Below are 72,089 nucleotides of genomic sequence, written 5' to 3' on the forward strand. Positions count from 1 at the left end.
GGGATACCCATGTCATTCTTGTGAATTCATCAACAAATAACACAAAGTATTTATTCCCTCCAATCGATGCTACTGGAAATGGACCACACACATCAGAATTTACAACTCCCAAGGCATGTTTTGCTCTTGGAGCAGTTTCTGACGCAAATGGCAATCGTGGTTGTTTTCCTTCCATGCAAACTTTGCATGACTTTTCAGGCTTTTTAATTGCAGGAATTCCATGTACCAACTTCTTTGAATTCAGATGTTTTAAGCTTCTGAAATTCAAATGACCAAATCTTCTGTGCCATAACTCACTCTCCTTCTCAGCACTTGTTGCACTAAGACATTCTGAGTCTGCAGTTCTGACATTCACCTTGAATGTTCTATTCCTTCCCTGTTCTGACTCCATAATCAACTTCTGATTGCAGTCATACAGCTTCAGAAGATTGTCCTTCATGGTAACTGAAAAACCTTTCTCAATTAATTGTCCCACACTCATCAGATTGCTTCTGATGCCAGGTACATACCACACGTTCTGAATCAATGCTGTTTTCCCATTGTTCAGAATCACTCTGACATTTCCCATACCTTCTGCATTAAGATATTTGTCATCAGCACATCTGATCTTTGTCCTCTTTTCAGAGTCAAAGTCAACCAGCCATTTCTTGTTTCCAATAAGATGATTTGAACAGCCAGTGTCCATATACCACCAGTCTATCAGATCCATATCATCAGATTTAGAGGCCATCAATAGCACAGATTCGTCATCAGAACTTCTGGCTATATTTGCTTCTTCTGATTTTCTCTCCTTGTTTGACCAACAGTCTCTAGCAAAGTGACCAAACTTCTTACAACAGTAACATTGGATCTTCTTCTTGTCATACTTCTCTTGTCCCTTCTGAGCATTCTTTTGTCTATCAGAGGTTGAGCTTTCTGACTTCTGACCACCATCAGATCTTCTCCTGGCTTTTGACTGCTTCTGATACCTCCTATCAGAAGTTGCTTTCAGAGTCTGCTGCTCTACTTCCCTTTCAGAAGTTCTCTCAGTTAAACGCAACTCTTGCGCTTCTAGACTGCTCTGCAGCTCTTCAATTCTCATGGTGCTCAGATCTTTGGAATGTTCTATTGCTACCACAATGTAATCAAATTGAAAGGTAAGGGATCTCAATACCTTCTCCATGATTGTTTCTTCAGAAAGAGTTTCTCCACACGCTTTCATCTCATTAGTGATCAGAATCACTCTGGAGATGTATTCAGAAACTTTCTCATTATTCTTCATGTTGAGATTCTCATATTGCTTTCTCAAGGACTGAAGCTTCACCTTCTTCACTGATGCGTCACCACCATAACATCTAACCAGTGTGTCCCACGCAACCTTTGTTGTCGTTGAATCTGCAATCTTCTCAAACACATTTACATCAACACATTGATGAATGAAGAACAATGCTTTCTGATCCTTCTTCCTTACTTCCTTCTGCGCGTTTTTCTGTTCATCTGTCGCATCTGCTGCTACCGGAACATAACCATCAGTGACAAGATCTAGAACATCTTGAGCACCGAACAATACACGCATTTGGATCATCCAACGATTCCAGTTTTTACCGTCAAATACTGGAAGTTTGGTGTTCATGTTGCCGTTTCCGTTCATCTTTCTACCTTGCACAGTACACTCAGATTTCTCACAGTGTTTCCCAACCCACAGAATTAAAATTCTGATCAGATTTTGTTCAGGATTCAACACGAATCTAAGAATCAAAATCAAACACACAAGACCTCACGTTCACTCGTGTTTCCCGTGTTTCCCGTGTTTCCCAATGAATCCGAACCGAAGCTCTAGATACCAATTGTTGGTGCAAAGGTAGAATAAATGATGAACGGAAATATTCTATTAAGAGAATGACGGCTACGAAACATGATAAAAGTTACAATGATTGCAACCCTATTTATAAGCTAAAATTAGGGTTACTAGAATAGGATAAAATACTAAAATACCCTCTAACAAACTTAGGGGCTAAGAAAATAGTACAACTAATAAATATGAATTACTTCTAATACCATCCCTTAATTCACATTCCATCAAAACTTGTAACACCAATTCCATCCCTTAATCTGAGAAATTGATCAGTCTTGATAGCTTTCGTCAGAACATCTGCCAACTGTTTCTGAGTGATGTAGTGTACAACTTCTAACACTCCCCTCTGAACTTGATGTCTCAGAAAATGATACTTGGTCTCAATGTGCTTGCTTCTCCCATGCAACACTGGGTTTCTGGCAAGATTGATTGCAGACTTGTTGTCAATCATCAGCTTCAGAGGTTTGTTTACTTTAATCTTCAGATCCTGCAATAGATTCAGAATCCACACAGCTTGGCATGCAGTAACAGCACCTGCAATGTATTCAGCTTCACAAGTTGACAACGCCACAACAGGTTGCTTCTTGGAACACCAAGAAATGGGACCTCCCAGAAATTTGAATAAGTACCCAGACGTACTTCTTCTGTCAACTCTGTCTCCACACCAATCAGAATCTGAATAACTCAGAAGTTCTGACTCATCATTTCTTCCAGAAGGAAATAATACTCCATACTTCAGAGTTCCCTTGATATACCTCAGAATCCTGACAGCAGCTTGGTAATGGGACCACTTAGGTTTACTCATGAACCTACTAACCATCCCAACTGAATAGCAAATATCAGGTCTGGTATTGCACAAATACCTCAGAGAACCAACCAACTGTTTGAAGGTTGTAGCATCCACATCCTTTCCATCAGAGTCAGAATCCAGTTTCTGATTTGTATCAGAAGGTGTGACAGCAATCTTACAATTCTTCAGATTAAATCTCTTTAAAAGTTCTAATTCATACTTGAGCTGATGCAAAATAATACCTTTCTCAGAGTATCTGAACTCCATCCCTAGAAAGTATGTCATTTTGCCTAGATCAGTCATTTCGAATTCATTCATCAGAACTTTCTTGAACTTGACTATCTCCTGTTCAGAACTTCCAGTCAGCAGTATATCATCAACATATAAACATACCAGAGTCATATTTCCTTCAGAAGTATGTTGAACATAGACACCGTACTCCATCTCACATTTCTGAAAGCCTTGCTTCTTGAAAAATGAATCAATCTTCTGATTCCAAGCTTTGGGCGCTTGTTTCAATCCATATAGAGCTTTGTATAATCTGTACACCATCCCTTCCTGATTCTTTTTCACAAATGGACCATTCAGAAATGCATATTTTACATCTAAATGCATCAGAGGCCAATTCCTGTTAGCAGCTATTGCAATCACCATTCTGATTGTTTCATGTCTTGCTACAGATGCAAACACTTCAGAGTAATCCAGCCCAGGTTTCTGTAGAAATCCTCTGGCTACCAACCTTGCTTTATGTTTGCCAATTGAACCATCTGGCTTTAACTTCTGCTTGAAAACCCATCTGACGCTGATGGCTTTCTTGTCTTTTGGAAGTTCTGTCAGCTTCCAAGTCTTGTTTCTCTCTATAGCATCAAGTTCTTCTTTCATGGCCTTCAGCCAGAGCTTCTGCTTAAGAGTCTCTTTTGTACTTATGGGTTCAGAGTCTACTAACATGACACACTGAATAACTTCTCCTTTAGAGTCTACTTCAGTGTCTTGCAGCATGTCAAATTCTGCATATCTTCTGGGGATGTTTCTGATTCTTTGTGGTCTCTGAACTTGTTCAGAGTCTTGAGCTTCAGAGTTTCTAGCTTCAGATGGTTGACTTCCTTCAGAGCTTTGACCATCTTCAGGGGCTGGCATATTTCCAGAGTCTGAATTGCCACTAGAATCTGGATTACCATCAGAGTCTGGGTCATCAGAGTCTGGATCATCAGAGTCACCTTCATCTTCTGAGTCTTCTCCAGAGTCAGAATCACTATTAGAATCAGAATCAATGTCAGAGTTTACTCCAACTTCAGAAATTCTTAACTCTGACCTTTCTTCAGAAGTTCTAACATCAGAATCAGATTGAGACTTATTCCAATTCCAAAATTCTGATTCCTTCACAATCACATCTCTGCTGAATTCAATTTTGTTGGTTTCTGGACAATAGAGCTTGTATGCACCTGTACTGTGGTACCCTATCAGAATCATCGCTTTGCTTCTATCATCCAGCTTCTGTCTTCTGGCTTCTGGAACATGTTTATAGCAAACAGAACCAAACACCTTCAGATGACTAACACTTTGCTTATCTCCAGTCCACTTCTGTATTGGAACTATTTCCTTCAACTTCTTCGTAGGACATCGGTTGAGTACATACGTTGCAGTGGCAACAACTTCTCCCCAGAGCTTCTGAGGAAGTTTCTTCTCCTTTAGCATGCTTCTCACCATATCAAGCAAAGTGCAGTTTCTTCTTTCAGCAAGACCATTGTGTTGAGGGGTATAAGGAGCAGTAACCTCATGCTCAATTCCATTCTCCTCACAGAACTTCTGGAACTCTTTGGAGTTATACTCACCTCTACCGTCAGTTCTAAGAATCTTCAACTTCTGACCACTCTGATTCTCAGCCTTCATTCTGAACTTCTTGAATTCATCAAACACCTCGTGTTTAAACTTAATAAGGGATACCCATGTCATTCTTGTGAATTCATCAACAAATAACACAAAGTATTTATTCCCTCCAATCGATGCTACTGGAAATGGACCACACACATCAGAATTTACAACTCCCAAGGCATGTTTTGCTCTTGGAGCAGTTTCTGACGCAAATGGCAATCGTGGTTGTTTTCCTTCCATGCAAACTTTGCATGACTTTTCAGGCTTTTTAATTGCAGGAATTCCATGTACCAACTTCTTTGAATTCAGATGTTTTAAGCTTCTGAAATTCAAATGACCAAATCTTCTGTGCCATAACTCACTCTCCTTCTCAGCACTTGTTGCACTAAGACATTCTGAGTCTGCAGTTCTGACATTCACCTTGAATGTTCTATTCCTTCCCTGTTCTGACTCCATAATCAACTTCTGATTGCAGTCATACAGCTTCAGAAGATTGTCCTTCATGGTAACTGAAAAACCTTTCTCAATTAATTGTCCCACACTCATCAGATTGCTTCTGATGCCAGGTACATACCACACGTTCTGAATCAATGCTGTTTTCCCATTGTTCAGAATCACTCTGACATTTCCCATACCTTCTGCATTAAGATATTTGTCATCAGCACATCTGATCTTTGTCCTCTTTTCAGAGTCAAAGTCAACCAGCCATTTCTTGTTTCCAATAAGATGATTTGAACAGCCAGTGTCCATATACCACCAGTCTATCAGATCCATATCATCAGATTTAGAGGCCATCAATAGCACAGATTCGTCATCAGAACTTCTGGCTATATTTGCTTCTTCTGATTTTCTCTCCTTGTTTGACCAACAGTCTCTAGCAAAGTGACCAAACTTCTTACAACAGTAACATTGGATCTTCTTCTTGTCATACTTCTCTTGTCCCTTCTGAGCATTCTTTTGTCTATCAGAGGTTGAGCTTTCTGACTTCTGACCACCATCAGATCTTCTCCTGGCTTTTGACTGCTTCTGATACCTCCTATCAGAAGTTGCTTTCAGAGTCTGCTGCTCTACTTCCCTTTCAGAAGTTCTCTCAGTTAAACGCAACTCTTGCGCTTCTAGACTGCTCTGCAGCTCTTCAATTCTCATGGTGCTCAGATCTTTGGAATGTTCTATTGCTACCACAATGTAATCAAATTGAAAGGTAAGGGATCTCAATACCTTCTCCATGATTGTTTCTTCAGAAAGAGTTTCTCCACACGCTTTCATCTCATTAGTGATCAGAATCACTCTGGAGATGTATTCAGAAACTTTCTCATTATTCTTCATGTTGAGATTCTCATATTGCTTTCTCAAGGACTGAAGCTTCACCTTCTTCACTGATGCGTCACCACCATAACATCTAACCAGTGTGTCCCACGCAACCTTTGTTGTCGTTGAATCTGCAATCTTCTCAAACACATTTACATCAACACATTGATGAATGAAGAACAATGCTTTCTGATCCTTCTTCCTTACTTCCTTCTGCGCGTTTTTCTGTTCATCTGTCGCATCTGCTGCTACCGGAACATAACCATCAGTGACAAGATCTAGAACATCTTGAGCACCGAACAATACACGCATTTGGATCATCCAACGATTCCAGTTTTTACCGTCAAATACTGGAAGTTTGGTGTTCATGTTGCCGTTTCCGTTCATCTTTCTACCTTGCACAGTACACTCAGATTTCTCACAGTGTTTCCCAACCCACAGAATTAAAATTCTGATCAGATTTTGTTCAGGATTCAACACGAATCTAAGAATCAAAATCAAACACACAAGACCTCACGTTCACTCGTGTTTCCCGTGTTTCCCAATGAATCCGAACCGAAGCTCTAGATACCAATTGTTGGTGCAAAGGTAGAATAAATGATGAACGGAAATATTCTATTAAGAGAATGACGGCTACGAAACATGATAAAAGTTACAATGATTGCAACCCTATTTATAAGCTAAAATTAGGGTTACTAGAATAGGATAAAATACTAAAATACCCTCTAACAAACTTAGGGGCTAAGAAAATAGTACAACTAATAAATATGAATTACTTCTAATAGTTTCTTTATTTAGATAGTCATGGCCGATTCGACAAGCAACTCCCATACAAAATCAGCTGCAACCTATGTTAATACAAAATGTAAAAGAAAAACTAGAGGTGTCACGATGTATACCATGGTAAAAAAATCCCACGAAAAGGGTATTCAAAACTCGGTTACAATTGATGTTGCAACTGACAGGGCTTATGGTGAAAAAGCTAAGGATTTTATGGGTTACATTGCGTTACAAGGTAGAAGTAAATGAGTATTTTGATAGATAGTTGGCACGACGTTGAGGATGATTTGAAAAATAGCATATGGACCAATATTGTGGTATTTATTTTGAATTTCATGATTTGTTTTACAAGTATATATGATCATTTTTTTAATACTAATAATAAATGTATTGTGCAAATATATGAGGTGTTTGATGTTAGTTCAGATGATAGTATGGTGAAAACGAAATTTCTTACATATGCCGGTGAGCGTTGGAGGAGCTTTAAAACACAACTCACATGTGATTATATTAATCATCCAAGTGATGAAGATAAACCTTCATACTTGATGTATTTATTTATTGATCAGGATGTTTAGGAGAAATATGTAAAATCTCGCATCACTCCTAAATTATTGGCTACGAGAAAAAAGGAAAGGATAATAGATCTAGAAATATCTATCCATATAGCTTGTCTCGTGGAGGATATGAAAAACTTGAAAAGAAGATGATTGAAGAAAAACGAAAACAAAGAGAATTAATGCTAGGAGATTCTATAAGCCTTGATCGCACGTCATCTCCACTATTATGCCGTGAGAAATGGAAGAAGGCAAGTCAAAGAAAAGGCAGCGAGTTCACATCAGAGACTACACGAAAGTGGCTGAGAAGATTGTAAATAGATATTTTTTTCAACAATATTTATTTTAGTTAAATCAATTTGGTAAATATGAAATTCTATATGTGTTATAGGATGTACTGGTTGAATAATCCAAAGTCGTCATCTTCGTTGCACAAGATCGTCATGACATATTGGTAGAAGCGATTAGAACCGAGGAGCATTCTGGGCATGTTGGTGATCTTTGAAGAGGCGTTGCCTTCAAGTCATATTTTGGAACATCTAAATCATCTAGAAAAATAAATTGTATGAGAGAGATTGAAGAGATAGTTGTTGTAAAGGTGAGGGAGGTAAGGAAGAAGTGGATTTAGGAGGAAAGTGAGAGTTTATTGCAGCAGGCGTGAGAGACTGTCCAGAAGGAGCAAGAGAAGCGAGACAGGTTGATCGATGAGGAGTAAAAGAAGTAGAATGAGGAAGAGCTTGAATATTCGGAATATTTATGCTGTAATCACTAGAAATTAATGATTGTATGTCCGAAGCAAAATATTGTAGTTATATTTTTCTCATTGCACAAGGAACTTGAAGAAGTTATGATTAACGCTTTAAGTGAGTAAGTAGTATTATTTTTAATACTCAATTTTTACCTTTAGTTTTAAATAGTTTTTATTCATGTTTAATTTTAACCGACGTGTATAGAGGGGTGGAAATATACAATGCAATCTAATGTAATGTACTTGGTAAAAAATCAAGGTTCTATTTTCCAAAAGTAAGTATATTACTTGTATTTTTTTACATTCTTTTATTTGTGTGTATTAGTGATATAAATATATAAAAATCATTTGTAGTCGCGAAAATAGCCCGACAATTATTCTTGTGAATACAATGTTATGAGATAAATGTTTGATATTATCTCCGGAGGCATTACAAATGGATGAACTAAGCTTAAGTTATTAGCTTAATCCATATACATGTAAGTTATGTATATTTTTTAAGTTAATGTTGTTGTTGTTAGCTTATCAAAATTTAAATTTTGTTCTAATTATAGGAGTGTAGTGACAGTCCACCGTTCTCACAAGAAGATATAGATGGCATCCGATCATGTTGGGTCAATGTCTTCTTATCTTGTTATGAACCTCATTAATAATAGTTTTTCTTAGTTTTTATAAGATAAAATTTGTATATACAGAGAGAGGTTTTGTCATTTTTATGTGCAAATATGTAAATTTTGTATTATGTGTTAATGAGAACAATGTAAATTTGTATATTTGATTTTGAAAACAATGTAAATTTTGTATTATGTGTTGATGCGAATAATGTAAATTTGTACATTTAAAATGATCTGATTTTGATTATGTCAATATTTTGTAGTTTCTATATAAAAAATGATACAGGTCAGTCAAAATGAGATTTAAAATAAATTATATATGACAATAGATAATATTTCATCCATCACATATTATTTAAAATGGACGTACCAACATAACTTATTATCTTAGATTTTAAATAAAATCGAGAGGTCAAGCGGCAAGTGCTTCATAGTTTTGAAAATAAAAATATGTTGTTTCTAGGGATCAAACTAATGACTTTTTTCATTATAACCTCAATTTTCCAAAACTGTGGGGTAAAGTGACAAGCTTACATGTCACTCTTCGTTACCTCGGTAGTGTAACCAAGGTAAAATCCATTTCACGTCTGAGGTGAGATGTGTTATTTATAGTAGTGACACATGATCGCTCGACTTTATGAGTCGAATTTGGGGTACAAACTGCAAGTGCACAGTTCTATCGCGTAGTTTTAAAAGATATCGATCCCACAGGGACTTATGAATCGATATACCGTTATCTAAGGTTACTTCGTAAAGCTAAGGCAGGTAATACTTTGATTGTTTGGGGAAAAAGCTAAAAACTGAACTAAGATCTAGATTAAATATTAATAAAGCGGATATCGGTATGTAGTTCGTCGTAATTAGGGAATCAATTCTTCGTCGGTTTCTTGGTTTTAAAATAAATCTTTTCAGTTGACTTTATTGATTAAAAGTTTTATCTCAAACTCTCGCTCTGTTGAATAAACCATGATTTTATGTTAATGTAGCTGTCACTTATAATTAAGTCAAAAACCATTTTTTGAAAGCAATACAGTCCATAGAAACTCTTTTCAAGAAAACACTGACCGTTTAAACACCCTTATCTCAAACTCTCGCTCTGTTGACTTAGGTTATATAATTAAATTCGAATGCTTAACTCTCGTCCTCACATTCAATCTTTAAAAATACTTTTTGGAAAAGATCGGAATTTAATTAACTCTAAACCTTGCTCTCGCCCTGATCTAGAATTAATGTCTAATTTACACTGTCCAGTTAAAACCTCAAACTCTCGCTCTATTGATTTTAACTTCTTTATGTCTTTTACTTTCGTAAAAACTTTTGTTATTAAACCTGTAAATTGAGACCGTAAAAAGAGTGATTTTAATTTTAAATTAGATTAAACCGACTTAGTTTTGATTCCTTATTCCGCTTACTTTACATACCGATATCTAAGCGAATTAGCCAGACATGCTAAACAAACTAAAATACTTATCATGCATAAACAGACTCATCCCAGGCAGATAATATAAATAAATAATAAAACAAAGCATTAAATAATAATTAAAGAACCTGAATGAGTTAAACAATAGTCTTGAACACTCCACCACAAGCCGGTAGGATTTGTTCTTGGATTCTTCAATTAAACAACAAATTAAAACGAAGGAAATAAAAACTAGATTCTAACGTAAGGTTAGATCCGGTAAAAAGGTACACAATAGTTTCCGGTGTAGAAACTATTGTGCGAAAAGAATTAACTAAATGCTAAAAAGGAAAATAGAAATTGCAAGGGAAATAGTGTAGAACTCGTAAAAATAATAAAGAAACAATAATGCTTAAGTTGTTGAAAAAGAAAATATGCAAAAGCGAAAACGGCAAAGGAAAAAATGTGGAAAAGCTTCGGGACCCTTTTTGGTTTTGCAAGTGGCTATTTATATTGATGCTTGAGTAACCGCTTCCGCTTCCAAAAAGGTCTTTAACGTGCATAAAAGTTGGGCGTGGATATAGGGCTCAATACTCCCTCAACGTCTCTGAGGCGTTCCTTGCGCCAAAAATGTAGGGGAATGGTGTGACGTCCGTCACACCATGTGTGACGTCCGTCACAGGAGTATGCAAGGCGTGACGCTCGTCACAGCCTCTGTGACGTCCGTCACGTGCACGGCACCTGCGTTTTGTGCTTTGGGCTGGGCTTTGACATTTGGTTCATTTTCTCTCCTTTTTGCACCTCCTTTTCTTCCATTTTTACTTGTGCTTCAAAATAAGCCACCTGAGACAAATAGGAAGAAAATAGCGCGTAATATCTAATAAAATGAAGTGAACTGAAATAAATAATAATAAAATTTAATTGAATTAAGTCCTAAAATATGATATAATTTCGTGTTATCAACACACACGCACACGCACACGCACACACACACGCACACATACACATGCATATATTGATATTTAATTCTTCAAAATGTACTAAGTTAATTTATTTTGTCTAATTACGACGGAAAAACTAAAAAATTACTGGCTAAATTCATCGCTAATTAGACGGAAAAAACTAATATGATACATTTTAAACAGTTAAAAAATCAATATAAATATTTTTTAAGTTAAAGATCAAATGAACTACGAGATTAAGATACAAGATTAAAAAGGTATTAAACTATACATTTGGTCAAGAGCAACACACAAGTGAGAGAGACACCACATATTCATCCAAAATCTTAAGGTAATAGGTGTATGAGTCATCTCACTTATAAAATGCTCAACCTCCACTTTTCTAAGCAATTAGGGTCATCCAACTCAAACTTGTACACAACAATCTCCCCCTTAAGTGTGAGTTCATCCACTATGTTACCCCTCAAGCGGGAGCTCTTTAATCCACATACACTTGTACATCTGTTGCAAGCACTACAACGGAGCACTCTGTCCTGATCACCACATTGTTAGAAAGACTTTCGATATAAAAAGTCAGTCCCTGAATTAAACCATCAATTCTGATACCACTGTTGAGTTATCATAAAGTGCATCCACATTTGTTTAAGAGCAACACACAAGTGAGAAAAATATCACATATTTTTTCAAAATCTTAAGGTGATAGGTATACGAGTATTCTTACTTATAAATTGATCAATCTCCAATTTTTTAACCGTGTGAGACTTCCAACTCACACTTGTACACAACAAACTAAACAAAGTGTAAGGAATATATATATATATATATATATATATATATATATATATATATATATATATATATATATATATATATATATATATATATATATATATATATATATATATATATATATATATATATATATATATATATATATATATATATATATAAAGCACCCGGAAAGGATAAAGACCATTACCCACTACAACATTTTTAGTCTACCACAACGCCTAATATTGAGAAGGTAAAAATACCGTTCTCATAGAGTGTAATAGACAACAAATTTCATATTCCGTTGCGGTAGTGGATATATTTTTGGAACTTTTATGCAACAGTTGGAAATTGTTCCGATAGATGACAACGAGAACGACTTTTATTAACAACGGGTTAACGCCGTTCTCAAATAATTTTTAATTATCTTAATAAATTTTTAATTATGAGAGACCTTTCTTCTATGTACAGATAAAAAAAAATTATTTGTGAGAATGTCACATGACTGGATCGAACCATGGGATCATACACATATCATTAAAACAGATTTTTTCGCTTCTTATATCATAAGTGTTAAACAAATTGCCGTTCCCAATTCTGAAATTTTTGGCGCTATACTTCCCTCCCAAAATCATCATACCGCTTCTGCTTCTTTTGTGAATGATTCTTCACCCATTCCCTAACCATAACCTTTCTCCTCTTCTTCTTCTCAAACCCTTCAACTTGCTTATACAAATTTAGGGTTTTAAGATTTATCAAGAGTTTTCCAAAACTAAGTACTTCACGAATTAGGTCAATCAAGGGTTTTACGAAATCATCACAAACAAAGGTTTGAAGTAAGTCTCTCGACGGTGAAGAGGCTTTTTTTTTCATTTTCAAGTTATGTATAATTCGCCGCCTCAGTAAGTGATTCCTTACAATCTCTCTTTCATCTTCTCTCAGGTTTTTTGTTTGGTTTTACTTAGATTTGATTATGATTATACTTTTATAATTTACTCGATTCGTCGTAGATAATGTTACCGGCATTGATTGGAGATCCGAAGTATCAACAAAAGTTCATACCCTACACACTGAAGCTACAACTCTTTTTGCCCAACTGGTATTATACCAAGTTTGTATTTACATCTATCTATGAAATTTGTTGGATTGGTTGCTTGATATTCATGAATTTGATGTAAATGTCTAGTTCTTGTTACTTGTTGAATGAGTGAATTTTTAATCCTCTTCCTGCACTGTATGTTCAATCTGTTTTGATAAATTATTTTTTTTAATGTTAAATTGGCTTTGTTTTTTTGAATCGTATATATATGGTGGATGATACCTTTGATTCTAACATAAAAGATGTTATTGTAATTTACTCTACCATCACTTTTTGTATCGCGTATATATAAGAGCCACGAGCTATTCCACGCATGCAAACTAGTTAACTACCCTAAATCAACCATGAACATTAACTGTAATCTAAAAGTAATTCTCATGAAACCCATCAAAAACATATTCATGGGATAATAGAGTCATAAGCATGGCCTCCAGAGATCCAGCTTGAATACTTATCCACATTAGTAGCCCAAAAAACTGTCTCTTAATTTTATTTGATGAATTTTGGACTAGTTAGAATATTGATTGTAGTTTTACTAGCTGAATTTTAGTTTTTTGAATTTTGACCTCATTAGAATATTGGTTGTAGTTTTATTTTGCTGAATTTTAGTTTGCTGAATTTTGGAATGTTGATTTCAGTTTTGGACTTATTAGAATATGCTAATTTTTAATTTATCTGTATGGTATCTTTTGTGTCTTTCATCTTCATTAAGGGTATGTACTGTGTGGTATCTTTTGGACTCATCAGAATATTCTAATTTTTAATTTATCCGTGTTGTATCTCTTGTGTCTTTCATCTTCACTTGTTTAAACTTTAGAACACTAATTATAACTATGTGGTTGGTTAAGTATGTATGATATACTAGTGCTTATGTTTTATACTCTCTTTATTATCCTTTTAGACTTAATATAATATTAGTAAAGAATTCACTTCTCAATTTTAGGATATAAGACATCAAATGGAACTAATTGCCAAAGAAAGAATTTTATAATTTTGTCTCAGATTTAAAGGTAATTTTCACTAAAGCTTCATTTTATATATAAATATTAGTTATAATTCTAGTATCTAGATATTCTTTACTTGACCATTCATATTCTGTAACACTTTGCAATGATATAACCTCACAAGTTTTCTTGTTTTTGGTTTCTGAAGTTGAAGCTGAAGGCGTTAGGATATCGGGAATCACAACTTCGACGAAGAAAGTTATGATCTAGAGGTGAAGTGACCCAACTGTTCACAAGAAATTCACTTGAGGATTCAGTTATAAAAAGAAAGGTGAAGCTTCTTCTTATAATGATTTATTTGATTACCGTTTCACCAATAGCATCTTGTATAATACTCATATCTTCTAATATGTGTTGAGTATGAGAATAAGTTAATACTTTCTAATAAATATCTTTGAAAATGTGTATGTGTTTATATTTACTTGTAAAGGCCATGTCAAACAGGGTAATATATACTTTCCCCCACCATCACAAATGAGTAGACCCTCCTATAAAGGATTAACAAGGCATAGGCACCAGCACATACACCAGAGCTGCAAATGCAATGTTCTGACTATTAAAATTTTCCATCTAAAAGTAGGATTTTTCACTTTCAACATAAAAGACTAACTCAGTTCATAACAGGGGCCACCAATTATTTTATATTACACATCCATTGTTTGCTTCCCTGTCTTGCTTATAATTTTTTATACATATATGATAGTCTCCTCATAAGCCTGATGGATAAGGAATGGATAAAGGAAAACCCTGTGAGTAAAGAGTATCAGAATGGTCTTGATTTTTTTCTAGATTATGCATACACCAAAGGAAATCCCCGAGGGAAAGAGATTTTGTGTCCTTGTGCGAATTGTTACAATACCAATTGGCTTACAAGGAATGAAGTACGAAATCATTTAATCGCATTTGGATTTCAAAAAGGATATGATGTTTGGGTTCGACATGGTGAGAAGAAACTAAAACCCGGTGATCTTAATGATAATTATATGAATCATGAAGAGGATCAAATCGACGATATTTATGGACTATTGCATGAAAGATTTAGAGATGTTGTACAAGAAGAAAATGAAGTAAATGTAGGCCTCAATGAAGATGCAAAAAAGTTCTATAATCTAGTCGAAGAAGCCAAACAAGATTTGTATCCGGGTTGTAAAAACTTATCTAAATTGTCGTTCACCATCCGTCTTTATTTATTGAAATGTCTTTATGATTGGAGCAACATAGCATTCAATGCTCTCTTAGAGTTGTTGAGAGAAGTTATGCCTTTATTGAACATCCCTGTTACGTTCAGCAAAACCAAAGGTATGATAAGGGACTTAGGGTTGGATTATAAGAAGATCGATGTTTTCCCTAATGATTGCATGATATATTGGAAAAATCATGAGAACGATACTTCTTGCCATGTTTGTGGTGCTCCACGGTGGAATGAAGATGTAAAAGGAGATGATAAAGTTGAAAAAAGTCATAAGTCTCATAAAGTTCCTTTGAAAACTTTGAGGCACTTTCCCTTGATTCCAAGACTTCAAAGACTGTTTATGTGTTCAAAGACTGCTAGCTCATTAAGGTGGCATGATGAAGAACGTTCGAAAGATGGGAAGTTGACGCATCCTGCAGACGGAGAAGCATGGAAAGAATTTGATAAATGTCATTCTGAATTTGCTGATGAGTCGCGTAATATAAGACTTGGGTTGGCTAGTGACGGATTTAATCCATTTAGAACCATGAATTTGTCTCATAGTACTTGGCTTGTGGTATTAATACCATATAACTTTCCACCTTGGTGGTGCATGAAGGCTGAGTATTCTATGTTGTCTTTATTAATCCCTGGACCATGTTCACCTGGGAATAACATTGATGTGTACCTTCAACCATTGATAGAAGAATTGAAAGTGTTATGGGATTTGGGTGTAGAAACATATGATGCATCACTAAATCAAACTTTCCAAATGCGGGCATCTCTCTTATAGACTATTAGTGACTTTCCTAGGTATGCTATGTTGAGTGGCTGGAGTATAAAAGGGAAACTAGCATGTCCTTGTTGTAATTATAACACTAATTCAATATATTTGAATAATAGTAAAAAATGTGTTATATGGATCATCGTGTTTTTTTGCCCGAGGATCATAAATATAGGTCAAATGTTAGGAATTTCAATGGGAGCATAGAAGATAGGCCACCACCAAAGTTGTTAACTTTGGAACAAATCTCAAATAAACTAAAGGACGTCAACAATGATTTTGGCAGGTTGCAAAAGAAAAGTAATAATGGTCCATGGAAGAAAAAATCAATATTTTTTGAGTTACCATATTGGAAGCATAATACTTTACGCCACAACCTTGATGTGATGCATATAGAGAAAAACATATTTGATAGTATAATTGGGACTTTATTGGATATCCCAGGAAAGACAAAAGATCATAAAAATGCATGTTTAGACTTGAAAGAGATGGGTATTAAAAAGAAACTTCACCCCAAAGAGGTAGATCAAGGAAAAAAGTCAGTGTTTGCAAAAACATGCTTTTCCATGACTGCAAAGGAGAAAACTACTTTTTGTTCTGTATTGAAAAATGCAAAAATACCAGATGGTTGTGCTTCAAACATTTCAAGGTATGTTCAACTTACTGAAAAGAAAGTTAGCGGATACAAGAGCCATGATGCACATTTCATGTTGCATTACTTGCTTCAAGTGGCTGTGAGAAGTACAATGCCAAACCAGGTTGTACACCCATTAATTCGTCTTTGTTCATTTTTTTGTTGTTTGTGTCAGAAGGTGATTGAGGTGGCAGATTTAGATATCTTGCAATATGAGATTGTAGAGACACTTTGCCAATTCGAGACAATTTCCCCCCCGAGTTTCTTTGATATAATGGTTCATTTGCCAATACATTTAGTGAATGAGATGAGAATGGGAGGACCTATTCAATTTCGGTGGATGTATTTTCCAGAAAGATATCTAGGAAAATTGAAGGGTTATGTTCGTAATAAAAGTCGCCCTTAAGGTTCTATTGCTGAGGGTTATTTGGTTGAAGAATGCTTGACATTTTGCTCTAGGTATTTTCATAGTGGTGTTGAAACAAGATTCACTAGAATAACAAGGAATAGTGATATATGTGATCCTCATGAACGTGAAAGTTCAAGCTCTTGTCTCAATGTTGGTCATCCTATTGGAGGAAAGAGAAAGGGTGAAGCAATTTCTTTGGATTGCAAATCAAGGAGTTTAGCCCATCGTTACATCTTATTCAATCATGAAGATATCCAAAAATTTATACGGTAAATGAATATACTTGTAGGTTTCAATTGCATAAAAGAATTGTTTTACAATAACTTTAACAATGTAGTTATAATTGTAGTGAGCATGAAACTAAAAATCCCAATAAGAGAAACGGGTGGAGAAAAGCAAAGAGTCAAGGTTTAGATTTTGTTGAATGGTTTAAGAAGCGTGCATTGTTAAGTGATGTATCTGAAAACCTTAGGAAGCTATCCAGAGGACCAAATGAAATTGCACGATGTTTTTCTGGTTATGTAATTAATGGATATATGTTTCATACAAAACAACGTAATGCTAAACGTAAAACACAAAATAGTGGTGTGACACTGGCGGCAATAACTGAAAGTTTTTCAAGTACCAAAGATGAAAATCCAATAACACAGTCAATAACTTACTATGGATTAATTACAGAAATAATTGAGGTAGACTATTATGGTAAGTTGAAGTTTGTGTTATTTAGATGTGACTGGTTTGAAGTTGAAGAGGAAAAATATGGGATGACTTGTGTTTACTTCAACAAGAGATGTTACATGGATGATCCTTTTGTATTGGCTTCTCAAGTTCACCAATGCTTCTACATTCAAGATCCTTCTGATGCAAATAAACATTATGTTATGAAATCTATTCCGAGGGATTTTTTTAACATGAATGAACAATAAGATTCAAATCTCCATCAATCGTATGATTGTGATCTATCAGATCATGCAGTGAATCTAGCTTCAAACGATGAAATTTGTGAAGTTGAATTTGTTAGAAATGGCATTCCACCAACCATTGTTGATAATTTTGTACCTGTGTCAGATCTAATAGAATCTGATGACGATTCAAATTTATGACAATTTTTTATCTATGTTTTGTGAATTTCATTTTGAAACATTATATATATGTTGTGGATTTTATTTTGCACTTTCCTATTATTATAATATTTAGGCATAAAGTTGAGACCACTAATTTCACAGACTATGTTATTAAGATTGAGTTTTTTTTATTCTAACAATTCTGAAAAATGTGTGCTAGAATCAATTTAATTTAGTTTGTGAATCAATTTAATTAGTTTTATTCTAAAAATTATAGTATTTAGGCCTAATAAGTTGCTTTTTATTTCATATTTACTATCCGCATATAAAATAGATTTTATTAATTTTTGCTGATTGCTAATTTTTGTTACTGCTATATAATATACTAAGATCCAGCGTGATGGCATATTATATATGTTCATACTCAAAGTTAATATTCATCCTTGATGTTAGGTTACTCGTAGATGTTTGGTCTTGTAAACTACTTGTTGTAAAGAAGGTGTATGTTAGGTTACTCATAGATGTACGACTTGAGCAATTTTTCCCTCTTGAACTAATTCTTAGAATTGAGCTGGGTCTAGTCAATTTTCAATCATAATAAAATAATGAAAAACATATTGTTTAATTGGTTCTGTTGCAGGATAATGACAAACAAGAATGATTTTGTGTTTGATTTCCAAGCTAAGTCTAGTACAGATTTAAGGCGGAAGATGAAAATCAAGGTTGAAAATGAAAAAGCTTTAAAAGACAGCCCAACAAATCAAGGAAGCATTCATATAAACACCAATGTTGAAAAAAATCAAAAGTTAAACCATCAAAAGCAATCAAAAGTAGAAGTCTCTAAGAAAATGGTTAAGCCATACATGGTTTCTGCTCAGAACAATAATAAGAATCGGTTGGATGTAGAATCCTCCAAAAAAACTATCGAACCAAAAAAAGTGTTTATACATAACAGTAACACTAGGTACCTAAACACCCGAGTAGGTTCAACCTAAATTACACATCAAGAAAAGAAAAAATATGAAGCCTATAAATTTTTTTAAGATCCCATAATATTGAGATATTAACATACCCCTAACAATATTTAAGGTAATAAACAACTCCCTTAATAAAGTAAACATGATGTTATGGCCGAGATAAAATTAATTCCCTTTCACATGCACTTGGTTAGTACGGATGTCACTTTCAAGGGCTATAGAGCCCAAAGTTTCCAAAGGATAATTCTTTGCTAAATCCCCCCGAGTTTGATTGTTTGGTGGCAAAAGGTTGGGGTTTTCAAAATTATATTAAAATATCAAAAAAGAAAGGATTAGAAAATTCAAAATGATATAATAAACAGTAGATTAGTAATAGAAAAACATGTTGCATTTTGTAGATAAGACGTTGATAGAATGGATTAACAAATTGCCATGTTGCAATTCTGTACAAATGTTATGATCTTAAGATGATAAACAAGAATATTAATGTCCTTGGCGGTATCCCAAAAGACATAATCCCACAAACAAGATAAATGAATCAAACTACTTTATTGTGATTTAAGTCAGATAAATGAATCAAACTACGTTCATAACTCATACAGTATCATATTCAAAGCATTATACAACATTGAAATTTGCTGTACAACAAGTTACATTTAATTAAATATATCTGCGTTATATATATATATATATATATATAAAATTAATTATTAATAAATTATATTAGGGTCGATTCTTATAAAACAATGATTATTGATAAATGATCTGAACATGGGTTAGACCATTCAGTTACCCCTAAGTCGTTTAGTTATTTAAGGGTTGTTTCATTAGACGATTAACTATAGTGAAAATCCTAAATAATAAGGAAAATAGTAATTCACTCCTATTCATTATTTTCGACGACAATCTCAATAATTTCTACAAGCTACATGGTTCTTAATATTCTTGATTATATAATAATATTATAATATGTTATGATTTATATCTACCTAATAACAATTTAAAAATTCATCAATTGATATCGGAGACGGTTACATACATTTTGTGACTATGATATAAATATTATTGCATCATTCTTCCATTGAATTTAGTGTGAGATTATATATCACTGATATTGGAATGTGTAAAATAAAATCAATTGCTTATGTATTGTGAATAGTTAGGAAGGTGAAATTAAATTTGTTTTGCATCATGCCTTTTGTTTTGTTATGATATTCACAATACATTATTTAATCAACTTATAATGGAAAACACACTTTTTGTACCTTAGTTTTATGAAAGTCACGCTAATGGTTTGGGATGATGCAAAATTTCATCTTATATTTTGTTATCAATTCTTTATAGATTTTTTTTATTAAAGAATAAAGAAGATGCATTTTATGTAAAAGATTTGTAAAACTTCAATTTTTTTCAATTTGAATTTTCTCTTAATTAGATTTCCAATGCTTTAAGTTGTGACAAAGTTTTCTCTTACTATTGTATTATCGTCAAAATCTGATTAAACCTATGCGTTTAATTTTTAATTGAGCATAAATTACACGTGTCAAATAGATTGCGTCAAAAGCGTGTTAGTTCATGTGCAAATTTTATTTATTTTATCAAATTCGTTTAATATTTCAGAGATATTATTATTATTATTATTATTATTATTATTATTATTATTATTATTATTATTATTATTATTATTATTATTATTATTATTATTATTTTGAAATTTTTGACATCTTTAAATATTTAATAATACTTTATTTGATAATATATAATAAATTTCAGTCTAGAATTTATTGTATTACTTTTGGCAATTATAAGAGAATGTGAATGTATGAACATTACCACTCAAATTTCAACCTAAAATTTCAGCCTTTTATTATATTTGCTTAGCCATGTTGTTATTAAAAACCATTTGGGAGAAGAATATGGACATTAACACTCAAATTACTGACTATTAATGAAATCACTTTATTTCTTGATTTTTACCTTTTATTCATGTAGATTATATTGTCAAATATAATATATGATACTGTAAATGTTATGATTAATTATAAATTCTTCATTGAGTTATTGACATTTATATTATTGATTATTAGTTATTATTAACACAATTTATTGAGAATTATTTAAAATAATTAAAACTATCATTCTTTTAATATAAGAATTTATTCTTGATTTATAAATCGTTGATATAAGAATTTATAAAATTATGGTGATTTATAATTAGAGTCTTATAATATAATATATCAATTACTCTTTGATTATGAATCTGTTTTTGAGATGACATTACAATACTCTATAAATGATAAAGACTCAAAGATTATTCAAAACGATAAAAGTCAAATTCTTGGAGATTAGTCATAGTTTTATTATCATTTTTTTAACCTCCTATGACTTATTATATAATTGCATATTTAGATAAATTTGGATAAACCTCTTTCACTATTACAAATACCATTTTTAACGTCGCACGCGAAAGAGATGTAACCTTGGCTATTGAGGAGACGTAATAAAGGGCAACATGAAAAGATGTCACTTAATACCTCGATTAATGTAAAATTGAAGGTTAAAGTTATCTGATCATGCATTCAAACCAACATCTGTATTTTTATTATTTACAAAGTTTGATGGCGCGCCCAACATAAAATGTCGGTTTTTGTTTAAAAACCGAGGTAATATCACTATATTATTACGTCGGTTTTATTTAAAACCCGAGGGGTGGATTTTTTTTTTATATTTTGGTTTGTACCTGAATTACATAACCATATCACAAAATACATAACCATATTTTGTCGATTTCTAAAACAGAAACGTTGTACCTGCAATACAGAACCATATCACAGAAGAGCAATAGTGTACATCAAATACAAAGTCAAAATTGGATAAACCTTATAATTTTACAACAAAACTAAATCAAATAATTAACCAACAAAATAAATTACCAAAATAGAAAGTCTGGTAGGTTATCCAAAAGTTATATGCTAAGATTTATCACCGGTCGTTAAATACATATAACTTGAATAACAATTTAAATAAATTAGGATAATCAGCAATAACATTAAATCTTTAGTAAAAGGAATAAAGAAGGGTAAAATGAATAATTATCAATTCGTAAGTGATACAAAAAATTTACTTACTAGTTTTCCCATATCCCCTCTTTATGATCAGACAAATAACATGCACATCATCTGGATCATTTTCTCCAGATGGTTGACGTGCATGTGTTGCGAAACAAGGGGTCTCGTAGTTAAAATCTTGTTTTTTATCAAGAATATATTTTCTTTGAAGTACAATTGGTCATCTAGTATTAGAAGAATCGGTGACATAAAAAACTTATTTTGATGGGATTTCCAAGATGAATGATGCATTCTTATAAGTTATCTTTCGAAGATCAACTCGTGTGAATCTTAATTCATCGGTTTCTACACCAACGTTATCGTCAATACACTTTCACTTAAATAAATGTATTTTGAAAGAAACATGATCAATCTCCAATATCTCCTCAATGAACCCAACATATGTTATATATGCTAGTACAAGATTGTTATCTTTGGGACTAGAGAAGTATATGGATGCAACTTCAACCATAATCTCACTATTTTGCATGGTACTACGATCATCCTTTGATTTTGTATAGAATGAATATCTAGTAATTTCGCATGCACTCCAAGTAATTATATTAAACTTGGGCATACGTGACAACAATTTAATTGTCTCGGATGCACAAGTACTCTCTTTAGAAACACTTTCATTAAACCAAGTTATGAAAGTTTTGTTATGCTCTGTCAACAACCATTTTTTATTCATCTGGGGGTATCTTTCCTTTATAAGTCTTTTGTGAGTGGTCAAGTAAGGTTGAGCTTCATCCAAATTATTCAATATATACAAATATGCTTGAAGAACTACATCTCAGTCAAAAGTTTTAACATTTAAACCTTGAGTACCTTAACCATCATATCTTCTCTCATGGCGAGACTCAAGAATTCCTATAGAATTAGCTTCTGACAAATACATTGTACGAAACTCAATAGCTTCTTCTGTGATGTACCATTCAATGAACAAAGCTTCTGAATGGTGATGATTCTTTGTAGATATTCATCTAACGCTCTATGGGATATATCCACTGTAAATAAGTTGGACCACAAATTCTAATCTCCGATGGACAACTAAGTGGACCATAATGTTAAAGAATGATGGAGGTGTGAAGACAAGCTTCCAACATGTTTTGATGAAGACAATGTTTTTAAAGCTCAAGTCTCATTATTAAAGAAGAAGGAAAATTGCTTATGATCATCAATCAAGGTATATGAATTTCTTATCATAGACAATCTTGAAGTGCTCAATATATTTGATCATGCATTTGAAAATATTCATTATATACTTTGATAAAATACTTTTCAAATGTTTTTACTAGCATTGGTTGAAATTTAAATATGCTGCTGCATTCATGAAGTTTTTGGACTTAGAAAATTTTCAAAAAGTTTCAGCATGCAATCGATTGAAGCCTTTGTGCAATTGATTGAATGGCTTTGTGAAAAACAAATTTTTAACCCTTGTAATCAATTGACATGTCCTTGCAATCAATTGCAGCTGTGTAATTTTTCAAATTTTTATTTCATGTCATCGATTGATGGACTTGTACAATCGATTGCACCTGAACATATTTTGAAAAATGTTAAAACATGATCACTACTTAATTTACTCATTTTCATGGCATCTCATAATTTTAAACTCATTATATTTCGGAAAAATTATCCAACCATTACCATGTTTTATCAAGAGTTATTCTTACTCTATAAATATAATTCAAATTTCATTTTAATGTAACATCTTTCAAACATATTTTACAAAAACTCTCTGCATAATTTTCAATTTAGATGCTTTTTGAAAACTTTCATATAATTCTAAAAGCATCATTGAGCACTTAAAGAGTTTATGATATTTAACTTTCATATTTTAAAGAGAAGAAGTCCTACATACATGATTTAGTTTATCAAATTTATTACTACTAAAATTCATTATTGTATCAACATCTTATTTTTCCAAGATTGTTGGATATACGATTGTGTGATTATTGTACTTGTTATCAAATACTGTTGGAAACAAGGGTGTAAGAAAATGAATGATTGTTTTATTTTTTTTAAGTTGTAAATCACAAGAGGATTTTTCTTAGTGATTAGGTTAGAACACAGTGTATAAAAGTTTATATTAGACTTGCACAAAAGTTCTGACATTATTGAAATCTCTTACTACGTAAGGGGACTGAATATACTCTCGGATTGTGAGGGGAACCAGGGTAATTCTTGGTGTTCTTTATTTCTTATATTTACTGCTTTCATCACTTATTACATCAAGCAAGAAAAGAAAGACACGCCATTTAAAAACCAGATATGTTTTTAGATACCTAATTCACCCCCCTCTTAGGTGTACTTATATACTTACAGGATGGAAAAACATCTCTAATTGACACAAGATAGTTGCAGTCTCATGTTCCAACTCATCTAAATTTTCAGGATCAATGACTTTACTATATATAGCATTGAACTATAAGTATAATATGGTTATAGTTACCCTTACATTCATTGGTAAAATTTCACAGATAGTCACTAGTAAACGTTGTTGCACCAAGACATGAAAATCATGAGATTTTAAGCCAACTAATTTTTTATCGTTCTCTGACACAAGTTTCTTCATATTGTATGAGTACCCTTAGGGAACTTTGATACCCTGCAAACAATCACAAATTTTTTCTTTCTTTTTTAGAGAGAGTGTGCAAGTTGTGGGTAAATATGTTCTATTTCCTATTTCTTTTGGGGCTAACTCTTGTTGTATACCTATAACCACCATATCTTCACATGATTTCTTAGTATCTTTTGTTTTTCCTTTAATATTGAGAAATATTTCAATCAAACTATCACATACATTTTTCTCCACATGCATCACATCAAGATAATGTATTAAATCAAGACTAGACCAATACGGAAGATCAAAGAACACCGACCCCTTTTTGCAACTATTTTTCTCCATGGACCCTTTTTCTTTACCTTTTTAGTTTCTTTCCAAATACAGGCTTAATATGTTATTGTCTTTTATAAACTTCCTTCCCGGTTAAGGGCTTTAGAACAAAATCAAACTCCTACTCTCCATTAAAAGTCTTTTGCAATCTACGGTATGGATGATTATATCTTTAACATTTTTGAAGGCCAAGATAAACATTCTTTTTTCCATGTTGTAGTTGGTGGTAGCATGTATGAAATTCACATATAGGACACGCTTTATGTCCCTTGATGTTGTACCTAGACAAATTATTGTATGCATAAAATCATTAATTGTGCAAAACAATATGGCACACAACTTAAAGTTATAACATATATACGCATCACCAACATCAACGTCTTCCTCTCACAAAAGTATTAAATCTTCAATTAGTGGGGTTAAATAAACATTTATGTCATTCCTTCGTTGTTTTGGACCCGAAATCATCATTGATAACCTCATATATTTGCGCTTCATGCACAACAATGGAGATAAGTTGTACATTATGAGAAGAACAAGCCATGACGTATGGTTAGTACTCAAATTACCAAAAAGGTTCATCCGTCGGTGGCAAGTCCTAGCCTAAGGTTCCTCGGTTCTAGTCCAAAATCTGGAAACAAAGAATCAATTTTCGTCCATTATAATGACTCATCTACATGGATAATTTTTCTATCACACATTCTTTCATATGTATGCCATATAATTCTTTGCATCATTTGCATTAGTAAAACATCTCTTGAACATTTGAAATACCGGTAGGTACCACATTACCTTGGAAGGAACACCCTTTTTAGTTACATTATCATCGTCTTCAATGCCACTGTCATTCTTCTTGTATGGTGACTCTCCATATCTCGGACACTCATTCAAGTTTTCATATTATTTCCTATATAATATGCAATTATTACGATATGCATGTATTTTGATATAACTCAAACCCATTGGACATAATATCTTCTTGGCCTCATAACTACGATTCGACAACATGTTACCTTCTAGAAGCATTTGTTGAAACAATTTAAGCAACTCAATGAAACTTTTATCCGTCCACCCACCTCTTGCCTTAATATAAATAGTCTTAACACATCTGACAATCTTGTAAAACTTTTGTATCCCGGATACAATGACTCTTCATGTCTTTTTGCAAAGTATCTACCATATTAGCATTCTTGAAAGTATCCACCCCAATATCACGAATCATGTCTTCTAGAGTATCATTCATAAATTTATCATCATCTTCAATTATAGGTGACGGAGGTATTTTTTTGTCACTTTATTGTGCCATACACATTTCCTGTAATTTTGAATAATTCCATCACAACTTAAATGATTGAATATTTCATCCCTTGAATGTTTGTGCATATTTTGGAAAATTTTACAAGGACATAAAGAAAACCTTCTCCTTAGGAAGGTTTCTTTTTGAAAAATCAAGAAATTGAATCACTTCATTCTCATAATCTTTACTAAATCTATTGGCTTTCATCCAACTATGATCCATAATCATATACAACTTCTGAAAATAAAATAAAAACAATACACAACCAACAATAACTACTAGAACAACAAATACCATAACAACATTATAGTAAACAATATAAGTCTCAAAAACCATAATAACAACAACAACCACAAATAGAAACAACATCAACAACGTAACAACAACAACAACAATAAAAATAATGACGACGACCTACGACTACAACATCAACGACGGAAACAACAACAACAGTAATGAAGAATTTGTAAAAATTGGAAATATGATGAGAAACTCAACTGAGAAGAATTCGAGCTTACTTCCTCCTCGGAGAAGAAGGGCGGTGGTTCTGAGTTTTGAAAAAATCCTTTGTTCGCTTGAGAAAAATGAGTTTCGTTCGCTAGGATGCAAAAAGTGAATGAGACAAAAAATTATAACTCTGAAGGAATAAAAATTATTCTTAGAATTTTTAATCTCGATTTTCTTCAACAATCGAGGGATAATATCCGACGTAAAATGTATAAAAATAAAGTCTTTTTAATTGTAAATAAAATATAAAAGTACAGGAGCTGGGAATTAAAGCTCAAACACTAAACAATATTTTACGTCGATTTTTCTAGAAGACTAAGGTGAAAGATAAAGTTTCTTAAAAAAAAAATTAGCGTGTTCCAACCTCGGTTTTTCAATAATTGAGGTGAAAGCTTCGTCATGAAATGTAGTATTTGTAATAATGTTTACAATAATATTATCCATGTTTTTTTAATTAAAATTATACAATTATATATAAATTAAATATTGTATTTTTTAGAGTATTTTGAAATTAAAACTCTATTTATTTTCATAAATTGATTTCTTGTTACATATTCAAATAAATAAATACAAGTATAATTTTATGAGTATATTAGAAATTTCATTATTTAAGAGTTTTATTATGGATAATTAAATAATCAATCTTAACTTTTATAATTGTAATCTTATCTATCGTAGGTGTAATTATACAAATTTTACTATTTTAGATAAAATATAATCAATCTTAATTTATATGATTAATTTGTAACTCACCTATCATAGATACAATTGTATAAATTCTGTTTAGTAAAATAATTAAATTTATTTTAGTTATAATAAATACTTTATTGATGATAATTATACCATATCGGTGTGTTATTATTGATATAGTTTATTTTGTTCAATGTATTTTGTAATTTTATATTTATGTCAATTATGTTTCGAATACCATATTAGTATTAGATTTTTTTTTACATAATATTTCTACATTGTTATATTTCTTATTTAATATTGTTGAAACTATTATTTAATAAATAAGAAATTATTTTAAAGACATGTAATAAATCTAATAATTTATTTTAATAGTTTTTATTAAAATGGATTTTAATTTCTATGTATTATGTAAGTGATGGACATACTCTATCGGTGCGACGTTACTTGACATGATTATTATGTGATAGAGAAAATAGTTGAATATTTATGTAAAATTATTTCAAAACTCTTAATTTTAGTTCAACTATTATTCTCTATCAAGTGGGAGGATTTAACATGTCAATTGTATAAAATTAAGAAACAAATATTATTTATTTATTACTTTATAGAGACTTATGTTGAGGATATTATATTCTTATATTAGTAATAAAGTTTATGACTATTTGTGACATGTATCCTCAATAATAGTTAAAATTAAGTCTTATATTTTTCCGCTACTTATAACATAATATGTTTATCAAATGTGTGTGATTATAACTATAGTGTTTGAGTTTTGAGTGAATTATTATGATATTGCATATAATCATATATTTAAAATTTTAGGGATTTGATCTCAATCAAATGATGATAAATCTTTTATATGACCATCATATTCGTTCATGTGAAATTATTTAAATAATGATATTCTATTTACGCGCAAAATATGTGGTTGAATTTGTAAAAACTCTAATAATGATATATTATACCACCACTTCTATGTATAATTTTGCAATAAAAATAAAATTAATATCCAATTATATAATCAGAGTATTTAATATTAGTGGAGTCTGATAAATCTTTATCCTATTGGATTAGTAGGAGTGCACGTGTACACAATCATATAACCTCAAGATTTTTAGATTATTATTCACATATTGTCATACATTCTTGCATGCACTATAAAATGTAATATATTTTAAGAAGACTTCAAAATATTAAATAACTCTAAGAGGTCTTATTCCATTATACTTAGATATATATTATTCTCTTAATTTCAGAAAACATCATAATTTGATGTTTAAATCGATATTGAAAACACACAATAATTCTTTAGCATGCAATAATATTGTGTTATTCTATCTTCAATAGTCCATATTTGTCCGGTCATATTACATGATGAAAATAGTGATGTAAATAATAACTCTATTTAATCTTAGCTAATCATAGTTGTAACTGAATTAGGTGCTAAGTTAGGAGCTAAAGTAGGAGTTAGTTAGTTCCCTAGTTTACTATATATATTAATTACACTTGTATATTGTAATTAGATTTTTATAATGAATATACTTTCTTTAATGAATTTCTCTCCTATGATATTCCAAAGTTAACATGGTATCAGTTTGAAACATTTTTTTCCGCGATTCATCTTCTTCCTTTTTTTTTCTCGTTATTCAATTTCCTTTCTTGCTGAATCACCTCAACAATGGTGATTTCTTACTCTGATTTTGCTACCAATCCCTCCAATCCATATTATATGCATCCGAATGAGAATTCATCTCTTATTCTCGTTCAACCTGTGCTTGATAACAAGAATTATCAAATCTGGTGCAGATCGATGAAGGTGGCTCTTATCTCCAAGAACAAGGTAAAATTTGTTGATGGCACTCTTTCTCCTCCTCCTATCTCTGACCCTCTCTATGAACCCTAGCTTCGATGTAACAACCTCGTCCTCTCATGGATTCAACATTCCATCTCTGAAGATATTGCGAAATCTCTCCTCTGGTGTGACCGTGCTTCTCTTGTATGGAAAAGTTTAGAGAATCGGTTCTCTCAGGGTGATATTTTTCGCATTGCTGATATTCAAGAGGAAGTAGCTCGTCTTCAACAAGGAACTCTTGATATCTCTTCGTATTTCACCAAATTAATGACACTTTGGGAAGAAATCGAAACTTTTCGCCCAATTCGTGATTGTACTTGTGCTATACCGTGTTCTTGTGGTGCTGCTGCAGATCTACACAAATTCAAGGAGCAAGACAGGATAATCAAGTTCTTGAAAGGTCTTGGTGATCAATACTCTCATGTTTGTTCGCATATTATGCTGATGTCTCCACTTCCAACCCTAGACAATGCGTTCAATCTGATTCTTCAACAAGAACGCCTGTTCAATCTTCATTCAACCACTGATTCTTCATTTGAGAATCAACCGTCAGTGAATTACTCCTCTCAAACGCCTTCTCGTTCTTCTCACAACTCCGGTCGTGGTCGTGGTCGTGGATATTCCTCCGGTGGTCGTGGCAACCGGCTCTGCACTCACTGTGGTCGCACCAACCACACTATTGAGACTTGTTTCATCAAGCACGAGTATCCTCCTGGTTTTCAACATCGTAAGCAACATCTCTCATCACCTGCTGGAAATGCTTCTGTGGTGAACTCTATTCAAGATGCTGGTTCTACTCCAATTTCCTCATCATCATCTGCTTCCACATCAACAAATGTATCAAGTGCCTCTTTGTCCACGATTCAAGAGCAATATACTCAGATTTTACAGCTTCTCCAACAATCCAACTTGCAGTCTCACTCACCCTCTTCAGTTAATTCTCTTTTTGCTACAAATTCTGTCTCTCATACCTCTCCCTCTCCTTCATCCGGTAACAATCTCTCCAAACCCCAAGGAGATAATAATAGTCAATGGTGGATTATTGACATTGGTGCCACTGATCACATCACTCATATCTTTGACAGTTATTTTTCCACATATCACATTGCACCCAAATCTATGACCATGCCTAATGGTGACACTGTTACTACCACAATAGCTGGTTCAGTTTTGTTATATGACTCCCTTGTTCTTCATAATGTTTACTATTTTCCTTCATTTCATGTCAACATTATCTCTGTTACTACTCTATTTGATTCCGCCTTATATGATGTCAAACTCTTCCCTAATTGTTGTAAAATTGTGCAGCTACACCATCCCAAGATGACTGGATTTACAGCTAGGAGGATTGGCAAATTGTATGTGCTTGACACTACCTCATTTCTGGATCTCTCTCCCACACTTGATTCTGTCAACAGCTCCATCTCTACTCATTCACATTCTTCCAAACCTGATCCTGCCACCATTTGGCATTTTAGACTAGGACATTTAAGTTCTCATATACACAAATGTATTTTATCTCACTTTCCTTTTGTCACTTTCAATGACAATCATAAACCTTGTCATACTTGTCATTTGGCTAAACAAAGAAATTTACCCTTTGCTCATAGTAATACTAAATCTGTTTCCATTTTTGATTTAATTCATGCTGATATATGGGGACCTCTTTCCACCCCTTCTATATGTGGTCATAAGTATTTTCTAACACTTGTAGATGATTACAGCAGGTTTACTTGGACAATTTTCATGAAAAATAAAAGTGAAACCCGAACTCACTTAATTAATTTCATTTCTTTCATAGAAACTCAATCAATAAGAAACTCAAATGTATTCGTAGTGACAATGGGCCTGAGTTTCTCATGACTAGTTTTTACCTTTCTAGAGGTATCATCCATCATAGTCATGTGTTGAAACACCTCAACAAAATGACATCATGGAAAGAAAGCACCAACACATTTTGAATGTTGCACGTGCTCTTTCTTTTCACTCTCACCTCCCTCATAACCTTTGGCACCTCTCCATACAACAAGCTATTCACATTATCAACAGACTTCCCACCCCTCTTTTGAACAACCTCACCCCTTATCAAATGCTTCATTCTACTCCTCCCAGCCTTAATCATTTAAATTTTTTTGGATGTCTTGCATACTCCTCGACCTTACACAACAATAGAACAAAATTTGCACCACGGGCAAGAAAATCCATCTTTCTTGGATATAGGGAAGGCACCAAAGGCTACCTCCTTTATGATCCTCTCACCCATGAATTTTATGTTTCAAGGAATGTAACTTTCCATGAAACTATCTTTCCTTTTGCTTCACCTCCACCTGAAAATAATTTTGTCAGTATCAACCCTAATACAAATACCATTGACACATTTGACATTCTCACAGATATTCCACCATCCTTAACTTCACCAAATGAACCTACCTCTCCTCCATCTCTTCATAATTTACCTCCTCCAACACATGACATCACCTCTTCTCCCTCTCCTCACCAATTACCTCCTTCACCACATGACATAATCTCTCCTACTTCCCCTCCTGTACCAACCAGAAAATCTAACAGACTCACAAAACCACCAGCTTATCTCTCTGAATATCACTGCAATTTGCTATCCTCAATGCTGCCAGCATCTAATCCAGGTAACTCTCCTTACCCTCTTTCTTCTGTCCTATCCTATGACAAATGTAGTCCATGTCACAAACAGTTTTGCCTATCCATTAGTTCCCTTATAGAACCCAAAACCTATAAACAAGCCTGTAAGTTTGACTGTTGGAATCTTGCTATGAAATCTGAGTTAGATGCTCTTGTATCCACAAGCACTTGGTCTGTTGTTGATTTGCCTGCAGGTAAGCAACCAATTGGTTGCAAATGGGTCTACAAGATCAAGCATCATGCTGATGGATCCATTGAACGATACAAGGCCCGTCTGGTGGCAAAGGGATACACTCAACTAGAAGGTGTGGATTATTTTGATACCTTCTCACCAGTTGCTAAGCTCACAACAATTCGCACCCTTCTATCTCTGGCTGCTATTAAGGACTGGCATTTAGAACAACTTGATGTTAGCAACGCATTCCTTCATGGTGATCTACATGAGGAAGTGTATATGGATCTGCCTCCTGGGTTCTTGCCCCCTAATTCTTCTTCTAATACAGTCTGCAAATTACATAAATCCTTATATGGACTGAAACAGGCTAGCCGACAGTGGTTTTCAAAATTATCCACTGCTTTTATCTCCCTTGGATATTCACATTCATATGCTGACCATTCCTTATTCACAAAACTACATAATTCTCATTTCACCGCTCTTCTAGTCTATGTTGACGATATTGTCTTGACAGGTGATGATCTACAGGAAATACATTATGTCAAACGATTTCTTGATTCCACATTCAAACTCAAGGATCTTGGCAAGCTTAAATACTTCCTTGGATTGGAAGTTGCACAATCCACTCAAGGTATCTTTCTCAATCAAAGGAAGTATGCATTGGAATTGCTTGAGGACAGTAGTTTATTGGCTACAAAGCCTAGTCCAACTCCCTTTGATTACTCCTTGAAACTACATGACAGTGAATCACCCCCCTATGAAGATGAAACAACCTATAGAAGACTTGTTGGCCAACTGTTATATTTGACTACAACCAGGCCTGATATTGCTTTCATTGTTCAACAATTTAGTCAATTTATATCTAAGCCATTACAAGTTCATCACTCTGCAACAATTAGAGTGCTCAAATACCTCAAAAGTGCTCCTGCTAAGGGATTGTTTTATTCTTCCTCCTCCACACTCAAACTTTCTGGTTTTGCAGACTCGGATTGGGCAAGTTGCCCTGCTTCTCGCAGATCAGTGACTGGTTACTGTGTCTTCCTTGGCACATCTTTGCTGTCCTGGAAATCCAAAAAGCAGTCCACAGTATCCAGGTCTAGTTCAGAAGCGGAATATAGAGCTTTGGCTAACTTAACTTGTGAACTACAATGGTTACAATATTTGTTTAAGGATCTTCACATTCCTCTTAATCAACCTAGCTCAGTCTACTGTGATAACAAGAGTGCAATCTATCTTGCTCACAACCCCATTTTTCATGAGAGGACAAAACATATTGAAATTTACTGTCATGTCATTCGTGAAAAAATACAAACTGGCCTCATTCACCTCCTGCCAGTTCCTTCTGCTGCACAATTGGCAGATGTACTTACCAAGCCATTGCCTGCTTCCTCCTTCAATTCATTGATTTCCAAGCTTGGTCTATTAGACATTTATAGTCCAGCTTGTGGGGGGCTATTACATGATGAAAATAATTATGTAAATAATAACTCTATTTAATCTTAGCTAATCATAGTTGTAACTGAATTAGGAGCTAAGTTAGGAGCTAAAGTAGGAGTTAGTTAGTTCCCTAGTTTACTATATATATTAATTACACTTGTATATTGTAATTAGGTTTTTATAATGAATATACTTTCTTTAATGAATTTCTCTCCTCTGATATTCCAAAGTTAACAGTTCATAATATAAAAGTACAAGTAAATATCAATACTCCTATCGAGTATGATATTGTGTTAAGATTGTACTTAGGATTAAATATATCAATACTCTCGTAATAGGGTATGCGTATATGTAATTACTATTCTTAGAACTATGTCGATATTCTATAACCTTTAATTTGAAAACTCATTAGTAAAATCACTAACTACATACTTATACACATGAGTAAGTCCAGATCTTGACTAAAATATTTGGGGGGCGATAAATATTAACTAAAATATTATAATTGAAATTGCCTTAAAATCATAAAATTTAGATACAATTTTTTCAAATATTCAAAATAACTAAAACAAAATAAAAAATATAATATATAAAAAGAGATATCCAACCTCGAATTAAGTACCGCCTTCCTCTCTTTTAAAGACTTGAACTCATCAATAATTGAATCAGTGGTGAAGTGTTCATCTATTTCTTTTTCAATGTAAAACATCATATTGTCTGCAAGAAATTCATCATCCATCTTATTGCGCAATCTTGTATTGATTATCTTTATTGCTGAGAATGATCTTTCTGTATTAGTTGTAGAAACTGGAAGAGTCAAGATAAGACGAATAAGTCGATCAATCAAATAATATGTATTTGCATTCCCTGTCTTTTCTAGAGCTTCACACAATTCAAACATAGTTGACAAGTTATTTAAATCTGGATGACCAACAACATCAAGATGAAAGTGTTGAATTTTCTATCTCAAACTAATTTTCTCATGCTCACTAAAATCTATAGGATAAAATTTATCTACAAGAGCACATATATTATTTATATCAAATGCTTTGTAAATATCCTTAGGAACCAAACTATTTCTTAGACTTAAAAGCTTCATTGTTTGCTCATAAAACCTATGATTCAATTCTTGCAGTTATTGATCGATTATAACACAAAAGAGATCCACTCTTAAATATTGACCCATAGTGATGTGATCTATTTGATGACGTGCACGACCTTCATGCTCTATATAAACCACATTACCATTAGGAGAATCAGTATCATGTTTTTCACAAAATAATATTACATCTTTCAATAAACCATCACATCCATCTTCGATCAACTTTTGAATTAATGTCTTTGTAGTCATGACTAACTACAAAGCATTAAGTATATCTTGATATTTTTTTTGTAAATCTTGACACAAACGATCTATAATTCCCATAAGTTCTCTTATCATGTGAAAAATTAATATGAGTTCAAATGATTTCATAAAATTATAAGCAACATTAGCATCCCCACGTGTAGCATAACTTTTCCCATTTTTTCTAATATCTGCAAGAACCACACAAGTTGGATTATGCAAATCTATCATACTACAAACAAAAGAAAAGTGTGAGCTCCAATGATATTTGCGGTTCATTTCAAAGTACTAATCTGATTTTCTCTTTTACCACTATCAAGCTCACCAATCTCTAGAAAATTTGAAATATTTAAATGGCATTTTGAAACTCATCATGATGCTTACTAGTGGATCATATAACATTGACAATATGAGTCAAGTGAGAAAAGAAACCATGAACAATAAAAACTTATCTTGATGCAACAACCAAAGCAAGTTGTAATCTATGTGAAAAACAATGTATGTAATAAGCATAAGGACAATCCTTGATAAATAATGCTTGAAATTTATTTCACTCCCCTCTAATATTACTAGCACCATCATACCCTTGCCCACAAATATCTGAAACAATTAGACCATGTCAAGAAAGAACATCACAAATTGCATTTTTAAGAGTGATAGCCATAGTGTCGTTAACATACATAAGCTCAAATAATCATTCTCAAATACACCCATTTTTATCCACAAACCTCAAGATAATAGCCATTTGTTCCCTCAAAGGTTCATCACGCGATTCATAAATAATTACACAAAATTTAGAATCCCCAATCTCTCATCGAATATACCTTTTCACTTTACTGAAGGAGAATTGCGATCCAAAACGCAGTAGAAATTAAAATTTTCTCCTTTAGTGATCCTTACGAATGGACATGATCAGTGATAGAATAGTTACCTCTTATGACGATTAAAACCTTTGATGGAGATCTACGGAGCGATCACGAACGATGAATGACGACAACGCCTCTACTCAGTCCACACGAACGGATTCCTTCAATCTCAGTGCTAGCTGCTACGAATGAAGGCTTTGAGTGAGAGAAAGAAAGAGAGGAAACGAAATTGCAACTGCATTAAATGCTTCTACACAAGGGTTCTATTTATAGAACCACTTGTGTGGGCTTCAAGCTAAAAAGCCCAATTAAGTGTATGTGGCCCATATCTTATAATATGCCAAATTCACTTAAGCACGTGGTACCTTACCATATTTCGTATTCTACTTAAGTACACCTTACCTTACGATGTTCTACAATTCACTCAAGTGCACCGTACCTTACGATGTTCCTTAGTTACTCTATCTCTCATCAATCCGTCCTTTGTGTGTGACCCTGTAGGTTTTCGGGACATTGACAATTATATTAAATCACGTATTTAACATAATAAACAGTGAGCGGTGTCTAGCAACACATCACTTCTACCCAAGACACGAAAATGTCATGTGATCTGACAAATTCTTCTGTGATAATACTTATATGTATAATTACCCTTTTGCCCTTATGACTATATTGAAGACAAGGCATAAACCGTGTCATCCTTGGCCAGTTCAATATTGGGCCCATAAACATTTATCCTGTTACGCAGGATGGGCAAATTCCATCTAGGTCACTCATGTCCCTTAGCATGCTTCGTGGAGTACCCATCAACTGTCTTTATGGTCATCCAGTTACGGACAACGTTTGATCAGCATTAAAGCACTCGACTCTACATCTAGGGTCCATAGTGGTTTCAGGTCGAAGGGTGGTATACACCATTATCACCGTGAGAATAACTTATGACACTTTGCATAACATTCTATATAGTATTCTCATAGCGGGTCAATCTAGTATAAATATTACTCTTAACATTCATACTTATGTTTAAGACTTGATAACTCCTTATCCATGATCCATGAGATGTGATCATCAGTCTATATACATAATAGTCTTAATGCTTTAATGTTATCCCACTTCACAATAAAGCTCGACTACGGATACTTTAAGAATAGTGTCCTTATGTTTAATGTGATCTCATGATTAAGTCACACTTGATACATTAAATGGACTAGCTATTCTAGGGACTTTATTAAATAAACATAATAAAGAAAAAGTCTTTTATTATTAATAAATAATTCGATACAAGTACCAAAAGTATTGACCTCTAGGGCTTACACCAACATTTATAAGACATGACTTGCAAAATTTCATTTTGAATTGAATAAGAGGTATACTTTGAATTATATTGATCATTCTCTAGTACTACTTTTGCAATAAGAGTTTTACCATTTCAATAAAGTTACCTCTATTTTTTGATCCAAATGATTCTTCATGGCCTCTAAAGGAACAAGCTTGAAATACGAGCCAACAAATGGAATTAATAGAGCTCTTGAGACAAAGTCTATTTTGGATGACTTGATCAACACATTGCACATTAAGAATATTTCTGATGTGAATTGATTGATTGAACAAGTCTTGAGAAGATTTAAAAACATTAAGGTGAACAAAGACACTCTCCAATATGATTAAGAAAAACACATTTCTTTCCGGCATTGACCTTTATCCATAATTTTAAATCCTTTTATAGTAAACAAATCAACTCCGGGATGTCCAATAGGGTTTTTATTGAACAAGTAACAAAGTAAATAATAAGTAACACCATTAGATGGAGAATATTCTAATCATGAAGGGAACATTTTAAACCAAGACGTTCGAAATCGTCTTGGATTTTTATCTCCATTAAGGGGATATTTTTCAACTTTGCATTGATATGGACCCCAATTAAGATAAGCTCTTCGAACTTCATCTCTTTGATTCATTGGATATTCCCAAATTTGGACATGTTTGTCAGGATCACGTTCTAAGCAATTAATATCAAAATCTTCTCTGGTGACTTTTTGAATCTTGCGAGATTGTTCATCTTGTTGAACTTGAATTGTTTGTTCTCCGGATGCTTGCTCCTCAAACATTGATGTTGAAGCTATACATTTTTCATCTTTATCATAAGCTTTTCTTTTAAAAAAATGCTTCAATTATATACTCAAACAACCGTGAACAAACCACTTTAAATTACACTGCAGTATATGTATCAACATAATTTACACAATAATAATATATCAGTGAAGTGAACAAACTGTGAACAAAAGCGTTGATACCGTCGTCAAAACCGTTATTGAAGCGTTATCGAATCGAATAAAATCGTCACCAAAGCCGATGCCGTTGCGCTGTAGAAAGTAAATTAATGTGTGGTGGCTTTGTTTTGTTTGTGAGTTGAGTAAAAAAAGAAGAAATGAAACGTTGGATTGCAAAAATAGAGGTAGGCAAAGAGGTAGCATATGGGAGTGGAGTATGGAAGTAGAATAGTTTTGATTTGTCATTTTATTTTTATTGTGTCCAAAACCACATCGTTTTAGTATATAATTTTCTTTTTAAAGTGAGGGGTGCAACTGCTCCTGCCAGCACCCCAGTAAATCCGGCACTGAGTAAGTCTTATGATATTTTACGTTAGTGGGAGTTTATCGTTAGATTATTCATATGTTTGGGTCATTCTTAATAAAAAAAATTCTATTATCTTAAATATGTTACTCTAAATTCATCATTCTTTATATAAGTTGTGAGTCTTTATTATGTATGATTTGTTTTTTTCTATCGGATACAATTTATGCAATGCTAAAATTTACTACTATTCTTTTGATTGATTAGTGTTTTTGACAATTATTGATATTTTAATATTAAATTAATTTGTTAATAATTAATTATCATCATTCAAGTGAGAGATTACTAGATTAATTATTTAATAAATTAAATATGGATTGACATAATTAATTATTAATAAATTAGAGTACGGACCATTCTTGTAAAATATTAATTATTGATGAATGACTTAATTAGATTTTGTGTTTGAATGAATTTAGATGGGTTGGACCATTCAATAAGCCCAATGCGAGGCCCTTGCCCTCAGCCCGTTTAGTTATTTAAGCCTTTTCCAATTAGACCATTAACACACAGTGAAAATCCTCTCATACTTACTATCTTCGAAGACAATTTCCATCATTTCTACAAAAGTACATCATTTCTACAAAGTATGGTTCTTATTATTCTTAATTATACAATAATATTAGATAATATCTCATGAGTCCTTTGTTATAATTGGATTGAAGATAATTTAACTTATGTATGTTTTATTATATATTTATTTTGTAATTTATTTATAAATTATATTTTTTATTGTTGAAACTCTGATTTCTTTCTTCTCTCTTACTTTGTCATCTCTATTATTAAGACAATATTTAGAGTTTGTTTTAAACTTCTTTGATATGCTTCTAACATTTGTCATTGAGTTACATAGAAGTATACTTTTAAAATTTTGAATGAGGAAGAAAAAGAAAACATGTTTTGAAATTGTCAAAAATCATAAGACTAAAACTCATCAGAAAAGTCGACGAAAGACGTCGGAGTTGTGGAGCGGTCTGACAGATGCTGGTTGGCGGCGACACAACAAAGTTGATATAGGTCTAATCATCCTGTTACGGTGAAGGTTTGACGACAGACAACGACACATGTCTGTGGTCGGTTCACATATATTGGATTTGGTTGTTTCGGTTCCCAAATTTGTTTGTTAATTGATTATGTTTTGGATTCGTTAAGATCTATTGAGGTGTGTTTTGGGCTCTTTCCTAGATTGCGTTATGGACCCGTTAAGAATTAGTTAAGAATTAGTTCACATGTTTATTCTTATCTTTGGAACCTTCAAAATGGTAGTATGAAAGACTAAGGGATTAGGTGACAATCCTAGGAAAAATTAGATGAGCAATGTAGAAATTCTTATGATTGTGTTATTAGAATTCGGGAACTTTTAAATATTTAACGAAATTGAAAAACACTTCTAAACACTTGGTATATATAGAGTTAGAGAGAGTTAGATAGATTGTAAAAACTTAAATTGAAAATAAGATTTGTTTTAAAACCAAAAATTTGATCTCTCCTAGTTAATCGGTTTGATCAAATTAATTAATAATTTTTTATTTAGAAAGAATTGATAATTATAATTAAATTTAAAATTATTTAGATAATTAAAAGTAATTATTGTGAGTTATGTCTCCCTAAAAACTGGTTATATTATTTATGGTCACTAAGTAGGGTGAATCCTATATTCATATAAACTTCTTAGTATCATAAATGTTTGATTCAATCTTTCTCTATTTTTTTCTTGTTACCTCTGTCATATTCTCAAAATAAAATACTTAAAAGAAATATAAATTAAAGACAGTTTTATTGGCAATAATCCTTATGTGAAGTAAGAGTGTTCATAATTCATGAAGTGAACTGATTCATATCATACTAATAATTTGATCACTCTTTAAAAACCATTTTAATAAAAAAATAGTTAACTTGAAAATTGGTTCTCATTCAGTTTAAGTTTGATTCACAACCAATTCTTATTTATAAACTGATTCAAAATCATATTCGGTTTATAAACTGGATTTATTATGAACTGCTTTTAAAATTAGTTTGTTTTGAGATTATACTTTTTTGAAACCCCTATCTCAAAACAGCTACTTTAATGGCCACTTCCTCATTGTTAAGGTAAATCGCCTCAAGGTAATGTTCCCTTACACCCACATTTGATGACCCAACAAATCAAATGACACGTTGAGAAAAGCATAGAGGGACACTAAAGTGAAAGATGGGATAGATATAAAGGAATGCTCATTGTAAAAAATAGGTGACAAATAGGTTGAAAGGATTCTAATGACAAAATAAAATATTAATATTGTATCAGAAGATTCCTAATGAAACCATGAGAGAAGACAAGGAAGGGGAATAATGCCTTGCCTCGTCATGAATCCCTCTTAGTTGTTTTTTTACGGGATTTATTGCCCGTTTATTAGATGTGTTTTCCCTTTATTAGACGTGTCTTCTGTTTCGGGAATAACATACATAACGTAGGAGAATGGGGAAGTTATATGTCCACAATCCGTTACAAAGTTAAATGACCAATGTTAGGACCGTTAGGAGTGAAGTGCTATCTGAGCATTATTAGGTGGTATTGAGTGAATATGACCCCCTTTTGCTTCCATTGGAGAGAAGTATTTATAGAGGGCAATGGGTCAATTGTGGAGGAGTTATTTTTGCCCCATTATTAGATCATAGGGAGGAAGAAGTTATTCCTAATTTGGCTTATTCCTCTATACCGTTATAGTGGGACATATCATCTCCCATGTTTACTAGGCAAGTAGGAAAAAGTATAAGTGGGCTAAGCCTAATTGGCGGGTGGCTGACTAAAATATGGGCGACCTCATGGCCCATTTTTGGCGACTGGTGGCTTCACCGGTTGCCTCACCCCCACCCCTTATTGATCTTCCTCGCTCTTACTTAAGCTCCCCCTTATTGTAACCCGATAAAAATTTAACATTACATAGTCTCTCAGGCACAATGGCTTGTTAAAGGTCGAAATATTTAATAGACTTTACATAAGGGGAGATTAGGCTTGTAGACGGTGCACTCATATGAGCCTATATACCGAGACTCATAGTCGAGTCCTTCAGGCGATACTTTATGTTGAGACCCTCAAGAGAGACTTTATATTGAATCCCCCAGGCTTGACTTTATGTTGAGTCCCTCAGGATTGACTTTATGTCGAGTCCCTCAAGCGAGAATTTAGGTCGAGCCCCTCAGTCGAGACTCTATGTCGAGTCCCTGAGGTGAGAATTCATGTCGAGTCCTTCAGGAGAGACTTTATGTTGAGTCTCTCAAGAGAGACTTTATTTCGAGTCCCTTAGACGATACTTTATGTCGAGTCCCTCAGGAGAGACTTTAAGTCGACTCCCTCAGGCGAGACTTTTTTTCGAGTCCATCAGACAAGACTTTATGTTGAGTCCCTCAGGCGAGAATTTATGTTGAGTCCCTCCCTCAGGCAAGACTTTATGTCTAGTCCCTTAGGCGAGACATTAACCCTTCTCGAGTGTGACTTCCATCAAGTACTCAAACAAGACTTAAGAATAAGTCTCTTAGGCAAGACTCTAGTCGCGCATCTTGGGAGAGTTTTGAATGTCTTCGTCCCGCCTGAGGAAACTCAAAGTCCCTCTGGGGGAGAATTTAAATAGCCTAAGAATTCTAAGTCCCTCGGGCGAAGTAGCATGTGGCTCGGCTAATGAGACTATGAGTTCTTTAGGCGAGGCATTGACCCTTCTCAAGCAGGACTTCCATCAAGCCCTCAAACAAGACTTAAGACTAAGTCTCTTAGGCAAGACTTAATTCGCGCCTCTTGGGCCAGATTTATATTTCTTGTCCCGCCTTTGAAAACTCTAGGTTCCTCAAGCGGGGAGTATATGTAGGTTATTCACATAGCCTCGGAGGGAGACGCTGATCTATGTTATGAAGTCCAACTTATGAAATATTTTCTTAAGAGATGGAAAATACCTTCTCGTGGAAGTGCACCGTGTTCACGTATTGCCTCGAGCGATGGCAAAGATCTTCCTGTGGAAGTCCAACATATTCATATTTCCATGAGAGACGACAAGGATCTTTCTGTGGAAGTCCAACATATTCATATTTCCATGAGAGGCGACAAGGATCTTCCTATGGAAGTCCCACATATTCATACTATCATGAGAGGCGACAAGAATCTTCATGTGGAACTCCTGATATTCATATTGCTATGAGAGGCGACAATGATCTTCTTGTGGAAGTCATGCATATTCATATTGTCATGAGAGGCGACAAGGATCTTTCTGTGAAAGTCCAGCATATTCATATTGTCATGAGAGGCGACAATGATCTTCCCGTGAAAGTACAACATATTTATATTGCCATGAGGCGGACAAATCTTCCCGTGGAAGTCCAGTTATGTGCTTGTCTCGATAGGAAATAAAGATCTTCCTGTGAAAGTCCAACATATTCATATTGTCATGAGAGATGACAAGGATCCTCCCGTGAAAGTCTATCACTTACTTCAAGATTTTACCGATTTTTTTCTAGCATGTGATCCAGCCAGAACTGAAGCAAGATAAACAGGGGGAGCCTTGTTAAAAACCCTATCTACATAGGGTGAAAAAGTGTCGCCCTATGATTCAAAATAGACTTAAAATGTTCTTAAATAAGTTACAAACGGCATAGAAAAAACTCGTCTTATCCAATAAAAATAATTAACTAATGCAAACACTTATATTTGTCTAACCCCTTGATCTTGTTGACTATCTAACTTAGATTTGTTTCACTAACTCGTATCTTGATATGCATGATGTAATGTGAGACATCTAGATTGACGATTTGCTATCCTTTATCTTTTTATCTGATAGTTTGATTTCTTTGATCATTGTGATTCTCTGACACTTAAACTTGTTTATTTGTTTTTCACTTGGTGCATAGGTTAATGCAGCGGGAGAAGGTAGCTTTTCTGACTCTAGAAGAGCTATTACAATATAGCAAAAACAGTTCTTGTTGCCTTCTTAAATGACAACTAAACCTCGAAGATCTTAGTTTCCACATTCACCGGCGTAATAAGAAAAATCGTAAAGTCATTAAAACCTCTCAGCACAACGACACTTTATCGTACTCAAATTCCGAATCTCATGTCATCGGCTCTAACGTCTTTCTCCTCTGATATCATGGTGAGCATATGGCGGAAATCGTCGTCGCCGGATTTTCCGACGAAGACTGTTTTACGGTAGACAAATATTTGTCACTAGGCATTATGAAATTAAAAGCCATTTTGGTTTCTCTTAAAACCTGTATCCAATGGTTAGAAAATCTTTTCATTTTGAGTGTACCGCTAACAGGAAAAGTTTATTGTAACATAACATGCGTGTTTAATTCTGGGTGTACTGCTTCCCATTATTTTGTTGTTTAAGGCTCTTGTGCATTCCACAAACAATTAACCATAATAGCATGATTTATTTGTAGGGAACCACAAAGTGTAAGATAATTTATAAGTTCTTAAAATTGACATAGCCAACAGTATCATGGAATAAAATCTATTTATATTGTGATCAACAAATTTACTAAACAATGGTTTCGCGCTATGAAGCTCTGACACGCCACTCACACGGCGTGTTGCTGTGTCGGACACTACACTCGTACGATATGTATCAGACACGTTTTAGAAGTATTCAATAAAAAAAATTGTTGCAGACACGGATACGACACCTTATTTCAAATAAAGAATACCATCCAATTCAAAAAAATTCAGAATTAAAAAAGAATCAACTAAATTTTTTTTAAAAATTAAAAAAATAAATAGATTTTTTAGCTTTCATATTCCACTTCTTTATTATAAAAACAACACAATTAGGATTCCTTATTTTTTTATATTTCACTACTCGAGCTCTATTACTTCAAAAGGTTGCGCTTAAGCTACTTGCACAACCTTGTTTATCATCATGTTGTGAAAGAAATTGGAACACATATTCATTTATCCAAGAAAACAAGAAGACACCACATCAAGCAGAAGCTTTAGTATATGTGCATAGTAATTTGCGACTTCTATCAATGTGGGATGTCGTTGGAGATGAGTTTGGATCATTAGATGACAGTGGATTTCTTGAAGTTGCTGACTTGTCTTTGGATGAGATAGACTTAGAGACTAGATTTCTCAATGTGGAGTAATTATGATATGATTTTTATCATCTTATTTTGGTGGATTTATGTCTTTTTTTTGTTGATTGAAAGTAGTAAGTTTAAATAAACATAAATTTTGTTTCTCATTTTAAATTCTGGATAAATTTTACCCATAAATTATATTATTATATTAATATATAAAATATATATAGTCGTATCAGTGTCTTATAATTTTTACATTAACAGGATCCTTGTGTCTGTGCCCGTGTCCGAAAGTATTAAGACCTTTAGTCTAGACTTGCCTAAGGCATTCAACAGATCATTAAGAATAATAAAATTAATGTTATGATGTGTCATGTTTATCATATAGGCATTAATATTTTTCATAAATGAGAATGTGTGAAACTAATTTTGACTATGCTTTCTCATCTATTTTTGGGCAAATTTAATAGCTTTTTAACTATGACAGGGAAAGTTTGTATTCATAGACCACAATCATGCATTTTTATTTATTCATTGATATTATTTCTAACACAATTTTTTAATAATTTTTCTTAGGCGAATCAGATGAGATCACAAATATACTATCTTTTAAGTGACGCTTTTAGCATGTCCCTTCTTTCTTTGGTAAAAAGTCCTTTTATATTTATTTTCAATCTCCAAAGTCATCAAGAATGTCCGATGAATTTACACCAGTTTTAAATTGGGTGTAAATAGAAGGTATATTGCACCCTGTTTTATAGAAAAAGGGTGTAAATTATTACTTATATACATTTAAATAAAACAAATTTACACCCCATTTGATATAAATTGGATGTAAAATGAATAATATTTACTATGAATCTAAGCAAATTTACACCTTTATACCCTATTTTCTTTAAATAAGGTATAAAAATATGGTATATTACACCATATTTTTTTTAAATAAGGTGTAAAAATATGATATTTTACATCCTAGTTATCCTATTTTAGTTATCACTAATGTAAAATATTTCATAACTATATTATATTTACATCAAAATCATATTATCTAATATCAAAAATTCATACATCAAAATTATATTTTTTCGTATCAAAAAATCATAATATTTTTTCCAATCCCGTCAACAAATCCTACCCACACATATAATAAATATAACAATATGGTGGAATCCCAACTATCAATAAGAACATAATGTTATAATTATCAATATTATTCTAGAGAATTGAAAAGCTAATAAGTAAGAAACAAATTTTACATCAAGATTAGTATCAAAGTTGTCCAATACATCAACAAGAGTTAATTCACTTAATATGAGAAATTCAAATAAAGTAAGAAAATAAATACGAGACACCAAGAAAGATAATTAAGCAAATTTGAGCAAAGTCTAAAGCAAGACATACTCTACAAATAAATTTGCTTTTGACGGAAATTAAATAATAAATAAAACACATTAAATTTGCTTTTCAACATTAGAAAAAGCTTAAGGGGGACATTCCAGCTATCCTAGCCACTTCACAAAAATTCGATTTTTTGAATTGTTGATTTTGAACCAAAAATCATGTTAGAATCAAATATGAAAACCTGCTTACAACTACAACCTTCAACACCTGCACTACCCTGTTTAATTTTCCAAATAAGAAAACAAATTAAAAAAAGGTCTTAAAATGGTGGGTATAGAGCTCAAATATATGCCAAGCATCCTAAAAATCATTTTCAATTTAAAACCTCTAATCTAAGAAGGTCACAAAATTCAGCGAAACAAAGGATGACACATTCAATATTGAAAAAGTAACACTATATTCATCAAAATCACATGAAACACTACAAAAACATTAGACATGGATCTTTTACCATTCCTTGAAAGTTGAGAGATGGATAGAGATGAAAGTGAGGCAGGGCAGAGAGATGTTAAAGCCGAAAGCAAAGAAGAGGGACAATTTTCAAAATATGTAACTGCAAAAAGTTAATTCAACTTAGAAATTTCCATATGAATATATAAGCATCATTCAAGAATTAATGAACTAAGAATAAAGTAATAGGTAATAATCATATAGGAAAGCCCTAACATATTCTAAAATTAACATATTCTAAAATTTCAAATCACCTTTTATGAAAACTAAAAACACACCATTTAATTTAGAGAAAAATGAATATGCACCAACAATGTAAAATATTTTTATACTATCAATCAATAAAACACGTGTATTCCGCCACATCACACTTTTATTTTTAAAATATTATTATTATTTGGTAATATAAAATATTCTGATTGAATGTCTGGATAATACTTCTTTATCCCGACAGTACATTACCTTTTTAATTTATATATAGATTGTGAGATTTATATTAGAATGTGAAATTGCAATTAGATAACAAACTACAGCAAAATTAAGTTGTTATTATATTAATAAGTTATATTATTATTATTTATTTTTATTTATTTTAATAACATTATTAATAAAAAATGACATGTGTTTAAATTTGATAAATGTGGCAGTAAGACATTATCATACTCACTGTCATTTCATTAGAAGTTGGTCTCAAATTGAGAGAGAAATTAAAATTCAGAGAAAAATAAAATAAAGAGGGGACTTAAATCCCAATTTTTAAAATGGAGAGATCGAAACTAAAGAAAAGAAAAGAAAATATAAATCAAAGTTGCAATTATTCATAAATAAATAAATAAAAAAGAACTTTAAGTCTTCATTCCGCCTGTTTTTCTAAACCCATTTATTAAATAAATATGTGTGGCTTATTTATCTCTTTAAAACTTAACTTCGGGGATTTTATGAAAATCCCACAAGAAAAACTCCTCCAATTTGACTTTTTTTTTTGTAATGGATGATGTTTATGGAGTTGTGAGATGTGCGAAGATGTTTATGTGCGATGAGAGATGAAGATTCTGGGTTTGGGAGAGTAACGAGTGTTTGAATATGGAAGAATAGAAAACTTATGGTTTGTGGTTTCTTAATGTGTTTAGATTATTTCATTTACACAATATTCACTTAATAAAAATTACACTCGTTAATCACTTAATTAATTACTAGGATTAATATTTTGAGTTATGAATTTAAACAATTCTTTTAGTTCATCTAAATTTACATCCATTTTAAATTTAATGGGAATAATGGAGATTTGATTATAATAATATTTTGAATTTACACCCGTTTTTTAAAATAGGGTGTCTATAGTCATGTGGTAATACTTAAAATGACATTTTATTTACAAACTTACCACCACATTTCTTATTTACACCCTTTTTTAGTATAATAGGTGTAAATTTTAAAATTATATTCTTCTTTTTGTACTAGTGGTTACGCAGATTCATTCATGTCGTCCATTAACATGTCTCTGCTAACCCTAAAGTCGGGGCTCCAACTTGCTTTATTTGTGGTAACTCGACACTTGCTAGTACTCGGCATATTGTCCCTCCATACTCATTCTTAATGACTTATAACTCGACTTCGGGAATTCTAGGATGTACATAAGCCCCCCCGATCACGAGGTCCAACAGGGTGAAGTGTTCGGACAGAGAGTCATGGAATTCTTCCCTCCTTTAATTGAGTCATATTTTTATCCAATGGTCACCTTTATGGTCCGTTAACGTGTGACAGTGGATTTTTAAAGAGTAACAATGATGATTGTCTTGTCATATTTCTTCTCTCCCCTTATCATGATGACTTTTATGGGGAAGCCAATTGCTATCATGAGCCTACTTCGATAGAGTTTCATGACCATTGTAAAACTTATTTCCATAAAACCCTTACCTTCTCTATCCCTTTGTTCATCGTTTGTGACTTTTGTCCCTTTTTCTTCAAGATTTATTGACCATGTTTTTTGCGCTTTCTGCTAATTGCTTTGCAAGCACAAGTCTCAGGTATTACTTATTTGCCCTACTTGATCTTATTTAATTATTTTATCATGGTTAGAATACGTGAGTTTGATAATCCAGGGAATGTACCCATTCCCCTTAATTCCCGAGAGAGAAGAAAACTCTGGGATGAATGCATGAAAGAGTGTGAGGGTCATCTGGAGCAAGCGAAATTTGATCAGATTATTAAGGAAGTTTATGGTTAGATTTCTTCCTCTTATAGTGAAACTAACTTGGAGTCTTCGTTGTCAGGTTCTGTGGGCTCCTTGATGGAGATGACAGGGTCTTTTATTTATAAAGAAGTCCTAGGCTACGGCGACAACATACGTGACGACAACTATATTTCAAAACTTCGGTCTAACAGAAAGATTTCTTCAATTGGCAACAAAGAAGATATTGTATTGGAACCCTGAGTGATCAGTGAAAGAGTTTCCATCACTCGACCAAGGGGAGTATCAGAAGAATATTTTTATTTCTACTCAAGGGTAATTGAGAATTTTAAGATCCACATCCCTTTTAGTGATTTTGAATTCGATCTCCTTAAAACCTTAAACATCACCCCGTCTCAATTGCGTCCAAATGGATGTGGTTTTATCAGAGCTTTTTAACTCGTACGTGAGGCAGTGAATACACTTCATACTTTAGGTTTGTTTTTCTCTTTATTTAAGCTAAAAGGAGCGGACAAAGGAGGTTGGGTTTCCCTGAGTAGAATCCCAAGAAAACATTTCCTCCAGGACTACACTACCAACTACAAAGGTTTCAAGGATAAGTTTCTTCGAGTAAAAAGTGGTAAAAGATGTCCTCAAGTTATGGTTGCATTGGATGGGGATTATCGCTTCCCCGTCTATTAGACGGATAACCTGTTTCTGATGTTCGACTTTTATTATGACAAGCTGGACAATCTAGAAGTCTGAGATTTAGTTATTTTAGATGTGTTTCGGGTAGTAAAGGTCAAAGACTTACTGAACATGGCCGGTGATCGGGAACAAATCTCTAATTTCTTGGGTAATGCTTATATGTCTCTTGTTATACTCTAGCACTCTATTTATTTCATCTTCTCTGATTTTAGATTTTCATTCTTTATTCGGCCAAAATGACAAACCTTAAGATGACGGAACAAAAGAAACTAATGGTTGAAGTGAGGGTGAGACGGGGAGAACAATATACCTCTAAAATTGACTTGTCTGGCATCCATATATGTGTCCTTAAAAGAAAAATATAAAGTAGATGCTGAGAAAATAGCCTCAAGTGTTTCAGAGCTCCGAGTGCCTCCCTTCCCCCTCTTGTAATTTCGAAGCCGGCCTCCCCAAAGAGCGTCAATCTGGAAGTGACTACCCTGTGAGTCATGCCGATCTAGAAGTGACTACCCTGATGTAGGATTCCGACAACAACTACAAATTTACTCCATAAACTGAATTCAAGTTTTAGTCCAACATTTTTGATGGTCTGAAGTTTCTTTATGGTCATCTGAATGTGACAGAAGACGTCGAGAAGGTGAACACCATAGGTGCTCAAAAGCTAACCCAAAATATTAGGCCATATCGGATGAGGTGTGCTATTATGACTCGGGGACTTCGGTGATGCATATGAGTAGAACGAAATCCGTCACAAAAAATAAACAACTCAACTTAAGGATATCCTTAAGGTTCATACTGACAAGGTGGAAGATCTAAACAAGCAGTTATCGGAAGCAAAGAAACAAAAGGAAACTGTGGAATCTAAATGTTTGGAACTTGAGGCAACCGCAGTCGGCTTGATCAAGGATGTTGAACAAGCTTGGGGGATTAATGTGACGCTGAATAATTCCTTGCATAAGGCCCATGTAGACCTTCTTTCAGTTGACGATGAGGCCTTTTGGTATATTATTATTATCTTGTATGAATTTTATCAACTTTATTCCGTGATCGTGTGTATAGCCCCAACGTATCTTAAATTGTCCATGTTTATGTTTTGGTGGTATGCATCTGAACTTGGCCTTGAGGCATATCAACTTATTTCTCTTTTAATTAAGTCATAGACCTTAATCATACTAAAAGACGTGCTAGAAATTTTAGTTTGGACCTTTTTGACGGCTATTATAACCAGTTTTCTAGAGGCTCTTGATGTACTTAGACCTATTAGTAGGTCAGAAGTTTTATTACATTACTTAGACAGAGGTTTTTATTTACCTGACCGATTTACTTAGGTCAGAGGTTTTATTAATATAACTCGGTCAGAGGTTTTTATTTACATGACCGATTTGCTTAGGTCAGAGGTTTTATTAACATAACCCGATCATAGGTTCTTATTTACATGGCCAATTTGATTAGGTCAGAGGTTTTATTAACATAACCTAGCCAAAGGTTCTTATTTACATGGACGATTAGATTAAGACAGAGGTTTTATTAACATAACCCGGCCAAAGGTTCTTATTTACATGACTGATTTTCTTAGGTCAGAGGTTTTATTAACATAACCCGACTAGAGGTTCTTATTTACATGGCCGATTTGATTAGGCCAGAGGTTTTATTAACATAACTCGGCTAGACGTTCTTATTTACATGGCCGATTTGATTAGGTCAGAGGTTTTATTAACATAACCCGACCAAAGATTCTTAGTTACATGACCAATTTGATTAGGTCAGAGATTTTATTAACATAACTCGGCCAAAGGTTCTTATTTATATGGATGATTTGATTAGGTCGCCGACGGTGCCGAGCACGTTTATCGCTCTTGGAAATAGCTCGGTTTTACTGTAGAAATTGTAAATAATAACACATAATCATACGAATCGAGGGTGCCTCGTTAAAAATCTTTGCCCTTGCAAGGGAAAAGAGTGTTACCCCCAATTTTTATTTAATAATAGCATTACATAATGTTAACTATAATAAAACCTTAGACCGGAAACATTCCAAGCCCTTGGTATTTTCACTCCTTCCAAACTCTCAAGTTTATAAGCTCCATTATCCAGCTTCTGTCGGATCCGGTAAGGTCCTTCCTAGTTTTGGGAGAGATTTTCTTTCTTATTCATATTTGTAACCTTCTTTAAAACCAAGTATCCCTCTTGAAAACTCCTCGGACGACTATAGTGTTGAACCTCATGGCCATTCTTTGCTTCGCTGCACATTCTCTAACATGAGCCATTCTCCTTATTTCTTCTATGAGGTCGACCGAGTTATCTAATCCCCCTTGTTAAGGTTATTGTCAAAATTTGTTCACTGTCAAGTTGGAGTGTTAACTTCTACTGGTATCATCGCATCAGCCTCATACACCATTCGAAAGGGGGTCTCCTTGGTGGTCATGTGAGGCGTAGTATGGTAGGACTATAGAATTTCGTGTAGATATTTTTCCCAAAGCCCCTTTACTTCATCTAGTTTATTATTCATTCATGAGAGCATGATCCAATTTGCTGCTTCGGCCTGGCCATTAGCCTACGGATGTTCGATAGAAATAAACTGGTTCGGTATGCCGAGGTGCCTGCAAAATTCTATGACCGATGAACTTGCAAATTGTGTGTCGTTGTCGGATACAGTGATCATTGGTAGATCAAAGCGACATATGATTTTTCTCCAATAAACTCGCCTTACCCTTTTTACCGTGATACAGGATACGAACTCGACTTCTACCCATTAGGTAAAATAATCCACTGCAACTATAATAAATTTCAGTTGTCCAACAGGAAAAGGAAAATGTCCGAGAATATCAGACCCCCACTAGTCAAAAGGCCAAGGGGAAATTACATAATGCAATAACTCGGTAGGATAGTGTATGAAGGGAGCGTGAATCTGACACTTCTCACAATGATTCACGGATCGCACGGAGTTTTGTAGCATACTCGACCAATAGTATCCAACCCTGGGTATTTTTCCAGATAATGCTCTTCCCCCAATATGACTTTCACACACTCCTTCGTGCACCTCTTTCATTAGAAGTCATACTTCTTCTTTAATGACACATCTCAACATCGGAGAGGATTTTCTCGTCTTGTATAATTGGTCGGCTACCATGAGGTATCAGGAAGATATCCTTTTAATGTGTCAGGCTTCAGTCTCCTTATCTGGAAACTTTTCTTGAGTCAGGTATTGAATGATGGGTGTCTTCCAACCTGCTATGTTTTCTAATACCATGACTTCATCCATTTTCGGGATCGGTGCTTCCAAAGTTTCTTGGATCTCAGTTCTGTTTAACTTGGGACCTTTAGTGTTGGCTAAGCGGGTGTCGCTACCGGGGGTTTCGGAGCGCGGAAACTGGATGAACTGAACAAAATTGCCTCCTCAAATAGGAGAAGGCAATATCAGAAGAATCGTCACCAAATTTTATTTTATGTGCTTCCATCGGAGAAGGCGAGGGGAAATAATCGATAAAATCCTCATATAGACAAGCGCACGGGAAGCGTTATTAAAAAGATAGGGTATCGGTCGCGCAACCGAGATTAGGGTTCGGAAGTCAATTATGCGAGGGGAAGGTATTAACAACCATCACATCCATGGTACTCCATGGGAACCATTTGGGTTATTTTTACGTAAGTGGGATTTATGTGTCATCGTTTTCTTTTTTCAAAAGAATGTGTGAAAGAGGGGGTGTTTTTGTTATTATAGTGCTCGCCAAGGATTGGGGTCCTTGTGCCTACGTATCACTAATTCGGGTATGAGGAATCAGAGCTCCGTAATTCTTGTTTGTTGGTTAATTTTACCTTTGAGAAAATGATTTTCGGGTTGATGTCCTAAGACACAAAAATTAGGTTTGATGGTTTGTGTTGATTTTACCTTAAACAAGAGTTTATAAAAAATGTTTGTGATTAGATTGTACTAAAGTCTATGGGCATAGGTGATTATTCTAGATAACAAGTATAACACCATAAAATTTTAACTTTTATTACTAATATTATTTCTTTTAAATTTATTTTACACATGTTTTTTTTATTAGTAGTATCTGATAGATAAATTTTTCTATAGAAAGTGAATTTAGGAAAAATAACTTAAAAAATGAACCATACAACTTCTTAATATGTTATGATGAAAATTTGGATTTAAAATTCTTCCGAAATTTTAGACCGTAAATTTCTCAGATGTACACGTTTATATGTCAAAAATATATATAATTTATATATTTGAAAACCGAAAATTATATAGATTAAAGTAATATATGTAAAATAATTAATTTCTAAATATTTAATAAATATTGAAATAATAATAATAATAGTAAAGAATAGTAAGAGTATAAGAATTACATGTTGATAAGTTATCATAAGGGGTACATGTACATTTTTTTTACAAAGTAGTATAAAATTTCCTTTTTTTGTATACATGGGCATGCTGTCAAATTTTGTACAAAGTAAGATAACTCCACCCATCTATAAATAGTCAATGCATGTTTAGACAAATCACACATAAAATTGAATAAAGCTCAAGTGGTAGCAACAAGTGAAGTACTACTGTAGGTAAAGAAAATATTTCACTTCTTTTTTTATTTTTGGTATAGAAAAAGTTAGAACTAAGTGATGTAATAAATTTTATACTAAGTTTTGTATATTTAGAATTATCATTACAAAAGTTTTTCAATATTAATTAAGTTATTGGATTTTATATAATGCGCTAATTTTTCTAATACCATACAATAATTACGTTTCTTCAATTTAATTAGTTAGCTTATTTTTTAAAAATATTAATTATTAGTCACTTTAATTATACTCTTTATAATAAAACAAGTTGTTAATATATGTTCTTAGTTTTATAAAAATTACATTTATAATACTTTTTATAGATATGATATTAATATTACAATTAATTAATTCTATTTTTACACTTTAATTTAATACCTGTTAGAATTTTAATTATAATGATGATTAGTTGAAATGCAATTACGTTGTTGAGTAAATAGGTGTAGTAGAAATTGAGGAAGTGATTACTCAAGGTAAATTGAAAAGCTCAAAGGTTAGGGGTTTTACTAATAATAAGTTTCGATCAGCACAAGAAATATGGTAATTGTATATATATATTATTAGTTATAAATAGGAACTCATGACATTGAAAATTTGAGATTTTATATCAATATGTGTTTGTAGTAGTTATTAATGGTGTTGGTGATGTGGTGATTAACAATGGCGAATAAAAAATAAAGAAACGCATAAGGAATTTATTAACCACTTGACTTAAGAGCAAAAAAGGTTGTTTCTTATAATAAGATGAAGTATATAAGCCTGAGGATTGGTTCGGTTGGGTCAACTACAAATCTTATGGGGGTCACATGTGTTTTGAACTCCTACCAATGGTCAGTGATAGCCACTATGATCGGAGGAAATCGTAATACCCGATGCAGTGATACCTGATTGTACAAGACTATCTAAAATAAGATATAACGCTCAGGCCATAATGGTTGGAGTAGAAGTTGAATATCTACTCATTGTAAATAATCATGATATGGCAGTTGAAAGGGCCTTATGCTCATGTTGAAATATATGTCTCCATGAAGTAGGATTAAATAAGAAAATTGAAAACTAACACTATTGATAGTCAATAAAAATACGAATTATATCATGACTAACATTTGTCTTGTGATCATTGAGAGGATATTCTATATTATTTATTGGTAAATGCTTTTGTGATTAAATGATTCTACGTGATTACTTTAATTTTTGTTTCTACATATGAAGTTAAATCATTTAATATATGATATTCTATTTAACAAAATATTGCATATAATTGTATAATATCATGTGTAACCTTGTGACATCATCATGATGTAAACTTGTGTACGAGTATTTCATCCCTTACATTACAGATGATGATGAGGGAGCCGCTGGATCATTCGGGTACTCGGAGAATTGAGTGTCTGGAGGAACTAGGGGATGCCATTTGGGAAATAGACAGGAACTCCCAAACTTTAAAGTTTACAGGACATGTAAGAACTATCGAAGGAATAAGAGGAATAGCCGTTTATTCCATTACACATCACATCACTTTAGAGTTGGTACTGCCAATGGAAAGGATGATTAGAGCACTCACATTAGATAGTGTTGGGGAGACTTCTACCTTTGTCAAACATAGAGGACCTAGACCTCGTAGTCGTTCGTCTCCACGTGTTAGAGTCCATGGTACACATGTTCCTATGTGTGATATATTATAATCTATAGTGTTACATTAAGGATTATAATATATCATACAGAGGAACATGTGTACCATAAACTCTAACATGTGGAGACGGATGGCTACGAGTTCTAGGTCCTCTATGTCTGACATAGGTAGAAGTCTCCCCAACACTATCTAATATGAATGCTCTAATCATCCTTTCCATTGGAAGTACCAACTCTAATGTGATATGATGTGTAATGGAAGAAACGGCTAGTCCTCTTATTCCTTTGGTAGTTCTTGAAGGAGAAGAGCGATCCAAAATGCAGCCGAATTTAAAATTTCTCCTTTAGTGATCCTTACGAATGGGCATGATCAGTGATAGAATCCGTACCTCTTGTGGCGATTGTAACCTTTGATGCAAATCTACGGAGCGATCACGAACGTTGAACGATGACAACGCCTCTACTCAGTCCACACAAACGGATTCCTTCAATCTCAGTGCTAGCTGCTACGAATGAAGGCTTTGAGTGAGAGAGAGAGAGAGAAACGAAATTGCAATTGCACAAATGCTTCTACACAAGGGTTCTATTTATAAAACCACTTGTGTGGGCTGCAAGCTAAAAAGCACACTCAAGTGTATGTGACTCATATCTTATAATATGCCAAAATTACTTAAGCGCGTGGTACCTTACCATATTTCGTATTCTACTTAAGCACAACGTACCTTACGATGTTCTACAATTCACTTAAGTGCACCGTACCTTACGGTGTTCCTTAGTTACTCTATCTCTCATCAATCCGTCCTTTTGTGTGTGACCCTGTAGGTTTTCGCGGCATTGGCAATTATATTAAATCACGTATTTAACATAATAAACAATGAGCGGTATCTAGCAGCACATCACTACTACCCAAGACACGAAAATGTCATGTGATCTGACAAATCCTTTTGTGATAATACTTATGTGTACAATTATCCTTCATGCTTTAATGTTATCCCACTTCACAATAAAGCTCGACTACGGATACTTTAAGAATAATTTCCTTATGTTTAATGTGATCTCATGATTAAGTCACACTTGATACATTAAATGGACTGGCTATTCTAGGGACTTTATTAAACAAACATAATAAAGAAAAAGCCTTTTATTATTAATAAATAATTCGATACAAGTACCAAAAGTATTGACCTCTAGGGCTTACACCAACAGTTCTTACATGTCCCATAAACTTTAAAGTTTGGGCATTCCTGTCTATTTCCCAAACGACATCCCCCAGTTCCTCCAGACACTCAATTCTCCGAGTACCCGAATGATCCAGCGGCTCCCCCATCATCATCTATAATGTAAGGAATGAAATACTCGTACACAAGTTTACATCGTGATGATGTCACAAGGTTACACATAATATTATACAATTATATGCAATATTTTGTTAAATAGAATATCATATATTAAATGATTTAATTTCACATGTAGAAATAAAAATTTAAATATTCACGTAGAATCATTTAATCAAAAAGCATTTATCAATCAAGAATATAGAATATCCTGTCAATGATCACAAGACAAATGTTAGTCATGATAGAATTCATATTTTTATTGACTACAATAGTGTTAGTTTTCAATTTTCTTATTTGATCCTACTCCATTGAGACATCTATTTCAACATGAGCATAAGGTTGTTTCAACAGCCATATCATGATTGTTTGCAATGAGTAGATATTCAACTTCTACTCTAACCATTCTTCCCTGAGCGCTACACCTTATTTTAGATAGTCATGTACAGTCAGGTATCACTGTGTCTGGTATTATGATTTCCTCTGATCATAGTGGCTATCACTGACCATTGGTAGGAGTTCAAAACACATGTGACCCCCAGAAGATACGTAGTCGACCCAACCGAACCTATCCTCATTCTTATATATTTCATTGTATTATAAGAAACAACCTATTTTTCTCTTAAGTCAAGTGGTTAATAAATTCGTTATATCTTTCTTTACTTTATTCACCATTGTTAATCACCACATCACGAACACCATTAATAACCACTACAAACACATATTAAATCTCAAATTTTCAATGTCATGAGTTCCTAATTTTCTGATTTCAAGTATAGAGTTTATATATTTTTCTGACATATAAACTTGTACAGCTGAGAAACTTACCGTCTAAAATTTCGGAAGAATTTTAAATCCAAAATTTTATCATAACATATTAAGAAGTTGTATGATTCATTTTTGAAGTTATTTTTCATAAATTCACTTTCTACAGAAAAAATTTATCTAATAGATACTACTAATAAAAAAAATATGTGTAAAATAAATTTAAAAATAATAATATTAGTAATTAAAATTAAAATTTTAGGGTGTTATATTACTACCCTACTAAAAAAATCATCCTCAAAATTGTGTACCTTTAAAATAAATTTGGATATTGTAGTCTCATCTTATCTTCTAATTCTCATCTTGAATCTCCCGTTGCTTGATCCCATACTACCTTAACTAAGCAAATTTGTTTTCCTCTTAGTTGTTTGACTCTCAAAAATACGTGTTCACCTTCCTGAAATTCGAGAGGTCTTCTCCTTCATTCGGAATAACTTTTCTATCTACTTTGTGATATTCTCAACCTCTCGCGAATCATTCTTACTTTCTCAGTTGTTTGTTGTATGATATCTGGTCCAAGTAAAATACTTTCTCCATCCTTATACCAACACAAGGGTGTTTGACAATTTTTCTCGTACAAAGCTTCATAGGGTGCCATCCCTATACTTGAGTGAAAGCTATTATTTTAAGTAAACTCAACCAATGGTAACAGATCATCCCAATTTCCCCTATTGTCTAAAACACATGCTCTTAACAAATCTTCTAGAGATTGAATTGTTTTGTCTGTCCATCTGTTTGAGGGTGATAAGCAGAGATTAACCGTAAATTTGTTCCCAAAGCCTTATGTAAGCTTTTCCAAAGATGAGATATGAATTTGGGGTCTCGGTCATAAACAATGCTCGAAGGTACTCCATGAAGTCCTATAATTCCCCTGATGTAAATCTCAGTGAGCTTTTCCATATTATAATTTATCTTCACATGTAAGAAATGGGTTGATTTTGTCAACCTATCTACAATTACCCATATGGAATCATAGTTAATTCTAGTTTTTGGTAATCCCACAATAAAATCCATTGAGATGCTCTCCTGTTCCACTCTGGAATATCTAATGGTTTTTGACATGTTAGACACGATGTTAGACATGTTAGACATACCAGCTGGCCTTTGGTGTTCCACCTTTTCATTTTAACATGTTAGATACGATGCAACATACTCTGCTACTTGCCTTTTCATTCTTGGCCACCAAAAATTTAACTTCAAATCTTTGTACATTTTGGTGGCTCTTGGATGAATACTCAACATGCTCTTATGTGCTTCATCCAAAATCATTTTCCTCATTTCTAAATTATTTGTAACACAGACCCTCGTATTACATCTTAGAATTCCATCAGTTCCCAAATTGAATTCAGTGGTTCTTTCTTGTCTGATCAGTTTCTTTTTTCCTTATAGATATTCACCACTTTCTTGTTAATGGCGAATATTTTCCATAAAATAGTTCGAAACCTTGATCATCCCTAAAAAAATATTTCCGGTGAAAACTTTCACGGCTAAATTTAGATGTAGAAACTTTTCTATCAATTCTAGTTCTTTAGCCATCATGGAAGAAATGTAAATCGCCTTTCTACTTAATGCGTCTGCTACTACGTTTTCCTTCCCGAGATGATATAGTAAGGTAAAATCATAATCCTTGAGGAATTCTATCCATCGTATTTGTCTCATGTTAGGTTCTTTCTGGTCGAAAAGGTACTTCAGACTTTTATGGTTACTGAAGTAGAAAATGTTTGTTTGTTGGTTGATTTTACCTTTGAGAAAAGGGTTTTCGGGTTGGTTCCCTAAGGCACAAAAATTAGGTTTTACGGGTTGTCTTGATTTTACCTTAAAAAGGGTTTATGAAAAGTGTTTGTGATTAGATTGTATAAAAGTCTTTGGGCAAAGGTGATTATTCTAGATAACAAGTCAAACGTCTTGCATCTAAAATAATCAGAGTGAGGGTAGGAATTCTCTATTCTCACTCATTCTCCGCCACTTAAGGCTTGTGGCACACAATACTAATCGTAGTTATTAAGTATTTTGAGTTTTATTATGAAAAATTTGTTTGACGTTGGATCAAGGGTTTGTTTATTTGATTAAGAAATGTGGCTTATGCAACATGAATGCAAAGTAACCGACAAGGAAATTAAAGGTTCTCATTGTAAGGTAGCCCAAGAGAAAGCCTTGTGTGTGCAAGAGTGTGACCTATGCTAAACAAAGGATAATGGTTTTACTAACATGTTCCCCGGAGGTGATGCCATGATGCCATTCTTACAACCAAAATGTAAGTTACAGATGAAACCCAAGTGTTTACAAAGTATCACAAAAGAGTAAAGGAATGGCCTCCAAGCAAAGGTCCTTAATGGAATCCTCTAAGTCCAACTGGTTAAGTACCATGACTTGTTTTTGGTCTTTTAATTTTATCATGTTTTGGTTGGTTTTATAATGACAATAGTAAAGTGGGCATGATGAGTTTGTACAATGATAATGATAATGAATAATTAAATGTATATAACATAATAAGTAAAGAACAATAACTAATAACAATGATAATAACAAAAGGTTAGTAGTGATCCAAGTTAAAACAAGTCAAACTTAGGGTTATGGACAAGTTTTGAGGATTATCTATCTCTAGGTCAATAGATTCAAAATATGGCGCATCGAGGGATAAATTATCACTAATGCAAAGTAAGGAAGATGATCAATAGATCACCTTACCTTAGATTTGCAACCATGAAAGTTGTTCAACCTCAAGTCCATCTATCAATAAATTGACAAAGAGAAGACTATACAACCCAAAATTGAGTGATTGATTTTTATGGTTTTAGTTAACAAGTTATATTGAACCAGATGAAATATTAACAAGTTATGTGAACCAGATGAAATATTAACAAGTTATGTGGTTAGTATAAACAAGATGTGATAATGACAAGTAGAGAGTTACTATGAATAAGTAAAAAAATATAAATTAAATATAGAAGGGTTAGTGGGTTAGTTTAAACAAACAAAGTGCACATGTATCAGATGAATCCAAGTTAAAAAGATTGGACTTCAACCACAAGTCAAATGATCAAGTTGCATGAAATAGGGGCAACCCATCCATACTTAAATGTACCATGGATGAATTCATGGTCATCTAATGGTAGTTTTGAAGTATGGAAGATTTTTACCAACCCTAAACTAAGCATATCATGACTTAAGTGATTTTCATTAGTCCTTCACTTCAAGACCTCATAAGTCCTTAAATAATTTCTCAAATGAAATAAATAAGGTCACCATAAAATTCTAGAGGCAAAAATAATGGGTGTTGATGTTCAACATTTTTCCAAAATAATAAAAATAAAAGGGTTAAAAAATAAATCAAAAGAGAAAATAAAAATGGATAAAATAAATAAAATGGCACAAAAAAAGGAAAATGGTCAGGGTGCACTCCTCGGGTTTGAACCCCTGATCTTGGGGTCACAGGGGAGACCTTCCCCTCACCCACTGGGCCAATGGCCTAGTTATGTCAACAATGCGCGTTAAATGAATAAATAATAAAATAATAAAGAAAAAGGGATACGCGTGCAAACTAGCCAATCACAGAGTGACAACAAAAGTTTTCAAATTTGAAAAACGCGGGTGATGGTCGTCTTCAACCTTTGACCCCTCAGAATCAAAATTTGGAATCAAAGATTTTTAACCACTTTTGAGCATCAAAACAAGTTTCATAAACATGAATAAAGTGTTCTCCCCATTCAAGAGCCATTTATTGGCTCTGAGTGGGGAGTTTCGAACCAAAAAAATGAAGAACTCAATTAACCTAAAAAATTAAAATAAATTCCATAAACCAATCCATCAAAGCCAAAAGGTTAGGGGAAATGTTCTATGGATGATTTCGAAGGGGTTAGGAACTTGTTTCAAAAGTGGGGATGAGTATTTCTATCTGATCAGAGTTTACTCATATGAGTTTTCCAACGACTGAGCTCAGGTCTGTTGAGGCTCAGGGAGGATTGGTTAAATGTTTAGAAAGCTCAAGTGAAGTGTGTAGAGTGTTTATGGGAAGGGATTCATGGTTAAAAAGCTTTGAAATGAAAAACTTGATGGTCTGTTAATGGTGATCCAGCTCAAATGTTTAGAGTGTGATGGGGGCCTTTTGCAACGTGCTTGAGCATTAGGACACCTTCACCTATTTATAGGGAAGGTGTCTAGATGGTTTCGGGGGGAAATGTTGAAGGTTTGAGTAGAATGGACATGTGAGTGGAAGGTGACTTGAAGTTGACTTGGGGAACATTGAAACGGCTAGCATATGTGGCAATTTGCACTGCAGGCAGGTTTGTCTTGGTCCCTAGTGTAGCGGTGTATTCGTCGCTATATGATCTATCGATTAAATCATAAGCACAGCATACAATGAAATTTCGAGTCGCCACCGCACTTTTATTTATCCAAAGGACTGGCTAAAAAGCGAACAAAAGCCTAAGAAGTTTTACACGTAGAAAACTAATAAAAAGATCAGAGAGTCTGGGTAAGGGGTAAATTACGCAATGGGAAGGTGTTAGGCACCCATCACGTCCTAGGTACTCCTAGGGAGCCCTTTTCACACTTGTTGTACTAAATTGTTATTTGATATGACATAAATATTGTGCAAACATGATTGAGATGATGAGAAAAGAATATACAAGTTAGTTATTTTTGTGTTCGAACGGATGAACCCGCTGCCTACGTACCTTCCATCAAAGGTAAGGATCAAAACGCCGTAGTTCGGCTAAAAGATTTCCAAAAGTTGGTGGATTCAATTTTAAACACAAGCACTGAGGCTTTTCATTATCAATGGGAGAAAACTCGACCAAGACCAACATCCACCATGCGAGGATAGCTTCGACGTACTAGAGGGGTTAACCCTGTTTTCAGTACGGAAGTCTTACTGTCGACTCACTAAAGATAAGGTGAGGTTTACATCAACCACAATGATAATTGAAACCTATGGCTAATGCATGAAAAGATTAATAATGGATAAAGCCAAAACAAGTGAATGGGTGAAGTTAATTGATTGTGATTGTGAAAGTAGGGTCAAAGTATGATTAAGATTAATTCAGAGAAGTGTTATGAAAATGAGTTTGAAAAAAGTCAAGGACTTGGGGTCCAGGTTTTTAGTTTGAAAAGCATGAAGATGTTTGCACAATGTCTATGTCAAGTTTGAAAGTAATGTGTGAAAAGGTTTAGGACATAATGAGGATGAATGGATGAAGATGGAATGTAAAACTTCCTAGAAGGTTCACTTCTTGAAATCATATAGAGGATGATTCAAGTGTGTCCTTTGGAATGAGCAATGGATAATAACAAACAAACAAGAAAGTCAACAAAAGCGGATATCGGATGCCAATCACTAGGCTTATACCAATCTCCTAAAACAGAAATGGATATCAGATGCCACTCAATGGTCTTACACTAATCTCCTAACAAAAAGAAACTTGGATACCGGATGCCAATCTGTCTGGACTTATACCAATATCCAACATATGATCCTAGGAATACAAATGCCAACTTGCAGGGACTTACAATTGCATCCTCACATAAACAAAGAAAAACAAAACATGGATGTCAGATGCCAATCTGTCTGGGCTTACTCTAACCTCCACAGTATGGTCCTAGGAATACAAATGCCAACTTGCAGGGACTTACAGTTGTATCCTCACATACAAACAAAACAACATGTGATCAGAGGAAAGCAAATGCCAACTTGCAGGGACTTATAATTGCATCCTCACATACAATCAAATGCATCAAGCAAAGATAAGATGAGTGGCCAAGGTGATGGTCTTATACTCACTTCCATATCATAGGAGCAATAGCCAATGAATGGTCTTACAATTGTCCTCAATGGGCAAACAACAATGATAATGTCACAAAGACAAATGAGATGATTATGCATTGATGAGCAATAAATGATGATAAGTGCATAGAGCATACAAGCAAGCATGTGCATATGAAATAATCAAGCAATCAATGAAGTCAATCAGCACACACTATAGCCAAACAAAGAGGCTCATACAAAAGGGTTTAGGCATTGAAGCCAACTGGAATAGGGTCAAAGATTGCTCTTAACCTTGCCATTGAGAGGCTAAGGTGAAGCAGATGAAAGGAGATAAGGGGTGTGCCTCATTGCTCTTATCCCTGGTCAGGGAGAGCATTTGAATATCAGAAAGTGTGGGAGTTCAGAAAGTAGGAACTCTTTCCACAGATAAGACTCTATAGATCTTGGGTTTTGATCTCAATGCTACAACCATGTGATGGGAGCAAGGAGAAGACTCACTGAATAGTAGGGGATAGGTTGCTTATCCCTTTGATCTACCAATTGCCTTATTTGAAGGACTTTTCCTGCTTGGGACAAAATTAAACACACACAAGCATTGCCTCTTAAGGAGGACTTCAGACAGTTGCCTGGCCAAGTAACAGGCCAGGTCTTCCAGACTACATGAAGAAAAAGGAATTATACCTCAAAGCAAATTGCTAAATAGCAAAGCAAAGCAAGTTCAAAGAACTTAAGCAACTAATGGTACCTGAAATAGTCAAATAAATCAGTACACAGTTCAACAGTTTAAATCAGAAGGAGATAGAAACCAAAAGTCAAAACAGACAGGCAAATGTGCAAAGCACAAGACTCAAATCGTATGAGTCAAGCCACCTACAAAACAAAGGTTAGCTCATGATAAACAATCAAGCTTAATCACATTAGATTGTTCTCTTTGAAGCATTGTTGCTTAACCTGAAACAATGAGCTCACACATAAGCAACAAGACCACTAGGACAAGCCTAGGGTCAAAATGAAATGAGAAAGTCAAAACAGCAAATGAAAGTCAACCAAAATCAAGTTTAAACATTCAAGAAGCAAACCCAATTGGTCCCACATTCATATCATTCATCATCATGATTTCATAAGCAAAGGAAGTCAAAGCATGGCAAATGAAAGCTCATAGAAGTCAACAGCAAGACTTAGCTCAAAACCAAACATAATCAATTCCAAAAATCATAAAATAATTCATGCTCAAACATAATCCACATAATGACATGCATATAAAATTTCAGCTCAATTGGATCATGGGAAGATGGTCAATTAAAATCAGGAAGTCAAAACAATTCCAAGTATGCACAAAGAAGTCAAACATACATGTATCAACTTCAAAAAATCATAACTCAATGCCAACAGATGAGAAATGAATGGGATCAACACCAATGCAAAGCTTAAGATGTCTAGTATGCACATGTAAAATTTCATGATCATCCAATGAAGTATGAGAATTTCCCAAATGAAATGGCAAGATGTATCACACAAAGTCAATATTTGACTAGGCAGAGAAGAAAAATCTCAAACAATTAAGAAAATGGCATAATTAATTCCAGGAAAATTCACACATCAACTAGACATATGAGAGAGGGCTCATGCAAAATTTCACATTAATTGGAGGTCAGGAAGCATGTCAACAAAAATCAAGAAATTGCATATCATTGGTGTGACACAAATTGTCACACCCTACTTCAAAAATTCATATCTCACAAACCACATATGATAAATTCAAGAACTCTACATCAAAACAAACATGAATGAGTGTAGATTAACCACAAAAAATTTCAGATCAAATGGATGCATCATCATCATTTCACAAAAGAATTGGCAAAAGGTGTAAAATGTGCATACATGTCAAGAAACCTAATACCATTTAAAATCCAGCCATCCAAAAAATCATTAAAAATCATGATAAAATAATAGACATTCATGTGAATATGATGAAAAAAATTTCATCAATTTTGGAATTGAAACGAGGGAGAAATGATTTTTAGAAGTTAAGCAATCAACTTGGAATAACATGAACAAAGTGACATGGTTTAGTAGGTCAACATTGACCGAGTGGCAATTTTGTGAATACCACACTCATTAACCAAAACGCTGCGCATAGCCTACCAAAATAAAATGTTCTGATTGGTTGTTATGGGATGGAACAGTGCACAGCAAACATACACACGTGAACAGGGATTTTCTGGAAAAATATTAGGGTTTTGCAACAGTGTTTAGGGTTTTGAAGGCTACAGTGGTTCATCATCTTCCTCACCAAATCGTGCCAAAAATAAATCACCCAGAACATGAAATTGGTCACACTATTCAACTCATATAATCGTGTACAAACATAATCCAACCCTAATTTCTAACAAATCGAGCTCTTAAACAAGAATCAAACAAAAACTGATTTCATCATTAATCTTGCTCAAGAACGAACTTCCCAGAAATGGGAAATGAGCACACCATCCAACTCAGCAAACCAAGCACAAACCAAATCTACACTTAATTTCCATGGAAACAGGCTAACCAGAAAGATCAAAGCACAAACATGTTCATATGTCAAACTTTAAGATAACATAACCTTTGAAATACTTGATCATTTTTCATGGTTTAAAGTTCAAAACAAACAGCACAACAGGATCTATTTAACACATAGCATGGTTTAGGGAAATGAGTAAATCGAGAACTGACCAAAAATGAAACTCAGTGATGATTCAGTGTCTCTTTGGCCACAAATGCTTCAAACAGATGCGTATGATGGTCCTAGGGGGTGGAAGGAAGTGGGGTTTAGCTCAGAAACCTTTGCAGTAGCTCAAACCGATTCTTGCCATGGATGTAGCTTGAAGAAAAACAGAATATGAAGATGAACTCCCAGCTGGTGTCTTGTGCTTGAAAGAGCTTCCAAATGATGGCCAAGTGATGAAACAATAAGGCTGCTCGTGGTTCTTTGAGAGTTTAGCAGAAAAAATGCAAAGTGAGCAAAAATGGAAATTGAGAGAGAATGAGAGTTTTCTGATGTGTAAAGGCTGCTGCTAGGTTTAGAATGACAGAAAATGTCCCTTATATTTGCTGTTTAACATTGTTAATGAAGGTGCTAAGCTTGGTTAACTCAAATGAAGTGAATTTGCATTTTGCTAACTTTTGAGCCAATTGCAATAAGGAGGTGTGGTCTGCCCGAGTTTGGGCCTCAAACATGTCTCAAATAACATTCTAAACAAGTCCCAAATGGCCAAATGTGTTAAAATTGCTTAATTCAAAAAGTCACTTTTTGCACATACTTGAAATTAATGAAGGAAAGTCCAAAAATGCCATTTTGCATGGTGAGGTTTTGGTGAATGATGAATGAATTTTTGGAAATAGGGGAACAAATAGAGCTTGTAGGAAAAAACCCCACTAAAATTGGCCAAATGGTTCATGAGATATGGCCTTTTGAAGTTCATGATTTTGTGAAAATGAATCGATCATATCTTGCCAACCATACATGGGATTTGGGTGTTCTTGGACTTTTTGGAAATGAGAGAACAAGATCTTCAACTTTCATGTTGGGCAAAAATTCATTTGAAGCTTGTATCATGATGCAAGTTTAAGATCAAGAAGTTTCCATTTTTGGCAGTTTGAATTACAGGTCAACTTTCTATTTCTGGAAATTTCTTGTCTGACTTTATTTTCTTCATTGTGGATGCTTGACATGATATATGAAGCTTATATAGGCATGAATGAGACCTCTCAGACCAAATCCCATCACCAAATCACTGATTAAATCCACAGTTGACCAAGTTTGACTTCAGTTGACTTTTCTAGGGTTTTGCATGATTGAACCACTTCTGATGAATTCCAAACCCTAATTCTTTGAGACCTTGATTCCAAATGATGTCCCAAGTCATATGAACTCTTGATTATTGATCATGGTGCCCAAATTCTGCAAGAATGGCCACCATCCATTGCTTTGACTGACCAAAGACTGACTTTGACCTAATTGCTGATGATTGCTTCAACTGCAAGTAACATGGTTAGATGACAATATTTTTGTACTTTTTGGTTAGTAAACATATGAAAGGCAAAGATATACAAATGCAAAACATGCTTGGTGATCAAAAACCACACTCACAAGGCAAACCACCCACTAGGAGGGAAACTAGGGCATGCAATGATCCTTGAGGCCATGATATGATATGATATGGGCCATGAGGGATCTTAGGGCCAAAATTGGGGTCTTACACCTAGCATGAATTTGGAACATGCAAGAGCAAAGAATTGTCCTGCTGTAAAAATTGCTTTTTGCCATTTTGAGAGAATTCTGACTTTTGCACATGGGGTCAGGTTCTTGACTTGGAGGGGTTTTGGCTTGCATTCTGACCTTGATCCAAACCCTAATACCATTTTTGATGTTTTTATGCACCAAACGGACCAAAATAAATGAGTTAGGGGACTTGGCATATGGATTCTCACATTCTGACTGTGGTGCATCTGGTGTTCTGATCAGAATGAACCTCCATGTTTGAACCAAGGCAAAACAAAATTGGCTTGTGCATTTTGCTTCAATTTTGGTCCATTTGTTCTTTGTTATGAACTTAATTGAATGAAAAATGAAACAAATCAAAAGGGCTTGTGGTTTGGAAATGGCAACATGCCAAAGTAGGGGTCATGACATGATTTTTTTTTGGGCATGGTAGGCATGTTGGACCAGCTTGGCCAATAGCAAAATTGAACCCCTTCCTCAATGAACTACATCTTGGAACTTGAAAGAAAATTGGAGAGGGAGTTATTTAGGACATTTTGATTAAAGTGGAACTTAAAAATCTTGAAAAATGAAGAAGTTGTGGTTTTTGGAACTTCCCATAGGCCATTCTTGCCAAAATGTGACCAACCAACATGACCTGGTTTTAGGATTTTTGTGATTTCTTTCTTTTCAAGCCACAATGATGGATATTTTAACCTCGAATGATCATATCATGATGGGAAATGAAGTTTGGGCCTTTTTGGAATTATTTTAGGTCAAATTGGTGGATGGATCAAGTCATGGAAAGTTGAAAAGTCAAGCGTGAACCAACTACTTGCAACATGGATTGAATGGATGTTTAAATGGTTGATTTGGATTGTGATGGACATGAAATGATGTTGAATGAATGGTAGGGTGATTTTATGGCCAAAAATGATCAAGCTCAATGGTCAAGAAGCCCCCAAATTAGGGTTTCTTGAGTCACAAGTTTCATCAAGGACCATGGTCAGATGAATCAGGGTTTGAGTTTTAGGGGTCCAATTGAAATGTTAAAGGTCATGGGGCATGAAAAAAATTTGGATTTGAGGGGTGCTAGATGGCATGGCCAAGATCCATGGTGAATCATAACTTGTACAAGCCAAAGGGTAGGTCAAGAGTTATGGTTTGGTCCTTGGATGACCAGATGAATCTTGAGCTTCTTCAAAGGGGACTCACCACCCAAATTAGACTTGGGAAGTGAGTGAGATATCTTGAGTGATCCTCCAAGCTTTGTGGGGATGCTTGAGTATGAGAATAGGGTTAAGGTGGCTTGGGCACACCTTAACATGACCAGATGATCTCGGGGCTTTGCAAATGAATCACATGCCTTGGGCTTGTGGATTATTGTGACCATTAAGTACACATGCATATGAGATGTTATGTATAGGATGTATTCTTAGGTTTTAAGGCTCAAGAAAATGATATGGGGTAGGGAAATTTTGAGGGCATGATAGTTGCCCATATTTAATTATCTTGGACCTGAAGGCATGGATAACAATGGCTTCCAATGCATTCATGGTAAGAGGGGATTAAATACTATTAGGAGAAACCAAAAAAATTCTTTGCTAGGGATAATGGTGGTATGAATTGCTTATGTATGGTTATGATAATTATGTATGTACTGTAATGTATGCAACATAAGAATCTCTTGGACATTAAAGAGTCTCGAGAAGACGGAGGGAGAAACTCCGTTGGGGAATAAGAATCGAAAAAAGGAGAAAAAATGACTGCTCCTAGCAATGGATGGGGAAAAAAGAAGGTGATTCCTAGCAACAGCTGGAATAGTTGACCCTGATGGGGAAATATAGATACAATGATGATTCCAAGCAACGGCTAGAATACCTGTCATCTACTGAGGATCAAACTAAGCGAATTCAGTGGTGATTCTTAGTAATGGCTAGAATACCTGACTCAGAGGGGAATAAATAACTAGGTCCAATGACGATTCCCAGCAACGGCTGGAACATCTGACTTAGCTGGAGATAAACAAAGTATGGTGATGACTCTTAACGATGGCTAGAATACCCGACTATGTAGGGATAGAAGTTGTTTAGTGATGATTCCTAGAAATGAATGGAATACCTGACTTGACTGGGGATATTTTTCTCATAAAGGCACATCGATGATTCCTTTAGCAACGACTAAGAATACCTGACTCTACTGAGGAAAGTACAGAAACTCAGTAATGATTCCTAGCAACGACTGGAATACCTGACATCTGTTGGGGAGAAGAAGCATGTTAGTGACAATTCCCTATGAAGATCAGAATACATTACTCGTGCTAGGGAAAGAATTTCGAAGATGATTTATAGTCGTGGCTATGAATAATTGACTCGGCTTAGGGTATGAGCCCAAAATGCCTCGTGTTTAAAAGGAAGAGTTCAAAGACGAGTCTTAACAATGGTTAAGAAAATCTGACTATGCGGGGATGAGAGTGTTGTGACGAATCCCTGGGGATAGAAGAAGTACAGTGATGATTCTTTTAGCAATGGATAAGAATACCTGACTCTTTCGGGGAACCCAATTGAGATAGAAATTGATAGTTCAGAGATGATTCCTAGCAATGGCTAGAAATACCTGACTCTGTTTAGGGAGACATTGAAAATGACTACTGGGGAAAATTCTTAACAACAGTTGAGAAATTCTGAATTGCAGTGAATCGGTTGAATATAAGTCTTACAAAATACTTATGAGGCGATGTTATGTATGCAAAATGTTAATGCATGTTCGGATTGTTGTAGGGGAATTATGCAGATGCTAGGTTTGCAAGTTATGCCAAGTATGATTGGACTTTGCGGGGAATATATATGAGGGGTGCCAATGGTGATTGGGCTTAAAAGGGTAATTGGGGAAAGTGTGTTAACTTTCCGGTACTTGAGAAATTGGAACCTGATGTCCAATCGAGAATTAGGTCTAATAGCTGAGGATTCCTGCTGGGGAAGAAATGGTTGGCCAAGTCCAAAGGATCACATAGTGCTTTTAGGTTGGGGATACCAAATGCTTTCTTGGTTACCTTTAGCAAATTTTGAAAGAAAAGAAATTTGATGTTGTTTCCCTTAAAGTTTTTTTTGAAAAAAAGGGGTTTTTAACAAGAAATTTCCCATTTTTGAGAAAAGTCATATTTCGCAGACAAAGCAGGAAAAGTAAAAATATTGAGCATATATGAGGGAACTAATTTTATTGATAAATGGTCCCAAAATGGGTGATTTTTGGACAAAGAAGCAATTCCTAAAAGAGGTGATTACGAAAAGAAATTGAAAATTATAATGGTAATGAAACATCTCGGGTTTCCACCAAATTCCAACTCTGCTATAGTCTTTATGCCTTTGGTCATCCTTTGGTATTGATTTCAGAAGGGAAGTGACTGGATTGGTTTGCTGGGGAAGCCATTGGATTGAATTGTTGAGGATTGAAGAAGAATTCTTTGCAGAATGCATCCTCTCGCTTTTATTAAATCCCTAAGTTTTGCCAAGACTGTCCTTTCGGGTTTTCAGTCTACCGGGATACCCATTTTTGCATAAGTCTCCCTTTTGGATTTTCAACTTATTGGGCTCGTTTTTTTTCCAAGCATAGTATTTTTTGACTGCATCCGTATTCACCGGGGTTGGAAGATCTTTACCATCCATAGTTGCAAGGATCAAGGCTCCTCCAAAGAAGACCTTTCTTACAACATATGGGCCTTCTTAGTTCGGCGTTCATTTTCCCCTTTGATTGGTGTGTATGGGTAGAATCTTCCTTAATACAAGGTTTCCAACTTCTAGGCTACGGGGAAAGACCTTCTTGTTGTGTGTTCTCTTGATGCTCTTTTGGTAAAGTTGGTCGTGGCAGATGGTTGCCAAGCGTTTTTTATCAATAAGGTTCAGCTGGTCAAATCGGGCTTGGACCCATTTTGCTTCATCCAGCTTGACATTGGTAAAAATCATTAGGGAAGAAATCTCTACTTCAACTAGCAAGACTGCATCCATTGCGTATACGAGAGAGAAGGGGGTTGCCCTAGTGGAAGTACGTACAGAGGTGCGATAACCATGTAATGAAAATGGGAGCATTTTGTGCCAATCTTTTTAGGTTTCCACCATCTTCTGCACAAATTTCTTGATATTTTTGTTAGCTGCCTCAACAGTGCCATTCATCTTAGGCCTATAAGGTGATGAGTTGTGGTGGTCAATTCTGAAGCTTCGACACAGCTCTTTCATCATCTTGTTATTGAGGTTAGATTCATTGTCAGTAATGATCTTATTAGGGACCCCATAACGACAAACGATTTCTTTCCTTGTGAACCGAGCCACCACTTGTCTTGTAATATTGACGTATGAGACGGCTTCCACCCAATTCGTGAAATAGCCAATGGCTACAAGGATGAAGCGATGTCCATTCTAGGCAGTTGGCTTTATGCGTCTGATTATGTCAATGCCCCATATGTCAAAAGGCCAAGGAGATGTCAAGACATTGAGCGACATTGGCGGTACATGGATCTTGTCGGCATAATTCTGGCATTTGTGGCATGTCTGGACGTGGCGGTGATAGTCAACCTCCATAGTCATCCAACAATAGCCATCCCTTAAGATCTTCTTCACCATAATGTGTACGCTGACATACGTCCCGAAGGAGCCTTCATGGATTTCCATTATGATCTGGTTTGGCTCTTGCTTGTTCACACATCTTAACAAAACT

At 34.1% G+C, this 72,089-nt stretch overlaps 2 protein-coding genes and 1 pseudogene across 2 annotated transcripts; 2 read left to right on the forward strand and 1 right to left on the reverse strand.

Annotated features, from left to right (window-relative positions):
- Nucleotides 1–14,457: 14,457 nt before the first annotated feature.
- LOC127093024 (uncharacterized) lies at nucleotides 14,458–15,702 on the forward strand. The gene has a single exon (XM_051031925.1). The coding sequence runs from the start codon at nucleotides 14,458–14,460 to the stop codon at nucleotides 15,700–15,702; it is 1,245 nt and encodes a 414-aa protein (XP_050887882.1).
- Nucleotides 15,703–15,818: 116 nt separating this feature from the next.
- Nucleotides 15,819–17,662, forward strand: LOC127093034 (uncharacterized). The gene is made up of 4 exons (XM_051031936.1): nucleotides 15,819–16,451; nucleotides 16,503–16,669; nucleotides 16,787–17,005; nucleotides 17,086–17,662. Exons 1-4 carry the CDS (start codon nucleotides 15,819–15,821, stop codon nucleotides 17,660–17,662), a joined length of 1,596 nt encoding a protein of 531 aa, XP_050887893.1.
- Nucleotides 17,663–33,600: 15,938 nt separating this feature from the next.
- LOC127093044 (uncharacterized) lies at nucleotides 33,601–37,721 on the reverse strand (annotated as a pseudogene).
- Between the last annotated feature and the right edge of the window lie 34,368 nt (nucleotides 37,722–72,089).

The sequence above is a fragment of the Lathyrus oleraceus genome, chromosome 1 (assembly GCF_024323335.1).
Source record: "Lathyrus oleraceus cultivar Zhongwan6 chromosome 1, CAAS_Psat_ZW6_1.0, whole genome shotgun sequence".
NCBI classification, from domain to species: Eukaryota; Viridiplantae; Streptophyta; class Magnoliopsida; order Fabales; family Fabaceae; genus Lathyrus; species Lathyrus oleraceus.

Coding starts and splice junctions, on each gene's coding strand:
- LOC127093024 (XM_051031925.1), top strand. CDS start 14,458: ATGGATAAGGAATGGATAAAGGAAAACCCTGTGAGTAAAGAGTATCAG.
- LOC127093034 (XM_051031936.1), top strand. CDS start 15,819: ATGTGTTATATGGATCATCGTGTTTTTTTGCCCGAGGATCATAAATAT. Junction 16,452..16,502: donor GAAGTACAATGCCAAACCAG/GTTGTACACCCA, acceptor TGTTTGTGTCAG/AAGGTGATTGAGGTGGCAGA. Junction 16,670..16,786: donor CCTATTCAATTTCGGTGGAT/GTATTTTCCAGA, acceptor ATTTTGCTCTAG/GTATTTTCATAGTGGTGTTG.